Source organism: Orcinus orca, chromosome 18 (genome assembly GCF_937001465.1).
Source record: "Orcinus orca chromosome 18, mOrcOrc1.1, whole genome shotgun sequence".
In the NCBI taxonomy this organism is placed as follows: domain Eukaryota; kingdom Metazoa; phylum Chordata; class Mammalia; order Artiodactyla; family Delphinidae; genus Orcinus; species Orcinus orca.
Genome location: NC_064576.1, coordinates 70,836,568 through 70,908,656, shown reverse-complemented (window position 1 = coordinate 70,908,656; position 72,089 = coordinate 70,836,568). Strand labels below are relative to the sequence as shown.

The following is a 72,089-nucleotide window of genomic DNA, read 5'->3' as shown; positions in this document are numbered from 1 at the left end:
AGGGCAAGGGCCATGTGGCTGGAGCAGAACAGATACAGGGTGAGAATGAAAGGGGGGTGAGGTCAGAGAGCTAAGGGAGGTTGGTCACATGGGCCTTGTAGCAAGTGGACCCACTGCAGGGTTTTAAGCAGTGGGTGACCTGCTCTGACTTCCATATTGAACAGTCACTCTGGTGATGATGGTGACCAGGGGTAGCAGAAGAGATTGTGAGAGACCGTGATGTGTCTGTCCGGCTCAGAATCCTGCAGTGACTCCCCTTTGCTTTCAGATAAAATCTAAACTCTTCTGTGTGACCCACGAAACACTTCAGGATGAGGACCCTGCTTCTTTCTCCAGATTTCTCTCTTCCTGGCATTTTCACACCCCCAAGCCCTGCCACGTTCTGAAGCAGATGGGCTTCTAACAGGCATCCTCATCTCTCACGGCGCCATGCATTTGGGTAGGTTTTCCCTGCCTGAACACAGTGCCCTTCTGGGCCTTCACTAAGCATTTCTCCTCAGGGAAGCCTTTCTCTCTATTGGAGCCACGCATCCCCAAAGCAGTCCGTGCGTAGTTCAAATATTGGGGTTATAGCCCTGAGTCAGAATGTCCTGTCCCCACTCTGTCTCTGTCACCAGACTGGGAAATCCTAGAGGACTGAAATAGAGCTCTTATTTCTGAGTCCCTAGTAGACATGGATGAGGGATGGATGGATGGATGGATGGATGGATGGATGGATGGATGGATGCTGGCTCTTTCATCAGATCTTGAATTCTAGGGATTTCGTTTTTAGTTTAAAATTAGTTAAGCGTTAGAAATGCTTAAAAACTGTCTATAAGACATTAACTTCTCCATCGTGGAGGAGATGGCTGAAGGACTGTGCTCAGGTAACTACTTGTGAGCACGTGTATATATCAACCGCACCTGATGGCTGTGTGGCTGGAAAGTTGAATATAAGAAAAATTTGTATAAATGGCACTAATTTGCCCATTGACCAAATATAATTTCATACAGGCTTTATTTTCTTGTCATGCTGTTCAATTAGCAGTAGCTCACGCTGTAACTTTAAGTTCCTTAATACTCATCTTTCCCCGCCAGCCACTGTCAGATATGTCATTTGGCTACAGATGATTGATTTCTGTTTGGCAGAATACTGAGGAGAACCCTTTCAGGACATGAGAGTCTTTCCACAATACAGAAGCATCATCTCTCAGTGCCTCTTGTTTTCTAGCGTTGTCACCGTCCAGTTTGGGTTGGCTTTAGGGTCTCCTTTTTTTATCTTGAGAAACGCTGGAACATGCAGACCATATGTGTTTGACCAGAAATGGATTTCGTCCCCACCTCTTGTTGTTTTAGGGAGGCCTAGGAGGCAGTTCCCTGACAATGACTAAAGACTGACTTCTTATCACCTATAACCTTTTGATGACAGAACCAGAAGATGCAAGCTTTCCCCCAGGTGTCACTTCTTCACCAAGGCCATTCCTCCACAAAGTACAGAGGAAGCGGTACGGAAAATGAAACAAAAACAAAAGCACATTTTCTCAGAGATCTCTGGATATGAACGTTACTCCAAGCCTGGAATAAGCATAATGTAATCAGAGTTTTAAATGAGTGACAAAGTCCCAGGTAGGCATCTTCTCTAACTTGTGAGCACCCCAGTAGAAGCAGAAGCCTCTCTGCCACATCCCTGAGGAGCAGACGTTCCAAACTGGCTCAGGCCTCCCAGGAAACGGGAGCCCCTACCTCACAAAGGCAGCCCTTAAAGACGTGGATTATTTCCAAATATCAGAACACAGTCCCTTAGGTGATTCCAAAGAGGCGTTCCACACTGCCAGGAAACAGAGCAGACTGAATTCTTGCATCTACTTTTATTCCCTCCTAAATAACACTCGTCTAAACAACAGGAAAGGGATTTTTTTTTTCCCTTGAAGGTACAGCCCCACGAGGATGGGGTGAATGAGAGGAAACAGCAGCAATAAAATTTAGAGACTTAGGAAACCCAAAAAAACTGAATCCTTGGATCAGCTGTGGGAAAAGCTGAGTCAACATATTTCATAAAACAGAACCCACATCCTCACCCGCCCAGGCCCAAGAACTGACAGCACTGCCTCCTAGATTGCTGACAGCCGTACTTTCCCCTTCTGGGCAGAAAACAACGACACGATACCTTTATTCTCTTTGGAGAGAAGAGATGAAATCCATTAAATACGAAGATGCCACTACAGAGGAAAATCCAGAGAAAAAAAGAATTCTTGGATATTAAAATCGTGATTTTAAAAATTTAACTTAATAGAACGGTTGGAAGATAATATTCTCCCAGAAAGTAGAATAAAAGGACCCAAAAATGTGAAATAAAAGAGAAAAGATACGAAAACCACAGGACCAATCTGGGAAGTACAGTATTCAAATACTAAACGTACACAAAGAGAAAAGAGAGGGCAGAAAATAATCCAATGAATAGTTTGAGAATATTTTCCAAAACATTGAGAGCAAAGAGAAGATTCTAGAAATGTCCAGAGGAGGAAAAAATCAGTTCACCATGCATAGGATCAGGACTTAGTAATGGATTTGGACTCCACCACAATAGCACTGGGAGCTAGAAAGCAATGGAGCAATCCCTTCAAAAATGTAAAGGAAAATTGTCTCCAGTGTTGAATTTTATACCCAGATAAACTATTATTGAAATTTGGGGGTAGAATAAAGTCATTTTCAAAGATGCAAAGTTTCAAAAATGTACTTCCCGTATATGTATCCTTCTCAGGAAACCACTGAAGGATTTTCTCTATAAAATGAGGGGGGAAACTGAAAAAAAGAAGAACCAGGATACAAGAAAACAGGAGATGCAAATGGCAGAAGGAGAAGCAGAGGAGCGAATGGCAGCCTCAGGGTGATGGTGAAGGAAGGACCTGAAGGGCAGCAGAATATATCACCCCAAAATATGCCTTTTTGCCATAAGGATTATATCAGGCTGATTATTTTTAAGAAACAGCAGACACAGGAGAAGCTCTGAAAGCCAAGTAGAAGTTACCCTTTTGTAAGAGCATTTTACATTTATAAGGGAAATCTTCATTTGTAGGGGTATCTCCTTCTCTGTACTGGCAAGGGGAGGATGACTCTAAGACCCTAGAAATACTCACCAGGAGGAAGCGATGATTTAAACCTACGTAATGACCTTGCCCTTGTTTACTGTTCTTTGCCTGATCATCTCCCATCACTGGCTCCTCCACCCACATCTTCTTTTGTCTTTAGCTGAAGACGGTATTTAAGGTGATGACTTGGGCCATCTGGGGTAAAATTCACTCAGTTTTTCTGGGTGTCTCCCATGGATAGGGAGGTATACATGTTATTAAATTTGTCTGGTTTTCTTCTGTTAATCTGCCTTTTATTGTGGTAGGGAGGGTGGGGTCTCAGCTAAGAACCTAGATGGGTCTAGGAAAAATGATTTTTCCTCTCCCGCAGACCCAAGATGGCAACTGTGTACCAGGCATAGGGCGGCCAGGGCCCTTCAGAAGGCATAACCATTGGAATGAGTATCTGGTGGAGCCGCCTCTCTTGAGAGGAGATGGACATGGTTGGTAAATATGAGCGCTAAGTACTCAGAAGTCTAAGCAGATGAAAGTCCAGAGTCCAAAGATCATACCCCTAACTGAAAAACCAAGAAGAAGCCGTGCAAACGTGCTATTTAGAGCATGGAATAGATACCAAATGACCATCTAAAAGAAGGAAGCGTGGAGGCCTTCGGGGATAGAAAGGAAGAAAGGGGTCCAGCTTCTTGCAGAACTGTTTGACTCTTCAAGCAACTGCAGGTCACTTAGATTAAAATAAAAATAAATTTTAAAAAAAGGAAAAGAAAAACAAGCAAAACTTCCAAAAAAAAATTCCAGATTTTCAACTATTTGAAGATGACTATTAAGTTTTCCCTTCTCCCAGGTAAACTGTTCTGGTTTTCTTAACTGTCCTTCATCCGACCTCATTTCAAGATATCTTGTCATCCTGGCATCTCTTCTGGACAATGTCCCAAGTGCTCAGAACTGAGTACCACAAGGTATCACACAGCCCACCAATGCTTGACCCACTGGCATATTACAATAACCCCCACTTTAAAGCCATGTATTCCTCATCCTTTCCTTATAAATTAATATTCTGAACCTGAATCCAGGGCTTTCATTCTTACTAAACTTCATTTCATTGATTTTTTTTTTCATCCTTATCGTATTTGGTTAAAATAATTTTAAATTCTGATAATACCATCCAGTAGATTAGCTCTGTCTCTCTCTCAGCTTTGGGTCGTCAATAAATTTAACAGTATTTCTGTGTATTTATCCAAGTCTTAGAGGAGATCATTGAACTAGTCACAGTGAGAAGAGAGTCCTGAGTTACTCAACTTTCCCCTGGGTGGGATTCACCTGGCATCACGCACTTTGCTTTGAGTAGAGGTATTCATTCATTTGCTCGAAGATGTAATACAAGGACACTTTGGGAGAGGAATGGAAAAGAAAAGGTACTGGTAATAATTCTAGGAATTATTCCTTCTGAAGAGTCACAGCAAGACAAATTCACAGTACCCTTCAGTTGCATCTGAGTGAAAGAGAATGCATTTTTTGGAGTTTTGCCCTATAATGGAAAGCCACATACACACACAGAATTGAATGAAACAATTTCTCTGTGCATTTGCTAGAAGATAGAGTCCCATGTAGCATAAGCCTTCCATAGCCATGGAGCCAAGAGGCTGTGCCCTTGTGAGGTATGGAAAGGTACCACACTTCACCACCTCTCAGGGGTCCCTGGATGGGGGCAGCAGATTTGAGGTTCCAGTTGCAATGACAGCCTCCTCCAGTCTCTGCTTCTTTGGTGATTCATGCTGGTGCTTGGACAAGTGTTAGATTACTTTTTGACAAGCTGAAAGATGAAGTTCAAGGTGAACAATTGGCTGATGACCCAAATGTACTCAAATTCGACAAGCCAGCACCATACAGAACTGTTACCTGGATCTAATCAAACCCATTTCAGAGTAGATGAAAAACTGACAGAGGAAAAACTATTGAAATCTCCCCTGTAGACGCCTTCAAAAAACAACAGCTTTTGTCCTCAGTATCCCAGGAAATCTCTCTGTTTTATGCTTGGCGGAGATTAAAAAAACATAATATGATTCTTGCCTGAATTAAGAAAATATTGGTGGATAATACAGAAACTATTATGAGAATGAGCTATAAATTACAATCAAGTCCTTATTTTAAAGACTTTGCCTCCATCAATTAATTCATGCACAAGAGACTGAATCCATATTTCCAAGCAGTAATTCCAAGGAGTTTAAAGGTTTTTTCCTAAAGTTTTATCTCTTGAGGTATGAAGGCATGTTTCAAGTCAGTTACTTTGATTACTGATTACCATCACCATCTCCTTAATCTAAGTCTGTAAACTTGTCCAGTTTTTCTCTTCTGCCCCATTTTCGGTCATGAAAATTCCTTCCCAGAGATTAAGTGTATCCCGAGAAAGGTAACATAGACGACGTATGGTATTATGGAGAGGTTAATGGGAGTGGGTCGGAAAAGTTTTTCTTTGAGGGAAGTTTAAACAAGAGAAGATTAATTGATAGAAAAAGTGAGTTGAAGGATTCTCCAAGTACCGCAAAGAAATATGCAGGCTGAGGAGAAGCACTTGTTATTTGCTTTGTTGTTGGAGAACAGACACTTCATAGAGTAACAATAGCAGATCTTTTAAGCTGCTTCTCGAAAACTGCTTTTTAAAGAGAGAAGTTCCAATAACCAGTGAGATCAGATTCACTGGGGTTTTGTTATGGAAGCCCAGTGAATCTAAACCACAACATAAATCTTAAAAAGACAAGACCGCAGGCAAAATGGAGACTGTCTGGTAGTCAGGATTGGTTTCTGAAGTGCCTGTAATCTGAAAACGGACACAAAATGAGTAACAGGTCTTGGGAGTTCTGAAGTTTGGGGATTGAAATCTACTCAGTCTATAACTGTCTGACTCTTTGGCTTAGGTGGGTAGAGGATAAGGAAGCTTGGATGGAAAGTTCGAGAAAACTCAGTAGTCAAGAGCTTCTTCAGGCAAAGATGGATGAAAAGGTGTGTCCAAGACATGCGGTACCCCGACAGAAGTTCCTTTGGAGAGAAAGTGAGTCCTCACATAGACTCTCCCTCACCCCTCTACAATGCGTGACAGTCCAGTGAGGGTTATAACCAAACCGAGAGGAGTGCTCAGTGATTGCCAGTTTAGAGGGTCTCTTATTGTCCAGATAGGACCACTCTTTGCAAAAGATTCTCAAGAAATAACTTTAGAGTGTTTTGAAATTTACAAACTTAATACTTGAAAAGTAGTCAGAAGTAATGAAAAGATATACTGCCATGCTAGCAATTAAAACTAAAAGAATTTTATTATGACATAACTAATAACTTAAAAACATTACCAGGGGAAAAACAAATGGTATTGGGACTGCTTTGGGAAAGCCAATGCACTTCTATAATTGCTGGCAGTATGTACAGAAACATCTTGCCTACAGGTTCAGTGATACGTAGATCACCATTCCAGGTTCATCTACTCTAATATTTTCAAAGTCATCTCAATGAATGCCTCCCAGCTTTAAATAGTTCCATAATTCTGTGATTTGTTAAACTGTGAGAATATCAATTGTTGACTCTTGTGTACAGTTATCCATTAAGAATGCTTCAAAGGGGACTTCCCTGGTGGCGCAGTGGTTAAGAATCCATCTGTCAATGCAGAGGACACAGGTTTGATCCCTGGTCCAGGAAGATCCCACATGCCGCGGAGCAACTAAGCCTACGCGCCACAACTACTGAGCCTGCGCTCTAGAGCCCATGAGAAGCAACTACTGAAGCCCACGTGACTAGAGCCCATGTTCCACAGCAAGAGAAACCACTGCAATAAGAAGTTCTCCCACCACAATGAAGAGTAGCCCCCGCTTGCCACAACTAAAGAAAGCCCGTGAGCAACAACGAAAACCCAATGCAGCGAAAAATAAATAAATTAAACAATACAAAAAAGTGAGAATACTAATATGCCTATCTCATAAGGTTATGTAAAGGAGTAAATGAGTTAATATGTATAAAGTGCTTGGACAGTGCTTGACACATAAGAAGTTGATAAATGTTTGCTATTACAATAACATAAAAAATGACTAACAGGATAAAGGAGTTTATCTTTCTTTCATTAACAAAAATATCAAGCTATAGGTGATTGCTGCATTGGTTTAGCTTATCAATGGTGTCATCAAGAGCCTTCAATCTCCATCATGTCACTTAACCATCTTTAGCAGGCTGGCTTTTTGTCTTTCAGCCCATGGCCTCATGGTCTCATCATAGCTGCTGTAGCTCCAAATATCTCACATCTCAACTGTGTTTAAAATCAGAAAGAACAACGCCATCCAGAGAAGAGAGAAAAGTGAGAAAGAAAAATGAGAGAGATAGAGAAAAAGAGACTATCTCACACTATTTTCACATTTTATGAAGGAGCAAAATATTTTCCCAGAGCTCCTCTGCTGATTTCACCTGATCTCATTGGCCAGAACTGAGTAACATGAAATCCCTGAAATCAAGGGCTCTCTGCCTTGGTTTTGTTGGCAGGAAAAAGAGAGAGAGTGTCTTAGACAACTCACAGGACCTCCACAGTTAATCATTCCTCTGTTATTCCAGCTGCTTTGTTCCTGCTGGGCTGTGGGAAGGACAGTCTGTCCCCCAGAGCTTTTGTGTGAATGGATCGATAATTACAGAGCTTTTATAACATGGAGATCACTGATGCCACCTCTAAGTTCTTCCCATCTGTCTTCATGCCTGATGCCTATGAGCAATGTCTACTTCTTTATGAGACAGACCTCGAAAGCCCAATATCTTCTTCTAAAGGCTGTTCAAACCCCGACTGGAACACACAAGGGTACCCATTGGAGTCCACAGCTGGTCAGCTTTGGTTGAGCCCTGCTCTCTACCGGGCCTTGTGCGGCTCCAAAGGAAGCACCCTGGCCTTCGGGTTGTCCACATCTGGATGAGAAAATAAGAACAGCACGCACCAAGCATCAATTCCATGCTCGGCTCTCCTGGAGTCCAGAAGAGCGAGCGGTCAAATGGTCTGGCACATAGTGAGGTTCCCTTGGAGGAGTTACTGAGGCCACAGTGAATGGGAAGCATTTATATGAGCCAAGGAGAGGAGGGGGCCATTCCTGACCAGAAGGCTAGCCTACAAAAAGGCTGCTGATTGGGGTGAGCAGGATATGGGAGGGACATTCATTCTTATCCTTTCGAGATTTGTATGTTTTTCTCCTTAGAACTTGGAAGACACTGCCCAAAGTTGAGAACATGCCAAACATTAACATTACTAGTGCTGTCAACTTTCCAAATGTAAAGTATATCCGCTGGAAAGTGCACGGAGACTGGGTTACTCAGGTTAAAAAAAAAAAAAAGTTTAAGTGAATGTAAATTGTAATGTGCCAGCCAACCTCTTTCCCCAGGGGTATCACACAAGCAGTCAAATAAATAACAGTACATATATTCTTTAATGAGTCCTCACTGGTCCTGAGACAACTTTATTAACCTAGCTGAAAACAAAGAAAAATAAATGCCACATGAGATACCCAGAATGGCACAAAGAATGCTAAATATCTGGTTTCTAAAAGCATGTTTGGGGAGTTTCCATCCCAGGTATCCTTTGGGTCTGAAGATAGTAGATTGTTCTCTTTCCTCTGGTAGGAGTGAGGACCAACTCAAATGACCCAAGTGTCTTAGGACCCATAATGGGACTGTAGACATGAGGGTTGTTTCCCTGAGATTTCTACTGGCCCTGAGAAGTGAAATTAGTGCTTCCCAAGTGCATAAAAAAATCAAGACATTGTCCTTTATGTTAAGACAGCCCAGTATAACCAGGAAAAATGAAGACATATGTCCACACAAAAACTAGTTCATGAATGTTCATAGCAAGCACTATTCATCATAGTCAGAAAGTAGAAACAATCCACATATCCATCAACTGGTAAATAGATAAACAAGCTGTGATATATCCATACAACGAAATATTATTTGACAATAAAAGGAATGAAGTAGCGATACAAGCTATAACATGAATGACACGCAAAAGCATTATGCTAAGTGAAAAAAGCCCGTCACAAAAGACTCCAAATTATATGATTCCATTTACATGAAATGTCCAGGATACGTAAGTCCATAGGGACAAGAAACAGATTAGTGGTTGCCTAAGGATGAGGAAATCGTGCGAGAATGGGGAATGGCTGTCAGTGGGTATGGGGTTTCTTTTCAACGTGATGAAAATGTTTTAAAATTGATAATGGTGATCGTGTACAACTGTGAATTTACTAAAAGCCATTAAACTGTACACTTTAAATTGAAAGAAAAAAAGACAGTCCAGAAACCAAATGCAGAATGAACATGCAGGAGGGAGAGCCGGGGACCTCCAGGACTGATGAGAATCCTCCACTGGGGGAGGATAAACATCTCTTGTCTCTTCTTAAACGCATCAGGTTTAAACTAGGTAGAGAAGTTTTTTTTTTTTTTTTTTTTTTTTTGTGGCGGGCCTCTCACTGTTGTGGCCTCTCCTGTTGCGGAGCACAGGCTCCGGACGCACAGGCCCAGCGGCCATGGCTCACGGGCCCAGCTGCTCTGTGGCATGTGGGATCTTCCCAGACCGGGGCACGAACCCGTGTCCCCTGCATCGGCAGGCGGACTCTCAACCACTGTACCACTAGGGAAGCCTGAGAAGATTTTTAATAAGGAAAACTTATGCAAGACTTATGCAAGAAAGGAAAAGTAGGAAATATTATTGGGTGAATGGAAAAGAATCAAACTTATTTGCTAAGTGAAAAGGAAAATTAAAGGTGAAGAAAAATTGGACTAGGAAAATGGCATCTGCCTAAAAGATGAAGACCAACAAATTCTCAAACACAAAGAGAAGAAAAGAGAATACCAGTCCCAGGACTTCCCTGGTGGTGCAGTAGTTAAGAATCCACCTGCCAATGTAGGAAACACGGATTCGATCCCTGGTCCAGGAAGATCCCACATGCCGTGGAGCAACTAATCCCATGAGCCACAACTGCTGAAGCCCGCGTGCCTAGAGCCCATGCTCCGCAACAAGAAAAGCCACCGCAATGAGAAGCCCGCGCACTGCAATGAAGAGTAGCCCCTGCTCGCCACAACTAGAGAAAGCCCACGCGCAGGAACAAAGACCCAACGTGGCAAAATTAATTAATTAAAAATTTAGAAAAAGAATACCACTGCTACAGTAGAAAGGAAATGGGAATTAAGAAAGCTAGATACAAAAAGAAAACGGTAATCTGACTGAATAAGCACACATAAAATTGTCATGTAATACCATGTGTTTCTCAAAGGTGGTTGGAACCAGATTCTTTCCTTCAGTTTGTTTGAAGTACAATTTACCTATCATAAAATTCACCCATTTTAAGTGTACAATTAATGAGTTTTGGTAAGTTTACTGAGTTGTGCAATTATCACCATAATCTAGTTTAAGAACATTTCCATCACTCCTATAAAATCCCTCTTAACCATATACAGTTATTTCCAATTCCTACTTCCAGCCCCAGGAAACCACTAATCCACTCTCTGTACCTATAGATTTGCCTTTTTTGGCCATTTTCTGTAAATAAAATCATACGATATACGACCCTTTGTGCCTGGCTTCTTCCACTTAGCCAAGTGGAGCTATGCTTCTGTAGAGTGTGGACATTGTTTCCCACTGAATTACCAGCCCCCAGACCCTGCTTTCTCGGCCAGCCCATCTTCTCTTGCTTTTTTCAGTCCTCTGTGCCTTGGAAAGTGGAAGGAACAATACTGAGATCCAGAGCCAGTGCTGACCAAGGGGTGACCACACACGGAGGGGTGGAGGGAGGAGAAAACAAAGCTGGCGCGGGCCCTACAGAAACGGCGCCCAGCAGAGAAGAACCGTCTGTTGGGTAGAATTCCCCAGGGGCTCCTGTCCTTCCTTCTTGCCCTGCACCTCAGAGAGTACGTTCAGGGCCTTCCCGAGAGGTCAGCCTTGTGAGCTGCCTCTGGGGAGCCTGTTCCCAGGGAGAAAAGGCAGAGGACCGTTCTGGGCTCAGTGGGTTGCTCTGGCCACTGACTCTTGGTCCCTGTGCCACACCCAGCTCCAGGAACCCACCCTCCCTCCTCTGGAGCCTCGGGTCTGTGGTTTCTGCACTCCATAAGGGTTAGGGTTATCTTCGTCTCCGCCTCTGAACTAAGCGTAATGCCTCGAAGGTCTAAAAGAGAAGGAATCACCCTTTGTAACTAACATGGTGCTCTTTCAACACTGCTGTGGCTTTATCCCATTTTTCCATCCTCTTTTTTGGCCTCGCCACGGGGCATGTGGGATCTTAGGGAATCTTAATTCTCTGACCAGGGATCGAACCGGCGCCCCCTGCAGTGGAAGCACCAGAGTCTTAACCACTGGACCGCCAGGGGAGTCCTCCGGCCTCCATCCTCATATTCTTACTAAGGGCTTCTGCAGGGGGAGAAGGAGGCCTGAGAGAACTCCTCAAATTCCACCCAGTCTGCTTCCTTGCCCCCAAGACCGGCCCTGAACCCCACACAGGGTCCTGACAAAAGCTCTGCTTCCCCAATCCCAGCACATCTGCTTCAGAGCCCGGCACACCATTTCCAAAGCCAGAGGAAAAGAGGCCATTACCCTTCCCGGTACCACACTCAGCATGGCTTCCAACTGCAATCTGATTTACAGTGAAGTATACACTGTTTTCTCTGTGAAACCTCTGTGGCTATGCAGGCAGCATTCTGATTTTCTCAGAAATATCCAAACGAGGTAGTAGAAACTTCCTCACGGTCTATCAGACAGGACACCCAGGAGTTGCTTGTTCTGGTATCAGCCTGGAGTTGGTGTAAAGGGAAGCAAGCCCCCCGCGCTCCGTACCCACCACGCCGCCCCCACACAAATGTGGTTTCGCAAAGACGCACCTGTCCTGTGAACAGGGGGCTCCTTTCTCCCTCTTGAAATGTGTGTCCAAAGAACGCCTTGAATATTGTTACAAACTCTTACTTGACCTGCTGTGTGTTAATTAGCTTTTTTTTTTTTTCTTCATTTCTAGCTGAACTACTACAATTCGATCAAAGCCGTCATTTCAAGCTCCATGCATGAGCCCCTGCTCTAGTCATAGGTGCTGCTTAAGCTTCTCTTAAGTTTGCCATGTTCTCTCTTTGTGTGTCAGGTCCTTGGCTGTCTCCCACCTTTAGAATTTCTGCATTGCAACAGGCATCCCACGCTTTGGTAATAATTCCCAGTGCAGCTCAAAATGGGACATCCTCCCACTGCTGAGTTCTATAAGCTGCACTTTAGGCTGAAGGGGAGGCGGAGGGAGGGAGGACAGGCCTATCACAGGCTTCGCCCAGGCCGAGAGCTCGATCAATATTTGTTGAGTTGAAATAAGAGCAAAGTCCACTTCAAGCGATCTCAGGCTGTACCGTCTGAGCAGCCCTAACGTGCCACATGACAGATATTAAATATACAGTGATATCGACATAAAACAGTGGCCTTGGGGCCTTCGTATAAAGTGGGATTTGGGAATTTTTTAAGACTTCAAAAGGCATGCTGGATGTAACAACTGTCAGCGATGGCAGCAGGAAGACCCAGAAACTGAAGACGTTTGGATTTTCTGGAAGCTGGACTTGGATCAAGTGAATTCAGAGAAAGGAGAACCCAGGTCCCAGTTCAGCCTGCCCTTTTACAGCCCCAAATGCACAGCAGTCTGGGTGCGGACTTGACCAAGCACGTCTTGGGTCTTTGGAGCAGGGAATGTGACAAGTCTGTGTCCTTCACAAGCGAGTCATTTTGTCTGGACCAGACAGAAGCTGTACATCCTGGCACTGGATGAACTCCAAGAGGTTGGTGATTCAGATTAGAACCGGGAACCAATCTCTTTACATTGGATCATTCCCTGGTCACCAGCTCATGGTCTGAAGTAGATGCAACCTCTGACTGACCCAGGGGCATTCTAACTAGAACACCTAGTGCCAGGCACTGTACTAAGCTCCTTCCATGTATTCTTTTATTTAATCTCCATAATTGCCTTAGGATTAGATTCCACTACGAGCCCCATCTCACAGGTGGGTAAACTAAAGCACAGAGTAAGTAACTTGTCCTCAGGTATTGTTCAGGGCTTTTTTTTTTTTTCCTGTGTTGAAAGAAACCCAAACTCAAATTGACATAAGCAAAAAGACAATATTTTGGATGTCTTATATAACACGAGAAGGACAGGAAAGCAGCTTGGTGTCCCCCAAGATGGCAACGAACCCGGCCTCGCACGGCCTCGCCACCAACAGAGTCTGGCTGATACTCCAGCGCCCCAGTCCAACCACCCCTGGGAAGGTTCTCATTGGCCAGTTTGGCCCATCTTTGGGACCATAATGATCCACCTGATGGAGGAAGGGCAGGGGCAAAAAAAACCTGGCAGTGCCCATTCAAACCACGTGATTAGTGTACGGGAAGGGGTGCTTTCCAGAAGTGGGAACAGGAAGAGGGGGATTACTGATTACAAAAAGTGAAGAATGGCTACTGCCCTGAGCCACGCAACTCGGAAATGGAAAGCCAGGAGCTTGAACCCAGGTCTGCCTCCAAAGCCTGTGCTTGTAATCCCTAGACCCACAATGAAGGCATCACTTAGGAGTGTGTCAGAAACGCAAAGTCTCAGCCACCTCTGGAACTACTGAATCCATCTGCCTTTGAAAAGAGCTGAGGGTGACCTGTGTCCATGTCAAGTCCGAGGGGCATTCTTTAATCACGATAATACTATTTTTTTGCTAATTTTTTCCCTATCTTTTCTATATTAGTCTATTTTTTTAATTAAGTTTTTTTAATTGAAGTATAGTTGATTTACAAAGTTGTGTTAATTTCTGCTGTACAGCAGTGATTCAGTTGTACATACATATACATTCTTTTTTATATTCTTTTCTGTTATGGTTTAGGACCTTGTTGTTTATCCATTCTATATATAATAGCTTACATCTGCTAAACCCAATCTCCCACTCCATCCCTCCCCCAACCCCCTCCATCTTGGCAACCACAAGTCTGTTCTCTCTGTCTGAGTCTGTTTCTGTTTTGTAGATAGGTTCATTTGTGTCATATTTTAGATTTCACATATAAGTGATATCATATGGTATTTGTCTTTCTCTTTCTGACTTACTCCACTTAGTATGATAATCTCTAGTTGCATGCATGTTGCTGCAAATGGCATTATTTCATTCTTTTTTACAGCTGAGTAGTATTCCATTGTGTATGTGTGAGTGTATATATATATACACACCAGACCTTCTTTATCCAATCATTCGCCAGTGGACATTTAGGTTGTTTCCATGTCTTGGCTATTTTAATAGTGCTCTTATGAACATAGGGGTGCCTGTATCTTTTCAAATTATAGTTTTGTCCAGATATGTGCCCAGGAGTGGGACTGCTGGATCATATGGTAGCTCTATTTTTAGTTTTCTGAGGAACCTCCATACTGTTCTCCACAGTGGCTGCACCAACTTACATTCCCTCCAACAGTGTAGGAGGGTTCCCACTTCTCCACACCCTCTCCAGCATTTGTTATTTGTAGACTTTTTAACAGTCTATTTTTATCATTGTTTTGTAATAACTTGCCACTTGAAGATCTTCTTAATTCTTCACACTTACTTTATGAAACTTCATCCTTATTGTGTGAAGCTCTTGAGAGCATGCTGCAAAGGCCCACCCAATAGTTCAACATCACCACTATCATACTGAATTTGCAAGCTGGTACTGGTGACGATTCCTCACCTGTGTTGGGCACGTACTAATTTGTAAAGCATTTTCACATTTATCAGTGGTTCTGAGCCGTGGCTGCCCTTAGAGATCTTCTGGGGGACTTTATAAAATCTGATCACTACCTGGGTCTTGCCCTCAGAGATTCTGACTTAATTGGTCTGGGATAAAGCCTGGGCATTAGGGCTTTTAAAAGCTCTCCCAGGGATTGTAGTGTGTGGTCAAGATTAAAAGTACTGTTCAAGGGGTGTGGTCCAGGTATTTGTATCTTTTAGACATTTCCCAGTGACTTTAATTTGCAGCCACGGTCGAGAACCACTCACATATAGTTATTATTTGATCTTCATGGTAGCAGGTGAGGTATGCATGTGTGCACTCCCATTTTACAGGTGAGGACGTGTTAGGTCTGGCGAAGTTTGCCCATCAGGTCACTTAGCTGGAAGAAGTGGAACTGGGACTCGACTCCAGTTTTTCTGACCCAACGCCTGTATTCTACCTGCCATACCCTAGACTTGGCTTGGTAAAGCCCTATCCCACAGGCCCTGGGGCTTGTTTGGGGCCAGCCTCATTTCAAAAGGAGATTCTGACCCTTGAGCAGAATAAACCCCTGAACCATCATCATTCACCCTAGGGTGGTGAGAAAGTTGTAGCCGGTAGAGTCTGCCTCGATTTTCTTTGTGATCTCTGGGTGGGGTCCCTGCACATCTGGGTGGTAGCAGTAGAAGCAGCAGCAGCCTGAGAAAAGAACAAGTGAGGAGGCCAGACACAGACACGCATGTCCACTACCCAGCCCGGCCCAGCAGACAGGAGGAGTGGAAGGCTGGGAAGACAGGGCTTGTGTGTTCATTACCCAGAGGGTAGTTATGACTTGGGTCTCTTCCTACACGAAATCTTCTCCAGGTATTTCATTTGCTGGGATGACCTTTACCTTTTTCTCTTGGCCCTCCTAACTGCCCTCACCTTTTCTCACTCTTCCAGCTCCATCTCCAGCCCCACTCTTGGATTTTAAGGGCCTGATTTCACCAAACAGCACATTTGTAATGAATAAGATATTTAGCACCATCTTCAGCAACTCAGAAGTCGGCCACCCACGTCGCGACAGCCATTTCTTTTATGAAGCCTTTCAGCTGAGCTGCGCCCGAGCATTTCTGAGCTTTGGGAAAGCTGAAATCTTAGGGTTTTTTCCCTCCTTTCCTTTAGAATCTTGTTTCAGTGGCCACTAAACATCATGGAAAATCAGTAATGAGTCGTGTCCAAGGTCTCAGCCACCTATGAAACACCACCTTGCTTCTTTCTTGACAGGAATCTGACAGAGGCCCCGTCCACCTCCGATTCATAGCTTTGGAACTCACATTTATCTTTCAAGGAAAGCTTCCTTTATCAATTTCTGATTCACTGACATTTAAATCACCAAAATGTTAGAAAGAGATGTGCTGTGAGTATGAAGTTTCTTGGGAATTTTCATCAGACTTTCCTGGAACTAGGGAATTGTGGTTTTCTAGAACGGTAACGGATAGGAATCCTAAGAAACTGAAAGTCAGCATTCAGAGACTGAAGACGCTCAGAATTCAGCGTTTGTTGTGACAGAACAAAAATCAATGAATCCGGAAGGAGGGTCTCTGGGTTCTAGCCCTGGCTCCGCCACTCTCAGAGTGGTGAACTCAGGCCTCAGTTTCCTCTCCAGTTCAATATGGAAGCTGGACACCAGCTCAAATTCACAGATCCTCATTCTGCTGTAAGGCCCCTGTCCACCCCCTCCTTCTCACATCACGGAAAGCCTGGGACACGACAGCTGCTGAGAGCTCTGAGCCACTGTGAAGTTTCTCTAGAGACCTAGATAACGCTATTGTAGAAAGAATCACTCCACCCCAACCCCCAGTCATCATCACTGCACTGATAGTTTCTCCGTGTTGGGTGCTCATGATGTGTCCGGCATCGTACCAAGATAAGAATACGGGGCCGCCTTGGGAGCAAAACTCCTGGAAGAGTTGCCTCTACTTGCCCTTGCCTATGCCTGCCCTCCCAGCCTGTCTAAAACACACTCGAACCCGGTTTTGTCCCTGCCATGCCACCAACATCCCTCCTGTAAGGCCCACCAGTGCCCCTCGTGTGGCTAAATCAGTGACCGACCCTCATCCCACTTGCTCTCTTAACACTTGAAGCCGCAGGTCACTTGGCTTCCTTCCCGTACTTCTCTCTCTTGGCTTGAGGACTCCAGCCACTCTTGGTTTCCCTTTCATCCCGCTTGTTGCTCCTTTTCTGAGGGCCTCACTTGCTTCTCTGCATGACGTAATGTCCATGACATAATGCTGGAGCCCCCAGAGCTCAGTCCTTGGTCCTCTTCTCTTCCACATCTGCGTCACTCGCTTGATGATGTTGTCAATTCCCAAATGCACATCTCCAGTCTGGCCCCCTCCCTGAACTTCAGTCTGGTATTTCCAGCTGCCTTGGACCTATCCCTAAAGGACTTCTCCAACTTGGGTATCTCACAGACATCAAAATGAAACCCAAACCTGAATCCAGATCTTCTCCCTCACACTGTCTTGCCCGTCTCAGCTGGCTCTAAGTCCATCCTTCCAGTCGCTCTCCCCAGAATCCAGTAGTCACCCTAGACTCCTCTTTCTTGCAACCTGTTCTGACCTGTTGGCCCTGCCTTCGTAATACACCCGGAATCTGGCCTCTTCTTCCCAGCCCCACTGCTACCATCGAGTGAGAACCACTATGGTCCCTTCCCTGGATCACTGCAAGAGCCTCGCTGCTCTCCCTGCTTCCATCCTGCCCCTGTAGTCTATTCTCTATGCATCAACCAGAGATATGCTGTAAAACGAAAAGTCAGATCTGTCCAAATCCTCCAGGGCCCTTTGTGTCCGCCCGACCCTCACGTCTCTGACTTGTCCCCCACTTCCTTCCTTCCTTCCTTCTCTCTGTGCCAGTCACACAATTTCCTTGAATATATTTAGGATTTTTTCACTGCTTCGTCCCTGTTCCTGGAAGGTTCTCCCTGCAAATGTCTGCATCGCTCACTCCCTCAGCCCCTTGAAGTCTTTGTTCAAATGTCATTTCTCAGTGAGGCTCCCTTGTCCACTTTATTATATATTGGAACAGCCCAGCCCCTGCCCTTGGCAGTCCCTATTTTTCTTACCGCGCTCTGCCCTTGTTTAAATCCATGCACCTAATCCCCTTCTAATATACTGTCTAATTCATCTATTCTGTTTGTTGTTGGTGATCTGCCTTCCCTCATCAGAAGGCAAGCCCCTCGAAAGCAGGGGTTTTATCTGTTTTGATCACTGTTTTGTCCCACACACTTAGAATAGCACATGGCACGTAAACAGGTGCTCGATAAACATTTATGGAGTGGGTTCCTTTATGAAGTCAGAATTCATAACAAATCAAAGTAGTGCTCTGAAGCATTTCACACCAGGAGAGCTGAGATTCTGTAATGACAAGCTCTCCAAGCGTTTCCTCCTGTGCCCTTCTCCTCCCGTCTCCCCATCCGCGCCCCCCCCCAGACACATTCCCCACAGCGTCCTACACCTGTGTCATGCTCAGTCGGGTGTGTATTGTGTTCCCTCACATGCTGCCCCACACACTCATCCACTCCACCATATGCTATAGCCCCAGCACCCCCAGCCCTGAGTGGTCACTAGAGACCATAACCCTGTCAGGAGAAAAGGTAGATGGCTCACCCCATCCCACAACCCCCGCAAATCAGTTCCAATCTCCACTTCTGGTCGGTCCCCTTCCACAGCCCCTTAGGGACCCCCCTTTACATACTCCTGGACTTCAAAACTCAGCTTCAGATCAGCCAGCTATTCCCAAATGGGATCATCTCCAGCAAGAGGGCAAAACCATAACAGAAGAGACCAAGAATGGCACAGAGGCTCTGCGGCATAGGAAGTGCTTTCAAGTGCATTTGTTTACTTGCAGTGATGGAAGGCGGGACTTTCTTGCTTTACTTTGCTTATTCATGAACATGAAAGGGGACATGTCTTGGTCAAGGTCATAGACCAGGCTGGGCCTCGAACGTCCTCTCTCCTGCAGACCTAAGCAGGGTCCCATTTTGTGACAGCAGATCTGTGGGCTCCTGCCACACTGAGGAAATGGATGGAGTGGAGGGAGCGAAATATAGGGAGAGGTAAGCAGGAGAGGCCCGAAGGGCATCTCAGAACAGGAAGAGTAAAGGTCTGAGCTTTGGGGGGACACCCTCACCTCAGTGCTAACCCCCTGGGATACTCTGAGCCTGTGACTGTGGCCTCTGGGTCAGCCCTGAAGCTGCAGTGGCTTATCAGAATTCACCCTCCACCAGGACCCCAGAACCTGATGACTTAGCTGCTAGTTAGCGTTCTGGGATCTGAACCCGCCTTGAATCTGCTCTAGGTTTCCATGGTGATTGCTTAAACTTTTCATCATCCAGTCTTTCAGACCTTGGGGGAGAGCAATGCGCTCTGGTTTCCATGACAACCACTTAAACATGTATCTCTGTCTGGCTCCGTTGGTAAAGAACTGCCAGAGATCATGCAAATGAACTGGCTGCTCTCCCTTCGCTTAAAAAAATAAAAATAAAGTGACACACCTGCTTAGACGTTTCAGATCTCTGCTCATAACAAGAGGGGTGAAAGTGTCAAACTGGTGTTTGTGAAGGGTTTCCTGCACTGCTTTGACATTTCGAGTGCCCACCCAGATACACAGGCTCGTGTTGCCATGTGAAGTAATTATCTACACTCAGCACTTGCCCTCCTCTCCCCTCTGCCCGGCAGATGAAAGAGCTGCAAATTCAAGGCTGTTTACCTTCCCGCTGCACGCTAAAGGGGGAAGGAAGGACAGGGCCAGAGCCACTACCCGACCCAGCCCTTGGCCCCTGTGGGGAGAAGCCATGGAGAGCAGGGTCCCCCGCCTCAACTCACTGTCCATAAACCGGCCAGGGGTGGCTCCGGTCTCGGGGGACAGCCCCAAATAACGTGCAAGTCACAGACCCCAGTCGCTCGGCAATGACTCTGCTTCTCTGTTGGAATTCATGGAAGGGAGAACAGCCATGTGACTCTGAAGAAAAGCTCACAAGGGGAAAGATGAGCTCGTTCCCCCACCCCACACACCTGCCCAATCCTCCCAACACACCCTAAACCAGAGGCCCTGAGAGGCAGTCACGGGCCCAGCAGCCACAGACAGGTGTAAAGCGTGTTCTGAAGCTGGGTACCAACACGTACAATTCTGGCGGTTTCCAGTGAAAGCTAGAGATTTCCCACTTTTCCGGGAAAATACGCAGGCCTGCCTCAGTCCCACCTCACCTGGGTCCGCTGGGTGGCAGTAGCTCCACCCTCGGGAGGGGAAGCCTGCACCTGCTTTGACTGAACTTTTCTGAGTACCACACTCCTCTCCCTGAGTCCCGGAAAAGAGTTGTGCTTATAATATGTGACAACAGGCACAAGACACAGACCAAACCAACAATCCTTCGGCCAGCTGCCGAAGTCACAAACGACGGAAGAGGATTCTTATTTGGGGGCAGAGGGACGGAGAGGGGGTGAAGACAAATGTTCTGCCACCTTCGTCCTCCGAGGTCCTTTAGGCACCTTCAAGGCTGAGGTCGGAGGGGGAAAGCCAGACGAGTGGACAGGAGATGCGCTGGTGAAGGGTATGCTCATCTTCCGGTGACACTGTTACCAGCCCGGGTCCTTGGACTCTTTAATCAATAGATATTTATAAGAGGCCCAATGAGGAATTCAGGCAAGGCTGTATTGGGACTGCAGGAAGGGAGCGAAAACAAGTAACAGGTGCCCTTGCTCGCTTCCCGAAGCGGGGGGGAGATGGTTCCTTAAATGGGGGGTGGGGTAGGGGCAGAGATCAGTGGGTCAGGCCCACAGTGGTGGCTTAGGTGGTCTGCCCACCCCGTTGGTGGTGCTGTGTGCAGGGAGCTTGCGCATACCCTGCTTTGCTCTCCCCACCTCAGAAATGTCAGTTGATGGCCTTTTCGTATCTTATTGTTCACGACTGCCCCAGCTGGGCACCCACGTAGTTATTTTTAGTCCCTTATAGTTACTTTGTATTTTTTTTCGGGAGGAGACTTTTATCTAAGTGCAAGCACTCCAGTAAAGGGTCCCAGGTCCCAACCTGTCTCAAGACCAACATCTAAAACCTACAGGAAGGCCCTTGATCGCTTCTGTATGATGCTACAATTTTGACTCTACTGTTCAATAGATTCAGAAGCCCAAAAGTCATTTGACTAAAAATATCTGTCAAAATAATTGTAGGATGAAATTGGCTGGTTGGCTGATGAAAACAGACAGGCCATAATTTAGGAGGCAGACGGTGCTCCTTGGCCCTACTGTTTTTAACCTCTCCAGGTGTAAGTTTCCTTACCTACAAGGTGGCGGTAAAGGTGCTTGCCCCACTGAGTTTCTGTGAGATTCAAACAAGATTGTGTGTGGACAGGCTCTGGCCCAGTGCCTGGCACGCAGTATAGATCTGGGAAAAACCTTGCTTTTCCTACATCATTTTCATTCTTCAGACTATCTATAGTTTAACACCTGGGGTTGAAAAAGAAGAAAGCACTAGTCATCACTGAAAGTGAGCCTGAGACCTTTCTTGTCAGAAAATTGACTGATCATGTTAAGAAACTGTATTTTGTTTTTCTGTGAATATTTTTAGGATGCACTATGGGAACAATAAACTGCCAGGCAAAAGATGAAAGAGACAAAGGATGTTAGAAAAGATGTCAAAGCAAGAAAAGGCCAAGCATTCCTCGGTTTGCCCCAAAGGCGAGCAGAATGTGATCAAACAGTTTTTCTCATCTATAAAGGAGTCAAGGTATTTTCTGTAAAGGAAAGAACTTGCTGCTGATGGGAGGAATGGATCGAATAATTAGAGTCTAGGATCCTTATCTGCCTGGGTAAGTCTTTCTCCAACCAATGGTGCCCTTGACCTAGTAAGTACAGGAGAGTAGGACTGGGGATCACTAATTCCCCTTTAGAATAACTTAAGAACCCCTGTCCAAAATTGATCTCCCAGACACACAGAGCCTGGAAAACTGCTTGCGGCTGTTACAGAGTCATTCTTTGGGGTTAATAAGGAACTCACTTAAAACTCAAATACTTTGCAAGGACGAAGAGATTGTGTGGAGCCATCGTTCACTCACGATCGGAAGGATTCTTTGATCAGACTATCCTCCCTACAATGAACGATGATCAGTTGTAGAGAGCGATTGGGGATTGTGATGTATGGTCAATGTCCTTTCTGTGCACCTCACTCAGATGGCCCTAAGCTTACACTCACTTCTCCACTGGAGTTGTTTAACCCCAACTGAATTAAGGACTCTACCACCCCTGAGGTGTAGCAGAACTGACCTAAGAAAACAGGGATTGTTCTGGAAAGCCTGGAATTGAGATAGCGGGGTAGCAAACTGTTGCCATCACCCCCTCAATGTGTAATCATCATCCTCCTTAGAATTGGGCCCCTACCTCTCACGTGTGCCCCTCCAGAGCAAGTCTCAGTAATGCTTTCTTGGAAATAACAGTAACTGTCATTTTATTGAGCACCTACTTTGTACCGGGCATTATGCACCATATCCATTCTCTCTAATCCTCACATCAACTCCATTTACCAAGGAAAAACCTGAAGCTCAGAGGAGTTAAGTAACTTTTTGGAAGTAATGGCAGACAGGTTTCAAACGCAACCTGGCTTCTAAAAGCCTTGTTATTTCTGTTGATAAGTGTTGGAGAAGGAAGGAGAGGGGGAAATGGAGAGTGGATAGTGGGATTTGGGATAAGAACCAGTCATCTAGGGAAAGCCAAGCTTCCTTGCTGAGCCTCTGTACAGCCATCACTTAGGAACTGCAAGGTGACCCTTGTCCCTCTCAGCCTTGGGGCAGTGCTGCATGGCAGTGAAGCGTGTGGGATCTGGTCCCGCCGCTGCCCCTTTCTAGCTGAGTGATCCTGAGCAAGGGCTGCAGCCGCCATGCCCTCCTCTATAAAGGCAATAACAAGAATACCCACTCCTGGAGTAATATAAAGATAGCAAATGAGATGTTCCATGTAGAGCACTCAGCACAATGTCAGATGCCTAATAAGAAAGAAAGAAACATGATTTTTCTACTCACTTCTATTACCTTAGACTCCCATGTGTCTGGAGACTGAGAACAATTTGCTTACTTTCCAATGACTTGGTTATAAAAAGACATTGTTCTCTCCCCCTCGACCTCAGCCTGCTTCCCTTCTCCCTACCTCCTCACCCGCCCACTACATACCCAGCCCTGAGCCCCTCGGGGCACTGTGATCCCTCAGAGCTCCTTAAAATAAACGCTTATTAAAAAGACATTCACGCCAGATCTGAATACTGCATAAAGCAACAACCTGCGTGGAATCTGCTCCAACCCCACGCTGCGCTCTTCCGTGTTTATTCCTTTTATAGTGATATTGTCAGCCACGGGAGAAACCAAGCCCAGGGCTTCATCTCACACGGAGTTGTGTTGCTATAACTGGGTACTGTCTGCTTCAGACCTTTTATCGCACAAGATAGATACTTGTGTCGTTTCAGAGGGAGACATAACCCTCCTCAGGCTGAACAGAGCTGCCAAGTCTGGGACAAGTTTAGTCTTGCATTTTTATTTAGAAATCGCAGATAGAACTGCTCGGTGTTCATCTGTTCCTTTTGTATTCTAGAAAGCCAACAGGTATGCTGAAAAGCCACACAGCTCCAGTGAGCTACATCCATGTGTCTGCCGAGGATAACAAAATAGTTTCCATGCCCGCTGACAACACTATTAAGGTCTTTGCCCTCTTATGTTCTGATGCATTATCCAATGCAGTTTCAGACAGAGAAGGTGTTCCCTTCATGTTTTCCTTCCCCTCTCTGTAGCCTTTGGGGCCTCTGGATTAGCAGATACTCAAGTGTTATTTACTTTTGTGGATTCGCTTTGGAAAAGGAGAATATGTAGGCGGTGGAAGGGCAGCCTCTTAGAGAACTTTCTATACCTGGTGTTTTGTTGGGAGGAGTTAACATTATTGCATTGAAGGCCCCTGCTTGCGCTCTGTCCAGAGACTCCCTTTGTCTTTGGAGAGTGCAGGTTGGGGGATGGAGAAGGGGATCTGGGGACAGAATGGGGACATAGGGAGGCACAGTCCCTTGCCACTAGAGGTTATCACCTTATCTTGTAACACACTAGGGCGAGTGGGCCCTTTCTGAAACGTTGTCTATAAAGCTTAGAATTTAAACCTTTCTGACCCTGGCAGAGGTAGTGACATTACCACCTTCATTCTGTTTGCCTTCACACCTCTTTTTCTAGCGAGGGTCCTGTCTACCTCTAAAACTCTGTCACTCTGTTATCTTTGGAATACACTATTTTTCATATAAAAGAACAAAAACAAAAAAACCTCACTGATTTATTTCATCCATCATCTCATATGCTTTTCCAGTGAATATGACACGTTTTCATGACTCATCCACCTTCTTTTCTGGACTGTCACAGGGCCAGAGGGTGGGGATTTAGAGCAGCATGAGTCAGAGGAATGCTGGAACCTTGGGAAGGAGATCAGATTCACTGCTTTGTACAGATGCATAAAACAGCTCACTCACCACTCACATAAGAAAGGACTGATAGATGTTAAGGGCTGAATCGTGTCCCTTCAAAATTCCTATGTTGAGGTCTTAACCCCCAGTACCTTAGAATGTGACTGTATTTAGAGATAGTGCCTATAAAGAAGTACTGAAGGTTAAATGAGGTCATGCTGGTGGGCCCTAATCCAATGTGACCGGTGTCCTTACAAGAGGAAGTCAGGACACTTAGACTGAGAGGCAACCATGCAAAGACACAGCAAGAAGGTGGTTATCTGCAAGCCAAGGAGAGAGGCCTCTGAAGGAACCAAACTTATCCACACCTTGGCTTTGGAGTTGAATATCTTGCTTCACACTATATAAAAAGGTTAACTCCAAATGGATCACAGACCTCAATGTAATAAGAGCTACGTCTACAAAACTCTTAGAAGAAAACATAGGAGTAAATCTTCATGACTTTGGACTAGGCAATGATTTCTTAGACATGATATCAAAAGCACAGGAGACTAAAGGGGGAAAAAAAATGAGTTGGACTTTCTCAAAAATAAAAACTTGTGCTTCAAAGGACACTATTAAGAAAGTGATTAGACAACTTACAGAATGGGATAAAATATTTTCAAATCATATTTCTGATGACGGACTTGCATTTAGCATACAAAACTCAGCAATAAAAGCACAAATAGCTTCATTTTAAAATGGGCAAAGGACCTGGACAGAAGTTTCTTCAAAGAAAATATTCAAATGGCCAATAAACACAGGCCAAGATGCTCAGCATCATTAGTCCCTATGAAAATGCAAACTAAAACCACAGTGAGATACCACTTCACACCCATCAGAGTGGCTAAAATCAAAAGAGAGACGATAGCAAGTGTTGACAAGGATGTAGAGAAACTGGAGCCCTCATGCGTCGCTGGTGGGAATTTAAAATGATGCAGCCACTTTGGAAAATATCTGGCAGTTCCTCAGATGTTAACCAGAGTTAACATACGACCTAGCAATTCCACTCCTAGGTTTACACCCAAGAGAACTGAAAACATCTGTTCACACAAACACTTGCATATGAATATTCATAGGAGCATTATTCATGATAGCCAAAAAGTAGAAATAAACCAAATGTCCATGAACTGAGGAATGGATAAATGAGATCAGGTACATCCGTACAACGAAATATTATTCAGCAAGAAAAAAAAAATGAAGCTCTATCACACGCTACAACACGGAAGAGCTTGAGAAACTTCAAGTGTTAAGTGAAAGCCAGTCACAAAAGGCCGTGTATTGTATGATTCCATTTATATAAAGTGTCCAGAATGGGCAAATCCACAGAGACGGAAGTGAGTTTAGTACTTGCCAGGGGATGGGGTAAGGTGGGAATAGGGAGCGGCTGCTAATGGGCATGGCGTTTCTTTTTGGAGGAATGAAAACTTTTTGAAATTAGATAGTGGTAAAGGTTGCACAACTCTGTGAATATGCTAAAAGCCACTGAATTGTACGCTTAAAAATACAACTTTTGTAGAATGTGGGTTAAATAGCAATAAAGCTGTTATTTTTTTTTTTTAAAGGAGAGAGGGGAGAGAGAGGGAGAGGGGAGTCAAGGATGGCACCAAGTTTAGGCCTCAGCTGAACACCGCAGTGAGGAAGATGTTGGGTGAGAGGAGCACAGGGTCAGAAGCCCAGTTGTGGATGTGCTGGAGAGAGTCATCCTGAGTTGAGGGGAGATGTCAGGGCTGGAGATACAAATGTGGGAAGAATCAGCATTTAGATGGAATTTTAAACCATGAAGTGGATGAGATCATAAAGGGAGCCAAAGTGGCCAAAGGAGAGAAAAGCCCCCAGGACTGAGCACAGGGACCCTGTGACGCTCTGGGATTTTATTGTCTGTAGGGTCCAACATGGCTCCTGTGTAGTGAACTTAGAGTCTATCTCGTGGCAATGAAGAGGTTATTTTATAAACAACTAGGTGTTGAGATCACAGTCAGGGGTACAACAGGACCCAAACTCAATTCAGTTCTCCAAGAACATTTGATTAAAATGGTAAGGTTTATGGACTTTAGTTTCTGATTTATTTTGAAAATCAAATTTATGCAAAGACATCCACCAAGGCCACAAAGTTGGAGATTTCACTTTTTTTTTTTGAAATTTGCCACCATCGGATAATCACAATTCTGTATGTGAGGACATGTTTTCTATCCTATTTTCTTTTCCTAGTGCCTCTCCATTTTCTCCCAATCTAAACTCATGATTACAAGATTAGCATCTTGCCTGTGATGATTCAGGCATATTGAATCACTTCCCAAAGTGTGTTTAAAATATATTGAAATCCTATCTTGGAAATAGGGTGTGTAATTTATTTCAGAATATATTATTTCTATCAAATAAAAACTAATCAACTAGGAACTAAACAGCTAAATTTCCAGCATGCCTGATCAAATAGTCTTCGTTCTTTGATTTATTTTTTTAGCCCAAATATTTCATGTCTCTAAATCATGGGGACACACGAAACGTTTCAGGAGTCTGCTGGTTTCTGGCATTCTCTAAAGAAGAGTAAAGTGACAGATTGAGATTTCCATTTTCACTTGTTATTTTCTGTGAATTTAATATTGCACACCACAAAGAGAGCTGTTTTGTGTCAACAGGAATTAGGACAGAAAGAAAGTTATTTCTTGGAAGGAAGATAGCATGGTGTATTAGTTAAGGTAAGGCTTGCCACTGTAACAAATAAACTCTATATTTTCCATAGGTTGAAACAACAGAAGTTTATTTCTGTCTACTGAGGGGCACTTTTTCTCCCTTCAGGAACAGGGCTGTCTCCATATGAGGGTCCCACCTTACTTAGGTTCTCAGATTCCTCTTAATCCAGGTGCAATGGGTATGAGAATAGAGAAGGCATATCTGCCTCTTAAAAAGTCCCAGCCATAAATGATACATCACTTTCTCTCACATTCTATTGCTGAGTTCATGACTCTGGGTGAATGGGAAGCTGGGAAATGCCTTAGTCCAGTAGCTGCTTCCCAGTAACTTTACTGGGACAGACAGATTTGAGTTTAAATTCTGAAATTACCACAAACTGTACGACCTCGGGTGAAGTACTCAATCCTTCTGAACTAAGTTACTGAATTCTTTGAGACATTGGTTTCCTCTTCTGCAATATGGGAGAAAGGGTCGTCTTGTAGATTAGTTGTGTTCATAAAAGATAATTTATGAACTGTGCTCACCAAAGAGTAGTTTTACCTGGTAAGATTCTTTTTTTTTTTTTTTTTTAATTTACTTTTGGCTGCGTTGGGTCTTCGTTGCTGCGCATGGGCTTCTCTAGTTACGGCGAGCCAGGTCTACTCTTCGTTGTGGTGCACAGGCTTCTCATTGCGGTGGCTTCTCTTGTTGTGGAGCACGAGCTCTAAATGCACGGGCTTCAGCAGTTGTGGCACGTGGGCTCAGTAGTTGTGGTGCACAGGCTTAGCTGCTCCTCGGCATATGGGATCTTCCCAGACCAGGGATCCAACCCATGTCCCCTGCATTGGCAGGTGGATTCTTAACCACTGTGCCACCAATCTTACCTGGTAAGATTCTTTTGAGTCAAAGGGGACAAAAATCTAACTGAAACAATTTAAGCTGAAAAGGGAGAATTTGAAGGACTCAGTGCACTATTGCTGGTTTAAAGACAGAGGAGGCAACAGGATGAGGGATGTAAGTGTGTAAGAAGCTGAGAGAGAGAGGCCAACAACCAGCAAACAGACAGGAACCCATCCCTCCAAACACAAGCAAGAGGGTTGAAGACGGCAGCACAGGAATATCCTGAACTTATGTCCTCCCACAGACACAAACCTACAACTGCAAATGGAACAATTCCCTCAGAAAGAGATCTGAAAACTGGATGAACAGAGCCTCGCGAGAAAAGGTGAAAGGACAGCACTGAGACGCGTGGGAGAGACAGAGATACGGGCTCACCAGGGAAAACCACACCCCAGCTGCACAATTGGGAGGGACCCCAAAGAGGTGGAGCTTTTCCCTGAGGAGTGAGGGATTCAAGCTCCACATCAGGCACCCCAGCCCTCAGATCCTGCATAGGAGAGATAAGCTCCCAAATCACCCGGCTTTGAAAACCAATGGAGAATAAACCCAGGGAAACTATAGAACTGCAGGCAACAAAAACCCCGCTCTTAAAAGGCTCATGCCCGGGGGGCTTCCGTGGCACAGTGGTTGAGAATCTGCCTGCCAATGTGGGGGACACGGGTTCGAGCCCTGGTCCGGGAAGATCCCACATGCCGCAGAGCAACTAAGCCCGTGTGCCACAACTGCTGAGCCTGCGCTCTAGAGCCCGCAAGCCACAACTACTGAGCCTGCATGCCACAACTTCTGAAGCCTGTGTGCCTAGAGCCCGTGCTCTGCAACAAGAGAAGCCACCGCAGTGAGAAGCCTGCACAACGCAATGAAGAGTAGCCCCCGATTACCACAACTAGAGAAAGCCCACGCACAGTAACTAAGAGCCAACAACGAAGACCCAATGCAGCCAAAAATAAGTAAATACATAAATAAATTTATAAAAAAAGGCTCATGCACGGACTCACCCAACCTGAAAACCAGCACAAAAACACCAGGTTGAAAAGTGTATGTTTCGGGCTTCCCTGGTGGCGCAGTGGTTGAGAGTCCGCCTGCCGATGCAGGAGACGCGGGTTCGTGCCCCGGTCCCGGAAGATCCCACATGCCGCGGAGCGGCTAGGCCCGTGAGCCATGGCCGCTGAGCCTGCGCGTCCGGAGCCTGTGCTCCGCAACGGGTGAGGCCCGCGTACCAAAAAAACAAACAAAAAATACAAAAATACCTGGCCCAGGATCTACAGTTCCCTGAATTTGCCTTCCCTTCCCCAGCCTCATCCTCTTCCCCAGCTCTCCCTTTCCTTTCCTTTCCTCCTTCACCTCCCTTCCTTCTCTTTAAAAAAAAAAAAAAAAAAAAAAAAGTGTATGTTTCATAGGTGAAGGGCACCCATTTACTAATCTTCAAGTGTCTGCTGAAGAAGCAGGAGTCATTTGGGATGCTTCCTGGGGATAGAGTCACTGGCAGGAGGCATTTACGCGACCTCAGGCTTCCTTGCTAATGCCAGTGCTGGTGGGCACCATTTTGGAATTCTCCATGTGACCCGGTATTGCCAATGGGCACGTCCCACTGACAGCCCCGCCCACCCTGCATCCTGGCAGCCTCTCACAGCCAGGTGAATGACAGCCAGCCCACCAGCACTCCAAGGCAGCCACAGCCCCATGACAACAGGAGGGCACACATAGCCCACGTAGGGGACACCCCTTAAGCACCTGGCTGTAGTGGCCAGGCAGGATTGCACTTCTGAGCCCCACAGGACAGCTCCTAAATAAGACCATGCCTTCAAGACTGGGAGAGACAGCTAATTCTTAATACGTATATATATACTTAATACACAGAGAATTAGGCAAAATGAGGAGACAAAAGAATATGTTCCAATTGAAAGAACGAGACAAAACCTCAGAAAAGATGTTCAGCATCTCTAATTATTAGAGAAAGGCAAATCAAAACCACAATGAGATATCACTTCACACCTGTTGAAATGGCTATTATCAAAAGGACAAGAAATGACTAATGCTGGAGAAGATGTGGGGAAAAGGGAACCCTTGCACACTGTTGGTGGGACTGTAAACTGGTGCAGCCACTATGCAGGATGGTATAGAGACTCCTCACAACAACTAAGAATAGAACTACTATATGACACAGCTATTTCACGTCTGGGTATTTATCCAAAAATCATGAAAAAATTAATTCAAAGAGATATATGCACCCCTGTGTTCACTGCAGCATTATTTACAATAACCAAGACGTGGAAACAACATAAGTGTCCATTAACTTCTTTAATGGATAAAGAAGATGCCACACACACACACACACACACACGGAATACTACTCTGCCATAAAAAATAACAAAGTCCTGCCATTTTTAATAACATGCATGGATGCAGAGGGTGTTATGCTAAGTGAAGTAAGTCAGGTGGAGAAAGACGAATACCATATGATTCCACTCATATGTGGAGTCTAAAAGAGAATGAAACAAAAACAAAATAAAACAAAAGCAAACTCATAGACACAGAGAACAGATTAGTGGTTACCAGAGGGGAAGGAGGTTGGGAGGTGGGTGAAATGCAAAGGGTCAACTGCATGGTGACGGATGGCAATTAGGCTTGTGCTGGAGATCACTCTGTAGTGTACACCGATGTCAAATTGTAATACTATATACCTGAAACTTATATAATGAAAAGGAGGGAAAAATTATTGGTTATTGAAACCAGATCCTAGGACAGATGGACTCATGGGCAGCTGAGCTCACAGATGGCACTGTTGTTCCCATGCTGTATGCCTGCACTTTGCGTTTCTGCTCCTTGGTTCACATTGGTCTCATCAACACCTACTGCTGAATGGCTTTCTCCTTCCAAATGGCCAGGACCCATCCAAGCCCAGAGCCTAAACTCACATCCCAACTCTACTCTTCCTAGCAGCTCCAGCCAGAAAAACCTAAAGGAAGGACACAGACTGACCAGGCTCAGATCCTTTGTCCAGGTCTTACAGTCAGAGAAGCAGTTCTCTTCACAGAAGATAGGAGTGTGCTGGACAGACAGTAGCTACATCCGGGGTGCTTAATTTATTGTAGCTGTTTTTATTTGGGGGACATCACTATGAAGAGCTTCTCCCTACCTTTTCCTTTCACTGACCTTGTCAGGGTCCCTCCATAGCATCCCAACTGAGGTCACTCTTCCCAGGCTCCAGAATTCCCTCTGTCCTCCCCTCATCAAAACCCTCTTTCTCTCAGTAATGTTAGCTCATGAACGGAGAAGAAATTAACATGTAAATGGATTCCCATTGTGGTACAACTGACTGATAAGAAGGATGTGTGTGACCTTTCTACCAGTAGGAAATTGTCCTAGAAGCCCCAGGGTCTGCTTATTCAGTCCTAAGGCACCAGCCTACTTGCAGTCCGTCAGCTGCAGTGGTGCTCACATCCAAGACCCCCTCCCCCAAGCAGGGCAGCCACCCAGGGACACACAGGGGCACTGCCAGGCCATCATTACAGCCAGGCCTGGAGGCAGGCTCCTCACTCAAGATGCCAAAGCAGCCAGCTGAAAACCGGGAACGTCAGTCAATCAAACTTCTCTTTGTTCTACGTGATATCACCATGTAGGACAAACAGCCCGTTGGATTCATTTTCTTTCTTTCTTTTTTTTGGACCCAAGTATCTGAAATTCCACCTCATGGAAAAAACAGCCGCATTTCTAGCGCCAGCACTTAGGTGCCAGATACCGTCTGCCGATCCCCACTCTGTCACTCGGGAGCCCGTGATCTTGACCAAGTGAGCCGACCCTCCTCAGCCTCCTGCTGTTTCCTCATCTGTGAAGTGGGCAGACTGTGGTCCCGAAAGTTCTAATCGTCCTCACGCCAAGTCCTGTTCTTCCTTGAAGAGGATTCACCCACACCAAGAATCTTCTGGCACTCAGTCTGAGGTTTCAGAGCTCCCAGATGTCTACTAGTGGCCCAGGCTTATGGCTGGCCGTCGCAGGGCACTACAGAGAGCGAAGCCTGACCACCAACATTCGGTTAGTCGGTGCCTACTGCATGCCAGCCTCCTCCAGACATTCTACGTCCTTTCTCGCACTTCCTCTTCACAAAATTTCCATAAAGGATTCCATTTTACAGATGAGGAAATGAGTTCGAAGGACCTGGGTGGCTTCACTCCAAGGGCTGTCCGTTCTGTGTGCTGACTGACCTCCCAGACGTGGCTCAGGGGACAAAGTCCAAGGGCACAGGTGGGTCCTTTGCACCTGGGTACTCACAGGAGGCATGCTGCAGGGCCCCCCCCAGGACCTGGCCTGGCCTCGTCCCTGCTGTGAGGGAGAAGCGCTGCCATTCAGAATGGGATGATATGGTTTGTGTTTGTTGGGGGGAAGATAGACATTAATAGGGAAGAAGGTCCACTCTGCAATCTCACGAAATCACACTCCTCCTACCCCAACAAGGAGACGTGGTATCAGTTTTCACGGTTAGTGGCTACTCTTCATTGCACGTCCATTATGTTATGTGAGGTTCTGTGCTAAGGACGTTACATCAGCCCTCCCTATCCATGGGTTCTGCATCAGCACATTCAACCAACCACGGATGGAAAAAAAAATTATTTTTGATTCCAGAAGTTTCCAAAAAGCTGAAGTTGAATTTGCCACATACTGGCAACTATATACATAGCATTTAAATTGTAGTGGATATTATAAGTAATCTGGAGATGTATATGAAAGGATGTGCATAGGTTATATGCAAATACTATGCCATTTTATATAAGGGACTGGAGCATCCGTGGATTTTGGTATTCTAGGGGTTCCTCAAACCAATCCCCCATAGATATGGAGGTACCACTGTATATATGTTTTCTCATCTAATCCTCAAAACAATGCTTTAAAGTAGATACCATTATCCCCATTTAACAGATAAGAAAATTACAGTTTTGAGCAGCTAAGTGACTTGCCCAAGGTCACAGACCCATCATTTGAACTCAAGACTACCCTCTTAACCATTCTTTAATAAAGCAATCGATGCCTCATCCTGGGTATACGTGTCACATACTCAGTTTGGGTTTTCATTCTCTCTCTCTCTCTCTCTGTTTTTCACAAGCAAGGTCTCCCCTTGAGCCTCACCCAGTGGTTTCCCACAAAGAGCCCATGGTGTGCTGCCAGTACAACCCCACCTTCAGGCAGGTGGTCAGCTACTCGGAAGCATCTGTAAGTGTCAAATCTTGGTCTCTTTAGCAATGATGTATTTGCAAGTGGGGTCCCACTGTCTTCACCTCGGTGGGGAGCAGAGTGTTCTGGGGACCTTCTGTCCCTGGAAGTAGAGAATGGGTGGTTCAGTTCTACTTTGCTGATCACCTAGTAGTGTTCGGACACTCTCATGTGAACGCCACATGGAAGAGCTCACAGATTCTGCGGGGGCTTGTGGTGTGAGTAATTTGGAAGGACCGTCTGGTCCTGTGGAAAGGTATTATTTCAAGGTGATTTTCTTGTGTGGTGTAGGATGATCAATTCAACGACCCTAATCCACTGTAACTCTAATCCAGGAAGGAGGGTTCAGAGCATGCCACGTCCACTTCCCTCTCACCGGGGCTCGTGAGGACCATGCTGGCCCCAGCCTAGAGGACCGGCACAGTGTCTAGTCCACAGGAGGGACCATAATCAGTAATCACTGCTCCTTGAATAAGGAACTAGAGCAGGGAAACACGCACATCCCATAAGTCATGTTCTCCTGTCCTTGTGGTAACGGGAGGGCACATCCCAAATACACCCACGATGCTGAAAAGTTCTGAAAGCTTCTAATATTCAGTTCAGTTACTTCCTGCATCAGTGGCCTAGGTTCCAGCATCGCAAGTGAGTGTCCTGGGCCATGTGGCCACGCCCTCTTTCCTTTTTCCTGCCAGAGCCTGACACACCCTGTCTTTAGGATTTACAGCATCGGGGACATCACAGCCCAGACACGTCCTCTTCACGTGCACACTTACTTGAGCTGCACTCCCAGTGACACTCGACTGTCTTTGCATCTGTTCTTGTCTAGCTTCTGCTCCAGAAATTAGCGGTCACCCATGGTTAAATACCAAAAGAAGTAGATCAAAAATTTTTTATGATGACTCAGTCTCAATTCATCTCAAAGAAGGCGGGTTCCTGCATAGTTTGGGTTCAAACTTGTAAAGAAGCATTTATCCTCCAAATTTATCAGAGTCACCTCTGAGTCCAAGGAAGCCAACCTCTTCACCTACTCAGCATCCTGCACATTCCTGCCCCTGGCTCTGTGCAACCTTTTCTCATCTCCACCCCAGAATTTCCTGCTTCCTCCTTTCTTTTTTCTATTTTTTTTTTTACATCTTTATTGGAGTATAATTGCTTTACAATGGTGTGTTAGTTTCTGCTTTATAACAAAGTGAATCAGTTATACATATACATATGTTCCCGAATCTCTTCCCTCTTGCATCTCCCTCCCTCCTACCCTCCATATCCCACCCCTCTAGGGGGTCACAAAGCACCGAGCTGATCTCCCTGTGCTATGCAGCTGCTTCCCACTAGCTATCTATTTTATGTTTGGTAGTGTATATATGTCCATGCCTCTCTCTCGCTTTGTCACAGCTTACCCTTCCCCTCCCCATTCCTCCTCTTTTCTTACACACACCTGAGTAATCCTTCAAGGTCCAACTCAAGTCCTCTCTCTGCCAGGAAACACTTGCCTTCACTGCCCTGACTCATGCAGGCACCTCCCACTTCCTGATGACTCACAGTTAGTGCCTCCCATGGCTGCTGGGGTGTGTTCTCACCTGCCCTGCTCTGTTTCACCTGTGTGAGCCTCGCCTCTAAACAATTTCTGCAGGCACTTGAGAGAGGGATCAGAGCATCTATGTTTCCCTCTTCTTTCCTTCCTGATCTCTCAAAACCGTTCTTATTCTTTAAGGCACAACTCAGACACCAGCTCCTCTAAGAAAGCATCCTAGATCCCCTCCCACACCCAGGCAGAATGAATGGCTCCGTTAGCATCTGGGCTCCTAATTCCATGGTAACACAGTCTGTCTCCCTCAATAGCATTATTTTGATATGCACGTCTCCCCCAGCGGTGGGTGGTACGTAGGTGTTGAATGGAGATATAAACACCCTCACAGCTATTATACTGTATTAGGCACATGCTGGTAATAAACTCTCCAATACTTACTGAATTAAATTATTGATTTGAGTGTTCGCTCACCTTGCAGATCTGTTGCTGTGTGAAATCTCTGGATCATCATCATGCCGACCGTCACAATTCATGACATCCAAACCACGTTACACTTGATATTTGTGGAGGAGAGAATATAGTCCAAGATCTCGATGAAGCCTGAATTTACGAATATCACGATACCACACTGTGTTCATTCAGTTGTATAAGCAGAGTGCTAGGGACCACCGACCTTGCCTCTGAAAATCCTTGTAAACTGTAAAATGAAAATTAATAAATGCTCAATTAAATGTTCACAGCACATTACTTATGAGCTGCAACTTAACACACACATAGTTATATGTAATACCAAAGTTTATAAGAATAACAATTTTTTATCAACTGAGCTTAAAACTGTATTCTTTAAATTACTTTAAAATATGCTAGCAAAATTCTATTATATTTAATTGGGGACATGGTTGCATTTTAATATATTTAAATAGATGGGATCTCCAAAAGGAAGAACAACATGGGGCAGTGAAATTCTTTTTTTTTAATATTTATTTATATTTGGCTCCGCTGGGTCTTAGTTGCGGCATGCAGGATCTAGTTCCCTAACCAAGGAGTCGTAACCACTGGACCACCAGGGAAGTCCCTGGGACAGTGAAATTCTTAAAGGAGCCCTGCTATGGCATGAAATTCCCTCCACAAAATGTAAGTGAGGTAGGTATACCTGAAAAGTATACACAGCACCTCTAGACTTTTCTTGATTCTGTACATAGAACCCTAAAGTCATTTTCAGAGAGGTTTCCCTTGCTGACTTCAGTCTTCAATCTTTTCACTTCCATTACCAGCAGTAGCAAGTGGCTTTCTTGGGGAAATAAAAAAAAAAAATTTAAAAAAAAGCTATGTTTAATCACACAGCAGCAAGGCAGGTCCTCCCTCAGGTGTTGATCCTTTGCTGTCCGCCCAGCTCATGCTCTGTCTGCTCATTCATCCACGCCATCAGGTACTTAAATCAATTCTGGATCTCAACCATATCACAAATCACTGCATGTTATGGAACTTTGGGATATTTGCAAAGATTGAAACCACTAAAGTAAAGTAAAGATTAAAACCACTAAAGTAACACTAAGGGTTTATTGAAATACTCAGAAGAACAGATGAACGCCCCTGAGCTGTACACACCCCTGGGAACGCTGGCCTTACGGAAGGACAGAGGAAAGGAAGCAAAGTGCACCCTACTGATCTCAGCAACTTGCAGCCAACAACAGTGCTGTCTGGTTTTTGGCTTGGAGACCCAGAAGTTTCTCTGATGTCAATGGGGCAGCCTTTTTTACAAAGTGGCAGGCTAGAAGGACCGTTCAATAGTCCTGAGAAAGACTGCTGTCCTCAAGCGTTTCTCCTCTGACACTGTCACTACCTCTGGGTGCAGGATCCAGAAAGTCTGCCCCAGAGGACGTCCTTCCTGGGGGGGCAGGGGGCACCTACCCCAACCAGTCATGACAGATGCTATTCACGTCCCTTTAAAGATGATTCTCATTCAAAAGCTGCTCAAAGGTTGGAGCTAAAAGAAAGTAACTACAAGACTGGAACGAGTTGGACCGAGCGAAGTCTTAAAGCTGAGGGTTTAAATAGCCTCCCCAGAAAATGGGTCATCTATCCATTCAGCTTTGCTTTGATGGTGAATAAATTTTGCTGCTCAAAATTCAATCCACACCTATCTTCTCTGAGTCTAGGTGGCCAGGAGATTTTCATCCAATATTTCTAAATTTTCTAATCTTCTCAGAGAGTGCTATAGACTGAATTGTGTTTCCCCCAAATTCATGTGTTGAAGTCCTAACGCCCAGTACCTCAGAATGTGTCTGTATTTGGAGATGGAGTCTTTAAAGAGGTCATCAACTTAAAATGAAGCTGTTAGGGTGGGCCCTAATCCAGTCTGACTGGTTTTGTTAGAGCCAGAGGAAATGTAGACACATAAAGAGATGCTGGGTTGCACAGGCACAGAGGAAAGAGCTTGTGAGAACACGGTGAGAAGGCGGCCATCCGCAAGCCAAGGAGAGACGCCTCAGAAGAGACCAAACCCTGCTGGCAACTTGATCGTGGACGTCCAGCCTCCAGAACTGTGAGAAAATCAATGTGTGTTGTTTGAGCTCCCCAGTCTATGGTATTTTCTTATTGCAGCCCTAGCTAATGAATACACTCAGGTAACCAACTTATATTCAAAGTACGGAAACTTTTGGGGTAAACTTTCATCTTTCATACCTATGACACTAGACCTCTAAATGCAAATTCTCTTTAATTTGATTGCCAGTGTCTCCAGGCTACTTTTTCCAACTTCCTGATACAGGTGGTGAAAGTATGGGACGTTGAAACAGGAATACTGTTGTCCGATTTTATTGAGGCTCATGGCAATGCTGGAATCCGTTGTCTGACCTTTGACTCCAGTGGAAGAGGGTATGTGCCTTCTCCAGAATCTTTTTTTTTTTAATTTTATTTATTTATTTTATTTATTTATTTTTGGCTGCATTGGGTCTTCGTTGCTGTGCGCGGGCTTTCTCTAGTTGTGGCGAGTGAGGGCTTCTCCTCGTTGTGGTGTGCGGGCTTCTCATTCTGGTGGCTTCTCTTGTTGCGGAGTGTGGGCTCTAGGTGTGTGGGCTTCAGTAGTTGTGGCACGCGGGCTCAGTAGTTGTGGCGCACGGGCTTAGTTGCTCTGCGGCACGTGGGATCTTCCCCGATCAGGGCTCGAACCCGTGTCCCCTGCATTGGCAGGTGGATTCTTAACCACTGTGCCACCATGGAAGTCCTGCCAGAATCTTTTACCGTTAGGCAGGGTGACCCTTGACATGCAGTCGTGACGAGGGTCTCTGTTTCCTAGTCTAGTTACTGGAGGCAGAGATGGCTGTCTGAAAATATGGGAGCTACAACAACAGACCTTGTCTTCACACCTTGAAACATGGTGAGTCACCTCCTACCAAAGGTCCCCATAAAATAATAATGCAAGATTAGGCATTTGTAGTAAGTGTAGAAGAAATCAAATGAGATAAAATCTAGGATGCATGTAACAGTCCTACATCCTTTTTCTCTGGCATTTCATTGCCAGTGACTCTAAACTTCTATGTAGGAAGGACACACATTATATACATGTTTGTTCTCCCATCTATAGCCCAGGCATTTGTTCCCTCACTGCGTGGTATAGGCCTCATTTCTTAAAAGAGTTTAACTTTTTAAAACATTTTAAAAATCACATAAGTCAAACATCACAAAGTCTGGATGAACTAAAAGCTACTCTCTTTTGTGTGTCATTGTGATTTTTTTCAAGGCTGCTTATTCCATTTGTTCATGTGCTGTGTCTGTTCTTGGTAAAATTTCCGCAGTTCTGGCCTGTGAAACTATGGAGAAGATCAGAGGCAAACTTTCTTCAACTATCAGTACAAATGAAGTCCAAGTAAATAAGATAAAAATTACTCAGAGTAGGTGGGCTTCCCTGGTGGCGCGGTGGTTGGGAGTCTGCCTGCCAATGCAGGGGACACAGGTTCGAGCCCTGGTGTGGGAGGATCCCACATGCCGCGAAGCAAGTAGGCCCGTGTGCCACAACTACTGAGCCTGCGCGTCTGGAGCCTGTGCTCCGCGACAGGAGAGGCCACGATAGTGAGAGGCCCGCGCACCGCGATGAAGAGTGGCCCCCGCTTGCCACAACTAGAGAAGGCCCTCGCGCAGAAACGAAGACCCAACACAGCCAAAAATAAATAAATAAAATAATGAATACATAACTACTTAAAAAACAAATTACTCAGAGTAGGGACTTCCCTGGTGGTCCAGTGGTTAAGACTCCATGCTTCCACTGCAGGGGGCACGGGTTGGATCCCTGGTCTGGTAACTAAGATCCCGCACGCCTAACGGCTCTGCCAAAAAAAAAAAAATGACACAGAGTAATGAGTGTGTGATTCCTAGTTCTGCCTTTGACCTCATGCATTCTTCTGCTCATTCACTCAGTCAGTAAGGGCCAGGAACTGTGCAGGGTCCTGTCAGGAAGAAGGTGAGCCTCTTCCCATAGCTGAGCGAGGATTTCATCAGCCTTTTAGGGCAGTGAGAGTGGCATCAGCTGTGTTTTGATGGCTTGAAAGACACCTAACTGTGGTCTGAAAACTAAAAAGTAAGTGCTGAAGTTTCTCCAGTCATCAGTTGGGTTAAGTCAATATACGTAAACTGACTCAAGAACTAATAAAGAAAAATGCTTACTCTAAGTTGATAATATTATCTTTCTAGATGAAAAGCAAAGTGAAGTCTATGATTATACCTACTTGAAGTTAAGCCAAAATAAGTGAGTTCTAGTCAGCTTGAATATGAGGGTCATCTTGGAGATTTAGTGGGACATATTTTTTGATACGAACTTTGTCCTGGAGGAGGACACCAAGATACTAAAGGGAATTTTCCAGAAGCAAATGTGTCAAAGAATTCCCCAAACTGTGGCTGCTCCCTGATGGTAATTTAGGCAACTAGCCTCTTCCAGAATATTGGAAACAATTCTCTGCACATTTTGATAATGGTTTAGAGGTAGAGATAGGAAACAGGGTATCTCTCCACCGAATGCTTTATTAGGGATAAATCACAAGCTAGGGTAGTTAAATTCAGCAGCCGTAAGTCAAAGAATAAAAATCCAATAAATTCTCTCCTGAACATGAAAATGTTAAAAACAATCCTTGATCAGTTTCTGTTTGTGCCCTTGCCTCCGTGGTTCAGCCATGCTCTCGGGATCAAATAATCCTCCGGAAGGCAAGCTGCTCTGAGCAGACCATGAAAACAAACCAGGGTATCCTGTTTCTGTTCCCTAATCCTTTAAGAACCACTTAAAAAACTGAGCCTAGTTTATCAAATCACATTTTATCTTGCTCTTCCTAAAAAACAGAAGCGGTGATTTTCTTGTTCTCTTCATTTATCACACCGACACAGCAAAATGAGGCCACAGTACTGATTCTATGCAAAAATTAAACAGATGATAAGCTAAAGTAAATGTAAAAAGCTAAAATGTAATAGTCTGTTATTGTTCTAGGTGTATCATAGCTGTTGGATGGGATAGAAGAATAAATGTGTACTTTGTAAGTGAAATGTACAAAATTATGATATTTCAAAACCCTGCTTCAGACTGACATGCTTCTCCCCACCCCCATGCCCTGTTGATTCTTTTCTCACTAAAAACAGATTTTGGAGAAATTCTTTATACCTCTATCTGGTATAAGCTAAGCAATGATATGGGCAAAAGAGTTTCCTCCTTCCCTCTCTCCCCCTTTCCCTCCCATCTTTCTTTCCTCCCTCCCTTTAAAAAACCTTTTTAGTATTTGTTTCAGTTTTTTAAATTCTTTTCTATGGGAAGAAGTGTAATGACTCTGTACCCAATTCCGACACGTGGAGGTTTTTCCCACACCAACAAGCAATTCTCCGACACCAGCTGGTACCCTACAATTCCACTCAATTCTGACTCTATCTACCTGGAGAGAGCATCAGATTCCATGGGGTCAGGGTTCAGTCCTACAAGACACAAGACTCCTGCCCCCCTCCCCTCTGCCCTGCCCCGCAGACACCATTTGCAAGTCCTGTCCAACTGGCTATAGATCAGAGGTTCCAACAACGCCCTCCTTGGGTTATATTAATTTTCTAGAGCATCTCACAGAACTTAGAGAAATATTTCACTTACTGGATTTTCCTCCCACCTTGTCTTTATGCCGTAGTCCCTGTCTAAATGGGAAGAGGAGATGAAATGCCATCCATAAGCATCTCTGTGGAAAAAAGAAATCTTTTTTTACGGCTTAGAGATGGGAAAAGGGATTAAGAGACAGGGGAAGATGAAAATGCTGACTACAACTACGTTTTAAATCTACCTGTGGCATTTTATGTTCCCTGCTTGCTCTGCTGGGTGGTCCTGGATTTCCAAAGCCTTTAAACATGGTAGGTTCGTTATTCATTTGAAAGTATGCTGTATGTCAGAGCCTAAGCCTAGCACCCTCAGATGATTTGAGACATGACTGCCTGAGAGGTCTTGGCGTTGAATTTGTCCTTTGGTATTACAGGTTCCTGGGCTGACGGCTTTTGTTTTAGCTCATGCATCGCTACGGGTCTTATTACAGAGGCGAAACTATGCAGACCATCCGAGAAGAGCTTGTCAGCTGGCATATGATTTGCTGAAACGCAATCATCCAAACGTCAGGAGTGGATTGCTGTTTATTCCCACTGGCACTCGGGGAATTTGCTTTGACATTTCAAAAATCTGCATCACGGATGGGGTGAGGGGTAGGGCTGTAAAATGTGCCAGCGCCTCTCTCTGAAATTGTGAGTGTGTTGGCAGCTCATTTTACTGCTTGTACAACATCTCCTGTTTGGCTTTGGATACAGGACACACCTTGTGACTTTCACCACTTCCGGAAGCCATAGCCACACTGGCAGGATGACGTGGTGAGCCCTGGTCCACTGTCCGACTCTCCACCCAAACAGTGACACTTGATGGGGATGTCCTTCACTCCTGGGGCTCACCCTTATTCTTCTGGGCCTGCCTAGGGTGGTCACAGCATCTCAAGAGCCTCTGCTGTGGGGGGATTCATGATTGGGGTCCAGGTAGAGTAAGGAGCACTGAGCTCCAGGCAGCTGCCTCTGCTCCAGGAAGAGTGATGGCCTTTGTTCAGGCTGGGGCAGGAGGCCGAGGAGGAAATCCCCACAGTTCTCCTTGAGCTCAGCCTGGAGCCCTGTAGTGTAGGAATGGCAGCCCAGGATGTGACGCATGTGACTTTCTTCAAAGAAGCATCCACTTCCTCTTCTGCTTGGCATGCAAAACTGTATGTATTCACTCTGCCATCCTTGGGTGGCCAGGGAACCTAGCAGATGACATTCCTGCTGCCCTGTGGCTTGTTAGGGGCTCATAACCAGGGGACTTCTTGCGATTCTTATTAGCCCCCAAATTTCTACAGCTTCCCAGGGTTGAATGATCTCCCTCAAAACTGTCTGGATGTCAAGCCATGAAGACAAGCAGTAAGAAAGGAAGGTCATTGTGCACAACCATTTCCCACCACCTAGCCGTACCTTATGCCTCTGTAAATATTCCAAAAGCCACAAGTCACTAGAATACAAACTCAATGAAGACAGACCTTGTCTGTTTTCTCCACTGTATTCCCGGGATGTAGCTCAGGGCCTGGTTTATAGTAGCTGCCCAACTAATACGCTTCCATTCAACCAGCATGTGTCAAATGTGGGCCCAGCCTGTGCTGTTCACTGAACATCAGTGACGAGCAAAGTGGTCATCACACGATCCCTGCCTTCATGGAGTTTGCAGATGAGTGATTGTTTTTTTGTTTTTTTGCGGTACGCGGGCCTCTCACTGTTGCGGCCTCTCCTGTTGCGGAGCACAGGCTCCGGACGCGCAGGCTCAGTGGCCATGGCTCACGGGCCCAGCCGCTCCACGGCATGTGGGATCCTCCCGGACTGGGGCACGAACCCGTGTCCCCTGCATCGGCAGGCGGACTGTCAACCACTGCGCCACCAGGGAAGCCCTGGATGAGTGATTGTTGAGTGAAAGAACAGAATTTGCAGAAAATGTCCCCAGGAAAGCCATGGCCATTGCAAGGGCAGAAGTCATGCAAGAGTCAGTGAAGTGTTAGTTCATTCAAATGTTTTTTCAGTCACTTATCAATTCTTTCAACCCCCTATTTATCAAGCACTGACATAGTGCCATCCTTAGTGGGTAGGCACAGAAAATACAAACATGAATAAAATGTGATTCCCGGCCCAGAATCTCACAGACTGGCAAGGAGATAAACTAAGGAAGTAATCATCATACGATGCAACAGATGATATAATAATGTATTAGTTAATGTAATAATGTTTTAATAATAATATAAAATGCTGGAGAAACCCAGAGGTGGGAACTACTAACTTTTGCTCTAACACTGTACAGGATATTAAAAGATTACTAGGATTTTTCTGGGAGGCCAAGGCAGTCTAGATGAGGGGAAAGGAGGAGAGCGTGAACCAAGTCTGAGAAGCATGTTGTTTGGAAGGACTATGAATATTTTGAGGGGCTGGAGGACCACGTACAGGAGGGAAGTGAGCTTAGAAAGCTAATCAGAACCTGAAAGCCATGTCAAGGCACGTAAACTTCATTCCGCAGGCAGTGGGGCCAGGGAAGGAGAAGCCCAGACACAAGCGCTCACAGATTTCAGAAGGAGGCAGAAGATCGTGGGGAGGAGAGGGCCACTGACCTGCTCTTTTCCAACTGTCCTACCCACCGTCCTCCCAGCTGCTTTCAAGCAGAAGGGGCTTCTTAGGTGACCACGGATAGGTCCTCAAGGGACTCTCTGTGGGAAGTACCTGAGGGCAAGGGAGAAAGATCTTTACAGCCCTGGGAAAAACCAATTCTTTTCACAAAGAAACTGTACCCCGGTGAGAAAGTTGAAAGGATAATGGCCAGGGACTCTTTGAACTCTGCAGCACTGGTCTCAAAAACAAAAACATTTTCATTTCGTTTCTTATCTTTCTTAAGGATCCATATTCCTAAATCCTCCTTTCAAGGAGAATAGGCAATTCCAATTCCTAACAGCACTTGTAAGCCACAGTGCGGGGCAGATGGGAGCCCTGGAGGAATTGAGTTGAGGGACTCCACACCCTGGAATTTAGACCTGGGGCTCTTGGGAGGCCAGACCCCCTTGGCCAGTGCTTGGGTTCCATTGTCACATTACCATCAAGATTTCAGCCCCGAAGAGGGTTCCTTGTGAATAACCTCCTTGCCAGCATTATGGGGAGGTAAGGAAGCTGCTAGGAGTAACACCTCCCTGGGGAAGGTGATAAAACTGACCCAAGGAGATGCAGCACCTCTCTGGCTGACCTGCAAGCAGACTCCTACCTGGAGGGATGCCCCTGACCCCCAGGACTGGGCCGGGCCACCAGGTTCCGCAAGAGTCCTTAATGGGGGGCAGCCACAGGAGGGGCCCCTCTGTCTCCTCTGTCTTAGGCATCCAATGAAGGGGAGCGAGCTGTGGGTGACTGGGGACTGGATTTCTTACTCTGTCTCTCTCTGTCCCTCTCTCTCTCTCTTTCCCAGAACCACGGGCAAAAGGAGGACATCCTCTGTGTAGCTCAATGCCCGCCTATTCTCCTTGCCACCTCCAGCTACGACGGGGAGATTATCATTTGGAATGTCATCTCAGGGCACATGCACTGCAAGCTGAATACCCCCAGCCCCTGTAATGGCACAGAATATAGAGAACGTAGGGGCAGCGCGGCCTCCACAGCCACTATGCCCAGGCCCGCAGCCTCTGACTCCTGGCATGTTGTCTAAAGGAAACTCAGTTCTGGACTGCTTCCCGGTTATAAGGGATTGGCCTAGTTTCAGGCATAACTTGTCAGATGGAGATTGCCAGAGCTGGGGCGGGGGGGGGGGGGGGGGCGGAGCTTGAGAGTTCAACTAGCTCAGTCCACATCTCCAGGCACCCATCCATCAAAGCCCATCTCACATTCACCTGAAACTAACACAACACTGTAAATCAACTATACTCCAACACACTATGGAGAACAGTATGGAGTTCCTTAAAAAAATAAAAATAGAACTACCGTATGACCCAGCAATCCCACTACTGGGCATATACCCTGAGAAAACCATAATTCAAAAAGAGTCGTGTACCACAATATTCATTGCAGCACTATTTACAATAGCCAGGACATTGAAGCACCCTAAATGTCCATCAACAGATGAATGGATGAAGAAGATGTGGCACATATACACAATGGAATATTACTCAGGTATAAAAAGAAACGAAATTGAGTTATCTGCAGTGAGGTGGATGGACATAGAGTCTGTCATACAGAATGAAGTAAGTCAGAAAGAGAAAAACAGAGGCTTCCGGGAAGATGGCGGAAGAGTAAGACGCGGAGATCACCTTCCTCCCCACAGATACACCAGAAATACATCTACACGTGGAACAACTCCTACAGAACACCTACTGAACGCTGGCAGAAGACCTCAGACCTCCCAAAAGGCAAGAAACCCCCCACGTACCTGGGTAGGGCAAAAGAAAAATGAATAAACAGAGACAAGAGAACAGGGATGGGACCTGCACCAGTGGGAGGGAGCCGTGAAGGAGGAAAGGTTCCCACACACTAGAAGCCCCTTCGCGGGCGGAGACTGCGGGTGGCGGAGGGGGGAAGCTTCGGAGCCGCGGAGGAGAGCACAGCAACAGGGGTGCGGTGGGCAAAGCAGAGAGATTCCTGCTCAGAGGATCGTGCCGACCGGCACTCACCAGCCCGAGAGGCTTGTCTGCTCCCCCGCCGGGGCGGGCGGGGCTGGGAGCTGAGGCTCGGGCATCGGTCGGATCGCAGGGAGAGGACTGGGGTTGGCGGCGTGAACACAGCCTGAAGGGGGCTAGTGCGCCACGGCTAGCCGGGAGGGAGTCCGGGGAAAAGTCAGGACCTGCCGAAGAGGCAAGAGACTTTTTCTTACCTCTTTGTTTCCTGGTGCGCGAGGAGAGGGGATTCAGAGCGCTGCTTAAAGGAGCTCCAGAGACGGGCGCGTGCTGCGGCTAAAAGCGTGGAACCCAGACACGGGCGGGAGACGCTAAGGCTGCTGCTGCCGCCGCCAAGAAGCCTGTGTGCGAGCGCAGGTCCCTATCCACATCCCCCCTCCAGGGAGCCTGTGCAGCCCGCCACTGCCAGGGTCCCGGGATCCAGGGACAACTTCCCCGGAAGGACGCACGGCGCGCCTCAGGCTGGTGCAACGTCACGCCGGCGCAGCGTCACGCCGGCGCAACGTCACGCTGGCCTCTGCCGCCAAAGGCTCGTCCCGCCCTCCATGCCCCTCCCTCTCCGCAGCCTGAGTGAGCCAGAGCCCCCAATCACCTGCTCCTTTAACCCCATCCTGTCTGAGCGAAGAACAGACGCCCTCCAGCGACCTACACGCAGAGGCGGGGCCAAATCCAAAGCTGAGCCCCTGAGAGCTGTGAGAACAAAGAAGAGAAAGGGAAATATCTCCCTGCAGCCTCAGAAGCAGCGAATTAAAGCTCCACAATCAACTTGATGTCCCTGCATCGGTGGAATACCTGAATAGACAACTAATCATCCCAAATTGAGGAGGTGGACTTTGAGAGCAAGATTTATGATTTTTTCCCCTTTTCCTCTTTTTGTGAGTGTGTATGCGGATGCTTCTGTGTGAGATTTTGTCTGTATAGCTTTTCTTCCACCATTTGTCCTAGGGTTCTATCCATCCAGTTTTTTTTTGTTGTTGTTTTTTTAATTTTTTTCTCTTAATAATTACTTTTTTATTTTAATAACTTTATTATATTTTACCTTATTTTATTTTACTTTATCTTCTTTCTCTCTTTTTTCCTTCCTTCCCTCCTTCCTTCCTTCCTCCCTCCCTCCCTCCCTCCCTCCTTTCTTTCTTTCTTTCTCTCTTTCTACTTCTACTAATTCTTTCTTTCTGCTTTTTCTCCCTTTTATTCTGAGCCGTGTGGATGAAAGGCTCTTGGTGCAGCAGCCAGGAGTCAGGGCTGTGCCTCTGAGGTGGAAGACCCAAGCTCAGGACACTGGTCCACAAGAGACCTCCCAGCTCCACATAATATCAAACGGTGAAAATATCCCAGAGATCTCCATCTCAACACCAGCACCCAGCTTCACTCAACGACCAGCAAACTACAGTGCTGGACATCCTATGCCAAACAACTAGCAAGACAGGAACACAACCCCACCCATTAGCAGAGAGTCTGCCTAAAATCATAATAAGTCCACAGGCACTCCAAAACACACCACCAGACGTGGACCTGCCCACCAGAAAGACAAGATCCAGCCTCATCCACCAGAACACAGGCACTAGTCCCCTCCACCAGGAAGCCTACACAACCCACTGAACCAGCCTTAACCACTGGGGACAGACACCAAAAACAACGGGAACTACGAACCTGCAACCTGCAAAAAGGAGACCCCAAACACAGTAAGATAAGCAAAATGAAAAGACAGAAAAATGCACAGCAGATGGAGCAAGATAAAAACCCACCAGACCTAACAAATGAAGAGGAAATAGGAAGTCTACCTGAAAAAGAATTCAGAATAATGATAGTAAAGATGATCCAAAATCTTGGAAATAGAGTAGAAAAAATGCAAGAAACATTTAACAAGGACCTAGAAGAACTAAAGAGCAAACAAACAATGATGAACAACACAATAAATGAAATTAAAAATTCTCTAGAAGGAATCAATAACAGAATAACTGAGGCAGAAGAATGGATAAGTGACCTGGAAGATAAAACAGTGGAAATAACTACTGCAGAGCAGAATAAAGAAAAAAGAATGAAAAGAACTGAGGACAGTCTCAGAGACTTCTGGAACAACATCAAACGCACCAACATTCGAATTATAGGGGTGCCAGAAGAAGAGAAAAAGAAAGGGACTGAGAAAATATTTGAAGAGATTATAGTTGAAAACTTCCCTAATATGGAAAAGGACATAGTCTATCAAGTCCAGGAAGCGCACGCAGAGAGTCCTATACAAGTAAAAACCAAGGAGAAACACGCCAAGACTCATATTAATCAAACTATCAAAACTTAGATTCAAAGAAAAAATATTAAAAGCAGCAAGGGAAAAACAACAACATACAAGGGAATCCCCAAAAGGTTAACAGCTGATCTTTCAGCAGAAACTCTGCAAGCCAGAAGGGAGTGGCAGGACATATTTAAAGTGATGAAGGAGAAAAACCTGCAACCAAATTACTCTACCCAGCAAGGATCTCATTCAGATTTGATGGAGAAATTAAAACCTTTACAGACAAGCAAAAGCTGAGAGAGTTCAGCACCACCAAACCAGCTTTACAACAACTGCTAAAGGAACTTCTCTAGGCAAGAAACACAAGAGGAGGAAAAGACCTACAATAACAGACCCAAAACAATTAAGAAAATGGGAATAGGAACATACATATCGATAATTACCATAAATGTAAATGGACTAAATGCTCCCACCAAAAGACACAGATTGGCTGAATGGATATAAAAACAAGACCCATATATTTGCTGTCTACAAGAGACCCACTTCGGACCTAGAGACACATACAGACTGAAAGTGAGGGGATGGAAAAAGATATTTCATGCAAATGGAAACCAAAAGAAAGCTGGAGTAGCAATTCTCATATCAGACAAAATAGACTTTAAAATAAAGACTATTAGAAAAGACAAAGAAGGACACTACATAATGATCAAGGGATCAATCCAAGAAGAAGATATAACAATTGTAAATATTTATGCACCCAACATAGGAGCAGCTCAATACATAAGGCAAGTACTAACAGGCATAAAAGGCAAAATCGACAGTAACACATTCATAGTAGGGGACTTTAACACCCCACTTTCACCAATGGACACATCATCCAAAATGAAAATAAATAAGGAGACACAAGCTTTAAATGATACATTAAACAAGATGGACTTAATTGATATTTATAGGACATTCCATCCAAAAACAACAGAATACACATTTTTCTCAAGTGCTCATGGAACATTCTCCAGGATAGATCATATCTTGGGTCACAAATCAAGCCTTGGTAAATTTAAGAAAATTGAAATTGTATCAAGTATCTTTTCCAAGCACAACACTATAAGACTAGATATCAATTATAGGAAAAGATCTGCAAAAAATACAAACACATGGAGGCTAAACAATACACTACTTAATAGCGAAGTGATCACTGAAGAAATCAAAGAAGAAATAAAAAGATACCTAGAAACAAATGACAATGGAGACATGACGACCCAAAATCTATGGGATGCAGCAAAAGCAGTTCTAAGAGGGAAGTTTATAGCAATACAATCCTACCTTATGAAACAGGAAATGTCTCGAATAAACAACCTAACCTTGTACCTAAAGCAATTAGAGAAAGAAGAACAAAAAAAACCCAAAGTTAGCAGAAGGAAAGAAATCATAAAAATCAGATCAGAAATAAATGAAAAAGAAATGAAGGAAACGATAGCAAAGATCAATAAAACTAAAAGCTGGTTCTTTGAGAAGGTAAACAAAATTGATAAACCATTAGCCAGACTCATCAATAAAAAAAGGGAGAAGACTCAAATCAATAGAATTAGAAGTGAAAAAGGAGAAGTAACAACTGACACTGCAGAAATACAAAAGATCATGAGAGATTACTACAAGCAGCTCTATGCCAATAAAATGGACAACCTGGAAGAAATGGACAAATTCTTAGAAATGCACAACGTGCCCAGACTGAATCAGGAAGAAATAGAAAATATGAACAGACCAATCACAAGCACTGAAATTGAAACTGTGATTAAAAATCTTCCAACAAACAAAAGCCCAGGACCAGATGGCTTCACAGGTGACTTCTATCAAACATTTAGAGAAGAGCTAACACCTATCCTTCTCAAACTCTTCCAAACTATAGCAGAGGGAGGAACACTCCCAAACTCATTCTACGAGGCCACCATAACCCTGAAACCAAAACCAGACAGAGATGTCACAAAGAAAGAAAACTACAGGCCAATATCACTGATGAACATAGGTACAAAAATCCTCAACAAAATACTAGCAAACAGAATCCAACAGCACATTAAATGGATCATACACGACGATCAAGTGGGGTTTATTCCAGGAATGCAAGGATTCTTCAATATACGCAAATCAATCAACGTGATACACCATATTAACAAATTGAAGGAGAAAAACCATAGGATCATCTCAATAGATGCAGAGAAAGCTTTTGACAAAATTCAACACCCATTTATGATAAAAACCCTGCAGAATGTAGGCATAGAGGGAAATTTCCTCAACATAATAAAGGCCATATATGACAAACCCACAGCCAACATCGTCCTCAATGGTGAAAAACTGAAAGCATTTCCACTAAGATCAGGAAAAAGACAAGGTTGCCCACTCTCACCACTCTTATTCAACATAGTTTTGGAAGTTTTAGCCACAGCAGTCAGAGTAGAAAAGGAAATAAAAGGAATCCAAATCGGAAAAGAAGAAGTAAAGCTGTCACTGTTTGCAGATGACATGATACTCTACATAGAGAATCCTAAAGATGCTACCAGAAAACTACTAGAGCTAATCAATGAATTTGGTAAAGTAGCAGGATACAAAATTAATGCACAGAAATCTCTGGCATTCCTATACACTAATGATGAAAAATCTGAAAGTGAAATCAAGAAAACACTCCCATTTACCATTGCAACAAAAAGAATAAAATATCTAGGAATAAACCTACCTAAGGAGACAAAAGACCTGTATGCAGAAAATTATAAGACACTGATGAAAGAAATTAAAGATGATACAAATAGATGGAGAGATATACCATGTTCTTGGATTGAAAGAATCAACATTGTGAAAATGACTCTACTACCCAAAGCAATCTACAGATTCAATGCAATCCCTATCAAACTACCACTGGCATTTTTCACAGAACTAGAACAAAAACTTTCACAATTTGTATGGAAACACAAAAGACCCTGAATAGCCAAAGCAATCTTGAGAACGAAATGTTCCTAGAGAAAGAAATTTTCCTAGAGAAATGGAAATAAAAACAAAAATAAACAAATGGGACCTAATGAAACTTCAAAGCTTTTGCACAGCAAAGCAAACCATAAACAAGACCAAAAGACAACCCTCAGAATGGGAGAAAATATTTGCGAATGAAGCAGCTGACAAAGGATTAATCTCCAAAATTTATAAGCAGCTCATGCAGCTCAATAACAAAAAAACAAACAACCCAATCCAAAAGTGGGCAGAAGACCTAAATAGACATTTCTCCAAAGAAGATATACAGACTGCCAACAAACACACGAAAGAATGCTCAATGTCATTAATCATTAGAGAAATGCAAATCAAAACTTGAATGAGACACCATCTCACACCAGTCAGAATGGCCATCACCAAACACTCTAGAAACAATAAATGCTGGAGAGGGTGTGGAGAGAAGGGCACACTCTTGCACTGCTGGTGGGAATGGGAATTGGTACAGCCACTATGGAGAACAGTATGGAGGTTCCTTAAAAAACTACAAATAGAACTACCATATGACCCAGCAATCCCACTACTGGGCATATACCCTGAGAAAACCATAATTCAAAAAGAATCATGTACCGAAATGTTCGTTGCAGCTCTATTTACAATAGCCGGCAGATGGAAACAACCTAAGTGTCCATCATCGGATGAATGGATAAAGAAGTTGTGGCACATATATACAATGGAATATTACTCAGCCATAAAAAGAAACGAAATTGAGCTATTTGTAATGCAGTGGATAGACCTAGAGTCTGTCATACAGAGAGAAGTAAGTCAGAAAGAGAAAGACAAATACCATATGCTAACACATATATATGGAATTTAAGGGGAAAAAATGTCATGAAGAACCTAGGAGTAAGACAGGAATAAAGACACAGACCTACTAGAGAATAGACTTGAGGATATGGGGAGGGGGAAGGGTAAGCTGTGACAAAGCAAGAGAGAGGCATGGACATATATACACTACCAAAGGTAAAATAGATAGCTAGTGGGAAGCAGCCGCATAGCACAGGGAGATCAGCTTGGTGCTTTGTGACCGCCTGGAGGGGTGGGATAGGGAGGGTGGGAGGGAGGGAGATGCAAGAGGGAAGAGATATGGGAACATACGTATATGTATAACTGATTCACTTTGTTATAAAGCAGAAACTAACACACCATTGTAAAGCAATTATACTCCAATAAAGATGTAAAAAAAAAAGTTCACAATGAAATTATTTTAATATCATCTTAGCCTCCATAAACACTTCAGTAGACTAGTTAGGGGCAAAATAATTATCAGATTAACAGTGTCCACCGGGGATTAGAAAATACATGTTATTTTTGTTAAGTTACATGCTCTGCAAAGAATTATTGGCTATATAAGGGAATAATTCGGCCCTTATTTGTTAGTATTTCTGGTATTTTGTTTCTGTTCTCTAAAGCAGTCTTTTGGGAATATCTCTTGTTCTTTCAATACCATGACATGGTTGGATAAAAGAAAAAAAAAGAGAAAAACAAATATCGTATGCTAATGCATATATATGGAATCTAAGAAAAAAAAAAAAGGTTCTGAAGAACCTAGGGGCAGGGCAGGAATAAAGACCCAGATGTAGAGAATGGACTTGAGGACAAGGGGAGAGGGAAGGGTAAGCTGGGACGAAGTGAGAGAGTAGCATGAACATATATACACTACCAAACGTAAAATAGATAGCTAGTGGGAAGCAGCCGCATAGCACAGGGAGATCAGCTCGGTGCTTTGTGATGACTTAGCGGGGTGGGACAGGGAGGGTGGGAGGGAGGCTCCAGAGGGAGGGGACATGGGGATATATGTACACATATAGCTGATTCACTCTGTTGTACAGCAGAAACTAACACAACATTGCAAAGCAATTATACTCCAATAAAGATATAAAAAAAAATACTCCAATAAAAATTTTTTAAATAAAATGCTGGGAAAAAAAAAGCGCCCATCTCCCAGGCCAGCCCATCACCTCCAGAACCACTTTTCTCACCCACTGTCCACCTAGAAGACTCTCTCCCCTGCTGAGCCCCTTGGGCTTTGTTGGTACAGCTCTTCCAGCACTGATTTTACCTTCAAGACCATCCTCCCCGTCTTCTTTCACCCAGCTAGCAAGCTGGCTGCCCAGCCTGGCTCAGACATCATCGCCTGGTCACTCATCTGTGTGGCCTCAGGCTTTATGTGCCCCTCCCCATCAGCCCCCTCTGGTGGCCTCAGGCTGCCAGGTCCTCCCATTGCCCATGGCCGCCCCGCCTCCACTGAGGCCTGTCCTTATTAACTTGTATACTGTATTGCAAAACTTTACCCCACTGTACCACTGCACTCTTCCCAATTCTTCTGCCCTGGCTCCAGTTCTTCACGGCCCTCTCTCTCTGCTGGTGTGACCATGGGTCCGTTCATTCCCTTATTCATTCAAAGAATATTAATGAGCTCCTGCTGTGTGCCAGGCCCAGTGCTAGGTCTTGGGGCTGGTAATCACATCCCTCTCCCTGCAAGTCCTGAGCCATGTGGAAAATACACATGAGAGGGTCCACTTATCTGTCAGTTTCATTGCTGGTGGTGCTGGATTGGAACACCGGCGGGGACCCACAGCCAAATGGGCTTCCTACCGCGGCTCTCCCCACGTGCAGAGTCAAGCCTCATCCTTCCCAAGTGGCCGTTCTGCCGACAGCCAGAGGACCCACTCCTCATATTCATGGAGCCCCAACAGGGGAGACACAGAGCGCTGGGCATTTTGGCATAAAACCGGGGAGTTCCTGCCTCTCCTGAAGCCCAACATCCAGCCCTTAGAGAGCCATGAGCCCGGGACGACAGTCCCTGCTTTAGGCATTTGATGACTTAGTAGCCAAGGAAAAGCTCCCATGACTCATTGGATCAGAAAATATCTTTGAGCCGCTCCCAAGAGCATAACCCCATGGGAGATGCATAGAGAAGGCTAGAGAGAGATGTGAGGCTTAGTGCTGCCCCCAAGGGGCTCAGGGTCTAAATCCAGAGACAAGATGTTCCTGCCCAACAGGTAAAATAAGGATAAAGCAGCGCCGTCAGCCTCGCTGTGCTTAAAAGACGCTCTGGAGGGCAGTGGTTAGAAACTGAAACCTCTGGACACCACGAGATTAAAAAGAAATTCTTACCTGTAGATTTATTATCCAGTCTATTCCTATCCCCTTTACTGCATATAAAGAAGACGGTTCTGTGAAGCTCTTTCTGAATGTGCCTAAGAGCTTTAAGAATCTTTGGGCGAAAAGTGGTGGCATTTCCTTCTAAAGGTTTATTTTCATTGCATTAAAGTGAAAATTAAGTCACTGGCCAAGAATGCAATGTTGACCTTTCAGCCAGCAGTTCTAATTTAAAACCCTGTTTGCTGCAGCATTTATTGCTTAAAGTTATGTGACCGTTGGGTTTTGAAAAACTCCTCTTTACTCCAAAAATGCAAAGCCAGCCCTAGTTCCCAATTATGCACATTTCAACATTGCAAAAGTTGTACAAATTAGGTGGAAAGATGTGAAAGTTCCCCTGGCCTTCCGGGAAGAGCAGTACTGGCTCATCTTGAAGGTCAAAACAAAATACGGTGGTCTTTTTCACAAGGGATTTGGCTGGGAGGCTGCCATCTTCTTTGGAAAACCATGTGGACAATTCTTCTGAAGTCATTCTCTGTAGAGAGGAGCTAAGAGAGAAAGGCAATTGTGTGAGCAAAGCTGAATGAGCTGAAAACATATTCCTTCTGCCAACTTTTCAACACTTTAGCTTCATTATTCCTTATACATATTGAGAATTATTATATCTTCCCTCATATCAAAAAGAAAGAATTTGAGAGTGAAAGGGAGAGACCAAGAGATTTCAACCAGGCTAAAATCCAGGAAATTAGCTCACTGGGAGGCTTTTTCTTTTCTTCTTCTTCTTTTATTAAAAAATTATTTATTTTTTTAATTTTTTTATTTTTTTGGCTGTGTTGGGTCTTCGTTGCTGCGCACGGGCTTTCTCTAGTTGCCGCGAGCGGGGGGCTACTCTTCGTTGTGGTACGTGGGCTTCTCGTTGCGGTGGCTTCTCTTGTTGCAGAGCACGGGCTCTAGGTGCACGGGCTTCAGTAGTTGTGGCTCGCGGGCTCTAGAGCGCAGGCTCAATAGTTGTGGCGCATGGGCTTAGCTGCTCTGTGGCATGTGGGATCTTCCCGGACCAGGGCTCAAACCCATGTTCCCTGCATCAGCAGGCAGATTCTTAACCACTGTGCCACCAGGGAAACCCTCTTCTTTTTATTAAATTGTGGTAAAATACACATAATGTGATATTTACCGTCTTAATTATTTTTAACTGTACCGTTCAGTGGTATTAAACACATTCACATTGTTGTGCAACCATCACCATCATCAATCTCCATAACTTTTCTTGAAACTGAAACTGAAACTCTGTACCTAGTAAACAATACCTCCCCATTCTCCCCTCCCCCCAGCCCCTGGCAACCACCATTACACTTTATGATTCTGATCACTCATGGAAATGGAATCATACGGTATTTGTCTTTTTGTGACTGGCTTATTTCACTTAGCATAACATCCTCAAAGTTCATCCATGTTGTAGCATATTGCAGAATTTCCTTCCTTTTTAAGGCCGAATAATATTCCATCACATATATATACCACAGTTTGCTTATCCATTTGTCCATTGACGGGTAGTTGGGTTGCTTCTACCTTTTAACTATTGTGAATAGTGTTGCTATGAACATGGCTGTAGAAATATCTCTTCAAGACCCTGCTTTCAATTCTTTTGGGTATACACCCAGAAGTGGAATTGCTGGATCATATGGTAATTCTATTTTTAATTTTTTGAGGAACCACCATACTGTTTTCCACAGTGGCTCTGCCGTTCCACATTTTCACCAACAGTGCACAGGGTTCCAATTTCTCCATATCCTGACCAACACTTGTTATTTTCTCTTTTTTTGAGAGTAGTTATCCTAATGGGTGTGAGGTGATATCTCATGGTGGTTTTGATTTGCATTTCCCTAATGATTAGTGACGTTGAGCAACTTTTCACCTGCTTATGGCCATTTGTATATTTTCTTTGGAAAGATGTCTGTTCAAGTCTTTTGCCCATTTTTGAATCTGGTTTTCTTGTTGTTGCATCTTAGAAGTTTTCTACTTACTCTGGATATTAATTCATTATCAGATAAATGATTTGCAAATATTTTCCCCATTCTGTAGGTTGCCTTTTTACTCTATGGATGGTGTCTTTTGATGCACAAAAAAATTTAGTTTTCATGAAGTCCAATTGTCTATTTTTTCTTTTGTTACCTGTGCTTTTGGTGTCATATCCAAAAAATCATTGCCAAATCCAATGTCATGAAGCTTTTTCCTATGTTTCCTTCTAAGAGTTATATTGTTTTATGTCTTACATTTAGGTCTTTCATCCATTCTGAGTTAATTTTCGTACATGGTATTAGATAAGAGTCCAACTTTTTTCTTTTGTAGAGAGATATCCATTTGTTGAAAAGACTGTCCTTTCCCCATTGAAAAGGGTCTTGGACCCCTTGTCAAAAATCATTTGACCTTAAACAGGAGGGTTTATTTTGGGGCTCTCTATTCTATGCCATTGTTCTACCTATCTGGCTTTATATCAGGTACCACACTGTTTTGATGACTGTTACCTTTGTACAGTCAGTTTTGAAATCAGGAGTTGTGCGTCTCCCAGCTTTATTCTTCTTTTTGAAGATTGTTTTGGCCATTTGGGGTCCCTTGAAATTCCATATGAATTTTAAAATGGGTTTTTCTATTTCTGCTAAAAATGTCCTTGGGATTTTGATAGAGATTGCATTAAGTCTGTAGATCACTTTGGGTAGTATTGACATTTTAACAATACTGTCTTCCAATCCATGAACATGGGATGTGTTTCCATTTATTTATGTCTTAATTTCTTTCAACAATATTTTGTAGTTTTCATTGTACAGGTATTTCACCTCCTTGGTTAAGTTAATTCCTAAGTATGTTATTATTTTTAATGCTATTGTAAATGGCGTTTTTTTCTTTATTTATTTACTTTTCAGATTGTTTCTTGGTCATGTATAGAAATGCAACTGATTTTTGTGTGTTGACTTTGTATCCTGCTTCTTTGCTGAATTCATTTATTGGTTCTAAGAGACTAAGCCTTTTTATCTAGGGAAACAATATAAGAATGTTTACTTCATTTGTAAATAATAATATTTAGTTGTTATAACAAACTAATATTTAATATAATTTTAATAAAATAATATTTAATAGTATTTAATAATATAATTATAATGAACAAAATAACAATATGTTAATAATTGTTTAAGTAACATATTTAATCTTATATGTCATTTTCCTGAGTGCTTTTAATGTTTTATCTCACTTAGTGCTCACATCAACCCAGAGAGATAGGTGCTATTGGACCCATTTTCATAGATGAGGAAACTGAGGCTAGAGACTTAACTAAAAGTAATTATAACGGTTACCATTGATCGAGTGTCTCTGTGCTCTGAGTACCTTAGATTCAGTATCTCCATTCAGCCTTCACAGCAAAGTCATGGAGCATGAGTCCCATATAGTCTCCAATCTTCACTGAAACTGTGAAACAGGAGATATTGTCTCCCTATTACTGATGAAGAAACCTGAGGTTTAAGGAAGTGAAATGCTCCCCCAGACCACACATGGGTAAGAGGGGAAGCAGCACACACACCCATTTTCCAGGACTCCACAGCCCCTCCCCCAGGATGAAGTGGGCAAGTGAAGGGGGTTTATCTTTGCTCCCCCTCCCCCCTTATCTTCACCCTCCCTCCCGCCGCCCCGTAAGTCAACACCCCAAGAGCCAGATAACCTGAGAGTAAGGTGACACTTAGCCCAGTCACTGACTGTGCATCCCAGATGTCAGGGAGGACACCATGTAGGTGACCCTCCATCTGCCCCTGAGAACCCTCAGCCCCCCAAAGACAACCACAAAGCCCAGTGTCAAGGGCAGGGGCTTTGGATGCAAACACATCTGGGTTTGACTCTCAGCCCCTCCATGTATTAGTTGTGTGACCTCAGGCAATGCAGTTCTTTCTAAATCGCACTCTCACTGCTGGTAAAATCAAGAGCATGATGTCTAACTAGGATTGCTGTGATTGAATGTGCTGGCGTCGAGAAGCACGTAGCTCAGTGTCTGGCACAGCAAGTGTCCCCTAAACGGATAATCCTCACTGTGGTCATCGTCCACTCGAGGGCAGGGCCCGAGTCCGCCACATCCTCTGTGGCTTCCCAAGTGCATAGCACACCGCCGAGCTCAGAGTCAGGCCCAGATAAATGCTGTCAGTGACTAATGGCTTGAGTCGTGGGTGGCCCCCGGTGCTGAGACAAGAGAGCAGCACCTCTCGTAGTTAACTCGGGCACCGACCTCTTTGTTTACATGAGACCTTTCCTTTCACCTCCAGTCTGGGCGAGGCATCCCTGGCGCCCACAGACTCAGGGAGGGTAAGACGAAGGGACTCCTCGCCCCCTCCTAACACCCAAGTAGCTACATTCTCTGTGGCTCTTGGAGGTTTGCATCTAAGTAAGTTTGTAGGATTTTTATTCAACAGCAAATGTTTGAGTTCTATATACTAAAAGGTTAGAGATAAATGGTAAAAAAAAAAAAAAGACAGAGGTGGCCCCTGTGTTGATGATGCTTCAAGTTCAGCAGGAGAAGTGGCAGGTGGGGAAGTAGGGAGATGGGTTCAGAGGTTATTCCAACACTTCGACATGTTGTGAAGATCAGAGCTTGACGTCTTCCCCTCCCTGGACCTCCCCTGGACCTCCCCTGGCCCTGCGCTGCCCAGGGCCCAATTCATCTCTCGAGATTCCAGACCCAAAGCCGCTTCCCCTGAGAGGCCTACTCTGACCCCTCCCTTCTCCGCACGCAATAACCCCGCCCTCCTCCTTGTGCCAATAAGACCTTGCTCATTTCTCCGGGTAGTTCTTTTTGGTTTGGTTCAGCTCTCTGCTTCCCCAGATTTCCACAGCACACAGCATGATGCCTAGTCCCTTCTAGGGATGAAACAGACTTGGGGGAAAGAAAAAGGGTGGGGGGAGGAAGGAAGGAATTTTTTATGGTTTTGAGCAAAGCTTTTAACTGTACTAAGTCTCCATTGCCTCATCTGACCCTGGGACAAATAATCCAGTACCATGTGATTTCACATGGTTTTATATAAAAAGTGACATAAAGGTTAATTAGTATTATTCCACTCCAGGAATTCCAGGGAGTGGGGACCTCTTGGGAAGTGCCCATCGAGAGTTCCAGGCAAAGCCCCTGACCGCCCTACCAGCTCTCTCAGCCCCGTCCCTCCAGCCCAAACCAAGTTCCCAATCCCTGTCTCTCTGCAGAAGTCCTGGGGTCCTGGGGCAGCCCCGGGGTGCCCTGGGCCACAGGGGCCCTTAGGCTTCACATCACACCTTACCCCCCAGAAAGGCAGGGCTGGCTCTGAACCAGGAGGGCCACCTGTGTGCCTGTGTGCTCCTCACCTGTTCCATCCCAGGGCCAGGGGCGGCCACAGGAGAGGATGAGAGGAGAGCTGGGAGCTGCATGCAGAGTGCAGCCGAAACTCTCTCCTCGTCTCCAGGCCCACACAGAAGCGTCTTCTGCCTCACCTTCCTGAACACTCAGTACCAGTTGGGCAGCCAGCTTGGAGTCAGCCGCCACTTCCCTAATGGCCAACGGGCCCCGAGGTGAGAACGGAGCCCACAGGGGCCGTGCAGCTCTTCTGTAAGACGTGGCCACTGCAGGCCCGGGGCCCAAGAGGCAGAGTCCCCAGGCATGCAGGACCCCCCTGGAGCTCCCAGGCTGACGAGCCCCGCCTACCCCCCTGCCAGCTGGGAGAGGATGACTCCCTCCCAGTCAAGTATCCCTGCCCTGCCGCCTCCCTGAGGCCCTGGAAGGGCATGGGGCTCACAGGATGTCATTAGTGGGGTTAGATAAATGTCAAGCATAGCCTGTGAGGGGCAGACCGTCACAGCCCCTGCAGGCGGCTGACAGAAGAGCCGAGAATTACGTAACGGGGCTCAGCCGTGGAAGCCAGGCCGCTGAGAGCTAGAAGACGGCTTCTGGGTCCACCTCCGCCACTAGCTAGCTCGGTGACGCCACACAGATGACGGTACCTCCCGGCTTCGGTGAAATGTAACGGGCGGGCCAGCGCCCCACTGCAAAGCGCTAGGGTTTTATTTTAAATGGCAATGTGAAAGCAGCCCCCTGTGTAGTTCTGGTTGTAAGAGCAGGCTGGAGCCTTGAGCATGGAGCCCAGGGTGGGGGGTCGTCTGCATTCTCCTCACTAGAGAGGGGGACGCCCTCCTCTGTTCGCACTCCCAAGGGGGACACCTCCTCCTGCAGCCCGGCCCGGCCCAGCCCTGAAGCCTCAGGCCTGTCGGCACCGGGCGCCCTCGGATGCCTCTGTCCACCCTCCACCCTGGGCGTTCCTCGCCTCTGCTTTCCCTGGTGGGAGAACAGGGCTGCCTCCCCTGGGAGTAGAAGAGGATCCCCGAGTCTGGAGATTTCGGGAGCTCCCAAGAGGAAGAGGTACGCATGGGGCCCCTACTTCACAGGCTTGCTGTGAACACCCACATGCCAACATGTCAAGAACTGTGACTGACAGGCCAAAAGGAAGTCCCAGAGAATTCCTCTGACTAGGCAAATTCCCCAGTGGGTTTAAAGGAAGTGCTTACACACACACACACACACACACACACACACACACACACACACACACACACACACATTAAGTATCACCATAGCACAAACTTCCATACCTTCCCTCTACAGCCCAAGGAAGCCTCCTCCGTCAGGAAGGCTGCCCAGAACAGTGGAGAAGGGAGAAGCTATTGAGCCATTTAATCCAAAACGCACCATGAGGACCCCCTTCCCCAATATGCACCAACTGATGGTTCTAACTGGTCAGAATAAGCCAAGGGACACAGCAGCAGCCCTGGAGTTCTGAGGCTGCTGGGCCTCTGAGCGGAGGCTCCCAGACTCAACCCCAGGGAGCTCAGGAACCACAAAACGCAAAGGCCCAGGGACCCTTCCTCCTGCTTCCCTCCTTCCAGGTTCTGTCACCTTCTGGAGGCTATTGGGCGGGGCCTGTCCCTTTGCAAACTTTACTCCTGGAAGTTGGGCTGTGGATTGGAAATAAGTTCCATGCTTCAGGTTTGGGGTTTTGTTTTTATTTTTTGACACTAGCCTATGTGACACAGCAGCTGGGCTGGGCTCTAAGCCCTTAGCTTTATTGTCTGTATTTCTACCTTGCTGGAAGTTTAATACAGACACGGTGACTAGTTCTGTCTCCCGTTTATAGTTCTACTATAAATAGAACTATAAACGGAAGACAGCATTTCACTTGCCATTGTCTGACACATAAGCTTTATCTGTGATGGGCCGTGTGTGTGTGTGTGTGTGTGTGTGTGTGTGTGTGTGTGTGCGCGCCTATCTGTCTGTGATGGGCCCTATGTGTGTGTGTGATGGACCCTGTGTGTGTGTATGTAACAGGCCCTCTGTGTGTGTGTAATGATCCCTGTGCGTGTGTCTTTCAGTCCAGAGACAAAGCCTGGGTCAGCAGCATGGCGGTGACAACAGGGGATGCCTGGGCCTACGTGGCTGACCAGGACGGCTCTGTACCCGTCTACGACACCGAGGAGTACGGTCTGCAGGGACCGGAGCCACAGCCTCCCAGGAGTAGGTAATGAGCTCTCCACATGAGACACTATGATGAGCACAGCTTCAGTTTTAGTTAAATATTCTGGTTGATAAAATTAAATTGTACCAGTGAGGAAGGGGTCTCTTAAAACCCTTTAAGAACAGATCAGAGAAGAATATTTTCATGAAAGTATTCAGTGTTGGCAAGGCAACAGGAAAATGGCACTCATACCCTCTTGGATGGAGGGTAAATTGGTGTATACTATCTGAAGGGCAAGTTGCCCATGTGCACTAAAGCTTTGAACCAGCAATTCTACTACTAAGGATTTGGCCTAAAGAAAGAATAGGAAACGTGCACAAAGATTTAGTTGTAAGCTTGTGAATCAACTATTGTTTATGAGAGAGAGGAAAATAATAGAGAAACCTAGATGTCCCACATAAGGGGAATTGATTAAATATGTGATGGTATAATACACTGGAATATCATTTAGTCATTAAATACGGAAGCTGTATATGAAAATGTATTCACAGGGAAGATATTCATGATAAAATTGTTAAATGAAAGAAAATCAGATCACAAAACAATATTGCAATACGATTCTACCCTTGTTAAAATGAAGAAGTATATGGAAGATTGAAACCCTGGGAAGATATACATCAAGGATTTAACAAATGTTATCTCTTTATACATGAGGTTATAGATATGTTTTATTTTCTTCTTTTGAGAAATCTGTCTTTTCTAATTTTTCTCGATATATAGTGCTTTGGTAATAACAAAAATACATTTAAAATGTTAAAACCCTTTCCTACAATTATAGAAGTGTTCATGTTTAGAAAAAATCTAACAGCATGAAAGAATGTAAAATGAAAAGCAGTCGTTGTTTCTCTGACCTCCTCTACCACCCTAACCTGCCTTTTCTGCATCCTAGCAACACTGTTAATGAATTTCAACTTCCTTCCAGAAAGTTTCTATGCATGTATATATGCATACGGGAACACATACACACACACCTACAATACATCATTTTCAGGACTTGTTTTTTCCTTTGTATCTCTTGGCCAGCTTTCCATATAAGCATATTTAGGTCTATTTAGCATATTTAACATTTATGGCTATGTAATATTTCATTACATTTCTGTGAAGCCAATTTAGAAGTAAATATTCACATACATCCCCCGCCCTTTTTTTTGTCTTCCTTTGCCACACCGCACAGCTCGTGGGGTCTTAGTTCTCCAAACCAGGGATGGAACCTGGGCCCTCGGCAGTGAAAGCACGGAGTCCTAACCACTGGGCCACCAGGGAATTCCCTCACATACCTCCCTTTATTCAGTTTTTCCTGTTCCACCACAGGAGAAGTTTAAATGCTAAAGTATGAGAAATGGGAATTTAGAAGTAAGCGTGATCAGCCTTGCATTGGTCTTTACTCCAAGTACTGGGAACGTAGCTTTCACCAAGCTATTTTAAACATCATGTTTGATTACTTACATACTCCTGCGTGCTTACCAAACCCTAAGTGCTGAAGGAAACCATAGGGTAAGGACCTGGCACAGGCCCCATTTCATGTCTTTGGAGCTGGCATGGGGTCTTGCACATAGTAGGTGCTTGACAAACATGTATCAAATTAACGTAGCAAGACAAATGACTTGCTACACCAGGACCTCTCTCCCTGCTGGACGCTCAACCAGATCCGACCCCATCCTGTAGGGACTGTTGCATGGCATCTAGCATGAGGGTGGTACCTCTCCTACCATACTCAGGTGTGCTCTTTCCTCTGATTTAGATGTGATGTTCTGGGGGGCCCACATCAGCATGGTGACATTGTGAGTACCGTCCGTTTTAGAGTTCAAGAATGTGTAAAAGAGTTCAAATGCTTCTCACAGCTTGGATGAAATGGATTCTCTCCGAAGCCCTCCGAATTAGTCAAAGGAGGAGAGCAGTGTTATAATTCTGCTCTTGATGAGAACAGGATGCGTATGCTACCTACACAGAGTAAAGAAGAGACTGAAGTCTTCATTTTTCTTGTAAATGGACGATTGCTCCCCTTGAATTGATCTGGTATTTTAGGGTAAGTTTCGAAGCTTAGTAAGTTTTAGATTTTTTTCACTGGAGTTAAAAGGAGTCAGTGCTGGAGCGGGACCTGAACCCTGGTCGGAAGTTTCTTTCCAACCTCTTGATCTTCCCCGCATCGTCCATATGATGTTTCCAGTATATCTCGTCTGATGTCTTGGGTCTGGAGTTGGGGGATTTGGAGGGGGAGTGGCATGGTAGGAGACAGGGAGGAGATGCTGCCAAGGATAATTCTGGAGATTAACCTGGCTTCTTTCTATATTCCAACTTTAATTACTGGAGTATTGACATACTGAGCCGATGTCCCTTTCATGCTGGAGCAGCCTTGGGGCATCTCTCCTCTCCTTTATCTCATTAGTTTGGAGCTGATAGAAGAAGAAAAGTTTCTGCTGTCATCCTCCCTGGACCGTACCGTGCACCTGTGGAGCACAGACAGGGAGTACATCGGTAAGCACCGTCCTACCTGGCCAGCTGCTCAGTCCTGGTTCAGGGCCTCAGGCGGAGTCTCCATTGGGTTGTGGATTCTCTGAGGTCAGGTGTATCAGTCACCTCAGGCTGACATAACAAAATACCTATCATAGACTGGGCAGCTTAAGCCACAGAACTGTGTTTCTCATGTGTGTTCTCACGTGCGTGTTTCTCATGTGTTCTTGCAGAGGGACTCCTTTAATGGACACCAATTGTTGAGTCCTTATATGGCCCAGGGAGTAGGGGGAGGGGTGGAGAAAAAGACAGAGAGAGAAAATGCAAATACTCTGGTGTCCCTCCTTCTAAGAACACTCATCTTATTGGATCAAGGTCCTTCTCTTACGACCTCATTTAACCTTAATTACTTCCATAAAAGCCTGATCTCCAAATACAGTCACACTAGGGTTTAGGGTTTCCACATGAATTTGGGGGAGGGGGACAAAATCCAGTGTATACCTTAAAGTCAGTTTACTTTCACAGAAACTATCAAAATCAGAGACATTTAAATTTAGAGAACTCGGCGAGACTGGAGGCTGTGAACTTGGTACGGAAGCATGTGATCACGTTTTGCTAGGAAAGATTCAGGACTGGGGGAGCTGTGTAATGGGAAAGGCCTGGCCTGAGTGAGCTGGGGTGATGAAATGAACCCGATTTACTGCTCAGAGAGACTCTGTACCTGTTTCAGCAGGTTCTCGTCTCCCTAGCTGATATTTCTTGAAAGTGCCAGAATGATTTTGGATTTATCCTGCAAGTTCTTAGTACATGCTGAGTTGCTTGCGCCCCGATGTGATACATGCTGTAGGAGGTGTTCTGGCTTGAGTCTCCAGGGCCAATGGCCGTGGAATCGTTTCTTATGAAACTACAGGAGCAGAACTGAATTTGATTAAGTGGACCTAGCAAGGGTTAAGGAGACCTAGCCAAGCTTCACTCTGATGAGAAGATAGGTTACCTCCCATCCTATGCTCACTATCTATTAATTTATCTCTGTTCTTCCAGGGACCTTTGGGCAGGGTAGCCCCTGGGATATTTTCACTCCTGTCTCCTGGAGGTACCCTGGAGTGCCCTGTGAAGTTCTGACAGATCCCCAGAGCATGCCTGCTCACCCAGTGCTGGAAGGAGGTGCTCCTGTCACGCACACAGGAGAAGAGAAGCAAGACAAAGTGGTGGAAGGCAAGGCCAGTGCTAAGGTGGGTCCTGGCACATCCAGTTCCCCTGCGCTTACTTTGTGGCTTCCAAGCAGATCAGCACGGGTTATAAAGTGCACCAAGGCATGGCCCAGAGAACCAAGTCAACACAGGAATAAAAATATGTCCCAAGGTCATGCTACTGACCAGGGCCAGGGGGCTTCTTGGTCCCTCGTGGGTGGGTGGGTAGTGGGAGCTGATCTCCCAGCATCACTTGACTTTCTCCTCCTTTTCACCAGCAAAAACGCTGTTGTCTGTGGCCTTGGAACACAGAGAGACTTGGCATCATGCTCGACCCACTGTCACATCAGAGAGACAGACATGAAAATCCAGCCCGCGGCACACGCTCACCGTTAGGAAATACATTTTAACGCTGGGCTTCCTGGCGAGTGAAAGGAAGGAATGGTGGGTTTAGTGCCTGAGTCTGTGAAAGTCAGTGTCAGGGCAAGAGATGTTGAAAGGGCCCTGGCAGAGGCAGTATTGAGTTAGAGCTCAGTGAAATAGACGGACTGCCAAGAAAGCCTTGCCCTTTAATAAATTGAAAAGAAGGTCATTTCATGAGCTACTGCTCACTGGTTATGTTACAACTCAAAGCAGGACACCTGCTTTGCCAGCAAAACCATGTGTCTTAGATGTTGGCTTGGCAGCCCCTTGGAATACTGACCACACAGTGTATCCTCATCACTGACATCCTCGTGGAGCCCCAGACATGCTCAGAATGGGGAATAAAGGGACCAGGCAAGCATCGGGCAAGAAAACCTTCTGTCTTGTCAGGGGTCTCTCACATTTCCCCATCTTGTCCTCACAAGGGTTCCCAAGGTTGTAACACGGTGCTTTGGTAGCTCCCAGGAGGCTCAGATGCACCCACGTGGCGCCAGGGGCCTATTCAGAAATATAATGGGTCTTGGTGTGCATTCAATAGAGAGAAAACAAATGAGTTCATTAATTTTCACAGGCCCACGATTTGGAAAACAAAAGCACAGGGGGAGGTGGGAAGAGAGGAAGGAAGGAGCAAATGGGGGAAATGTGCTGATCTGCCCCAAAGCCCAGATCCAATGCTAGGCTCCACACCAGACCCGGAGAAAAATCAGACTGTGATTCAGATGCAGGAAGGAGGGGCAGAGGGAGGGTGGGATGGAAGGAGGGGGGAGGGGGGAGGGAGGGAGGGGAAGGGAGGAGGAGAGGAGGGGAGGGGAGGGGAGGGGGAGGGGAGGGGAGGGGGAGGGGAGGGGAGGGGAGGGGAGGAGGAGGGGAGGGGAGGGGAGGGGAGGGGGAGGGGAGGGGAGGGGAGGGGAGGGGGAAGGGGAGGGGAGGGGAGGGGAGGGGAGGGGGGAGGGGAGGGGAGGGGAGGGGGAGGGGAGGGGAGGGGAGGGGGAGGGGAGGGGAGGGGAGGGGAGGGGAGGGGAGGGGAGGGGGAGGGGAGGGGAGGGGAGGGGGAGGGGAGGGGAGGGGAGGGGAAGGGGAGGGGAGGGGAGGGGAGGGGAGGGGAGGGGGGAGGGGAGGGGAGGGGAGGGGGAGGGGAGGGGAGGGGGGAGGGGGAGGGGGAGGGGAAGGGGAAGGGGAGGGGAGGGGAGGGGAGGGGGGAGGGGAGGGGAGGGGAGGGGAGGGGGGAGGGGAGGGGAGGGGAGGGGGAGGGGAGGAAGGATACTCAGTTCAACACAATCCAAACACCTAACTCATGTGATGTTCGCTCTCCACAGGTAAAAGAGGCTGATGCAACACACTTCATGAGTGACCTTGATCTTCTGTAGGCAAACCATTAGGTGCTTCCATGTTTGTAATTCTGTCCAACTTGATTCCAAATACCCCAGGAAGCAGTCTGTAAATTCTTTCCAAGAAAAATACACACACACACACACACACAAAGAAACTGAGGAGCCCTTATATAGTGTATCTGGACAGGACTTCCCTGGTGGGCCGGTGCTCAGGACTCTGTGCTTCCACTGCAGGGAGCATGGGTTTGATCCCTGGTCAGGGCACTAAAATCCCACATGCCGCGAGGCGCAGCCAAACAAACAAAACAAAACAAACACACAGACAAACAAAACCTAAAAAACAATGTGTTTGCGGTGCTGTTTACGAGTTAGGGTTGACTGAGGTCTACTCCGAAGTTCGCCTTCATTAGCTGTGTGGCCTCCAGCAATGGCTTCCACTGATTTATAAAATGAGGGGTGGGACTGGCTGATCTTTCAGTTTCATTTCAGCCCTAAAAATGCTATCTTTCGGGCTTCCCTGGTGGCGCAGTAGTTGAGAGTCCGCCTGCCGATGCAGGGGACACGGGTTCGTGCCCCGGTCCGGGAAGATCCCATGTGCCACGGAGCGGCTGGGCCCAAGAGCCATGGCTGCTGAGCCTGTGCGTCCGGAGCCTGTGCTCCGCAACGGGAGAGGCCACAACAGTGAGAGGTCCGCGTACCGCAAAAAAATAAATAAATAAATAAATAAATAAATGCTATCTTTCTCTGCACGTCAGTTTTGCACAACTGAACGTGTTGACGGGATTCTGGGTGTCAGGAGTGATTCTTCCAGGATGCTAGCCTATCAAACACAACCACAACTAACATAAGCTGACTGAAGGCAGAAAGCCATTCACCTGGAAACCATCACAGATGAGTTGGGAGTTTGAGAGTTGAGTGAAAGCTCAGGGGAAAATGTTCCTGTTATCTAAAGGATTCAGCCAGCCTGGGTCTTGTTCTAACACAGAAAATCCACGTAACTGACAGGTTATCCTTGCTCCCTGTCACCAGTGTCATCCTGGGTTCCTCCTCCCGTACCTGCTCCTTCTGCCTCCAGCCTGAAGAGACCTCTAATCCTCTCTCCAGAAGACGCCATCCTTGAAGTGAAAGAAGACACACATGGATGGGATGCATTTTGCAGTGACAGGTCAGCCTAAAAGAAACACCCAGGTTGAAGCGAGGGCCCTCCTGAACTAAAAGGCAGACTTTCCTGGCCGAGGTATCCCAGGCCACCCTGTCATCAGCATGAGTCCCTTGTCCCTAAGCCCCACGGCCTGTGAGTATGGCGAGGTCACAGCTCAGATCTCACCAGTTTAATGTCCTGCCTGCTTGGCTCGGACGCTCCGAGGAGCCCCCTGTGTGTCTGGCCATCCCACGTGGTCAGGGGCTACCTCTCAGGTCCTTTCCCTTGAGCTCCGTGGCTGTCATTACTGCCCACCAAGCTGTTTGAGGCAGGACCACCTCGCTAGTCCTCCTACAGGAGTCCAGCGCAGCCCCTGTGACCTCCTGAGGGGCTGAGCTGGGGGCCAGGGCCTGGCTCCCAAAGCTGGGAGCGCCCGGGGCACCGCCGCCTCCCTGCACTGGGGCTTGGGTTCTACAGAGAAGTAGGGCGAGTGAATACTGCCTCTCGCTCCAGTCCTGTGAGGAGTTTTGTCCCCCAGACCCTGACACCAGCTTTCCTGAGTCCCAGTCACCAAGACAACTATAGACACGGCCCCTTCAGTGTCCCCTGCCCCTCCTCTCACCAGGGGACATAGATCTAGGGTGTGGGGCTGCATGAGCAATGACGCTCCCTCACCCCAACTTCCCCAGTTTCTCGGTTCAGCAGCTCCATGGCCACGAGCCCAGGCCGCTTGTGCACACTTCTACCCCATCTCAGCTCTGGCTTCTGTCTTCACGGTGCCTGGAGGTACAGACGGCTGCTGGGGCCTCCTGCTTCCACCCGCACTCCAGGCAGCGTGGATAAACAGGGGCGTACAGAACAGGGGTCCAGGACAAACGGGGTGCACCTTCCAGCCAGATCATCTCCCTGTATGGACTTTTCCAGGAGGTCCTGCACACTTCTGCTCACATCTTGGTGGCCAGAACTTAGTCACACGGCCACACCTCCCTGCAAGAGAGGCTGGGAGTTCTGCAACTAAGGAGGAAGGTAGGAATGGATTGGGGGTGGACAACTAGCAATCTCTGTTCCGGGAGGTCGGATAGTAAAATGCTTCAGAGGCCATCAAAGTCAGAGCGTATCACACATAGAAACACCATGCATCATGCATTTCATGCAAGGAAGTGGCAGAGAGCCATGCATCTGAAGTTTGGTTTGGGAGAGCACTAGGCTTATTAGAACGTGTCGTGGGCTTTGGTTACGGTCAGAGGTCTGTCTTTGAAAACAGTGTGGGGGACTTCCCTGGCGGTCCAGAGGTTAAGATCCCACGCTTCCACTGCAGGGGGCGCGGGTCCGATCCCTGGTCAGGGAACTAAGATCCCGCACGCCGCATGGTGCGGCCAAAATAAAAAGAAAGCAGTGTGACCTCAGGCGAGTCATGTAAACTCCCTGTCTGTACCCCTGGAGATCTCCCAGGTGGGTCTGCAATCTCATGAGATGGTGAATGTGTCAGTGTGTTAGACTCTGAGACTGGGGATGGAGGGGGCTCCTCTGTCCACCCCGGCTGGTGTCGGGGTCTGGGGTTTGAGGGTTTGACATCATCCGCATCTTCCTGGTTGGCGGCAGCAGAATGAGCGCCATCCTCTATACACCTTCCCAGGACCTGCTGTGGTCTTAGTTGCTTCAGAGTGTGAGTCTGCCCAGGCTGCTGTGACAGAACACCATAGACTAGATGACTCAAGCAACAGACATTTATTCCTCACAGTCCCGGAGGCTGGAAGTCCACGATCAAGGTCTCCACCAATTCAGTTCCAAGCACAGGTGGGCCTTCATCCTGGCTTGCAGTCTGACACTTTCTCTCTATGTCCTCATGGGGTAGAGAGCAAACTCTATCCCCTCCTCTTCCTATAAAGCCACTAATCCTATCCGAAGGGCCCTACCCTCATGACCTCACCAACCCTAATTACCTTCCAAAGGCCCCATCTCTAAAGACCATCACACTGGGGGGTAGGGCTTCAACATATGAATTTGGCGGGGGGCAGGGGTGGGGCGGGGTGCAGGGGATACATTTCGATCCAAAGCGCTGAAACTGCTATGGGATGCAAGGTGGGAAAAGGCTTCCCAACAACATAAACACACAGCTCCCACACAGCGGGAGGGGCCACAGCATATGCTTGTACTCTCTTGCTTTCATCCGCTCCAAGTAGAGGCAGCACAGGAAGTCATCTCTGAACGCAGAGATGGTTCTGATTCTTATTCACTTTTTGGTGAGTGGCTAAATGAGTGGAACAGAAAGGAGAAGATGTGAGCAGTGAACGAGACCAGAATGGGGCTGCTTAGAGGGTCCCAAACAGGAGGTTGAACAGCAGAAGCCCTCTCATTCAGCTGGATCAATACCAGTGGTCGTTGGGTTAATTTAAAAATGTACATTTGGGGCTTCCCTGGTGGCGCAGTGGTTGAGAGTCCGCCTGCCGATGCAGGGGACGCGGGTTCGTGCCCCGGTCCGGGAAGATCCCACATGCCACGGAGCGGCTAGGCCCGTGAGCCATGGCCGCTGAGCCTGCGCGTCTGGAACCTGTGCTCTGCAACGGGAGAAGCCACGACAGTGAGAGGCCAGTGTACTAAAAAAAAAAAAAAAAAAGTACATTTGAAGGCAAGGAACCATTAAAAAATTGTATGTACACCCTATAAACATTTTAGTTCAATTCTCAAGAGTAGAATTCATCCCCAATCTTTTGATGTCGGGCCAAGGCTTTTTCTTCAAGTCAGAAGCAAGTTCAGCCCAGTCTGCCATAAATGCATTATTCATCATGTTCAGTTTCTGCTTTTTTAAAGTAGAGCAAGAACTTAGAGGTATTTGCAAAGCAATGAGACAGTACTATACTTTTAGTTCTTTTATAATTTCCCCCAAGCTTTAACAGTTGTCTCATGTATCCTCAATTCAACATGACCCTTAATCTAGTCTTTTCCAAGTCTCCATCTTAGTTTTCACAAAGTTCTTTCACACTAATTTTATCGATTTTCATTTTGTTTAAATACATTTATAATCACAATAAAATGTACAACTGGCACACACAAGTTTGGGAACAAATACAGCTGATTCTTGTTAATTATACGACTCAACCCCTCAGCCACTGGGAGCAGACGTGCCATCTACCAGACATGAACGTCTAGAACATTCTGTGGACATTTGGCAGGGTGTTTACAGACAGTCAGTCAATCCATCAGTTCAGTTAAGAGAGTGTCTACCACATGTGATTCTTTGAGCAACACAGATTCCCTGGAAATCAGATCGGTACTTTCCCTGGCAGCTTGGCTGTAGCACCGAGGACGGGAAGGGAGAAAGTGTGAAGGAGGAAGGTGATGCGCTTGGCATTCGTCTACCCAGGTTAGTGTTACCTCACCTGCATCACCTCAGTGGGGCCCATCCTCCTGCAATAGCACAGGCCTCATTCAATGTCAACCACTCTCGAGGGTCTTCCACCGAGGGCCACTGCTGACGCTGAGGTAGGGAATGGCTACGTTACTTTGTTCGTTCTCACAGCCTCCTGGGGACGCCCTCCTTGTTATCTCCACATACAGATGAGGAAAATGAGGCTTAGGGGGATTTGTGATTTGCCCAAAGTCAAGCCACTGGTCAGTGGTAAGGCAGGAACCTGGTCCCGCCCTCTGTCCATTCCCCAACAGTGAAAGGACCGGGCCTTGGAGAAGGGCTTTTGTTTGAGCATCGGAAGGAAAGAAGTGGAAGCTATTGGCAATGGGCAGATCATTGTGGAATCAGGAATCCTCCCCAGAATGCAGGCCTGAGTGATGGCGCCCGTGTTACTTGCTGAGACACACAATGGCTGAGGTTCCTTAAGTGGAAAGGGGTGGAGAGGTGGCCAGGAGTAGGCACTCCTCAGGCTGTGCAGGGTGACGTGAGTCCGGCACAGGCAGACTGGGAAACCACGTCCAGAGACGTGGCGCCAGGAGGCCAGAGGATGGCGGGGTCTGTGCATGGAGCACAGGGGCTGGAGACACCGCTGGGCTCCCCAAGAGACAGCGGGTGCTGACCTGATGGAGTGGGGTTGCAGGAGAGGCCAGAGGGTCGGCAGTCGGATGGAGAGCCACACCTCAGAGACAAGCCCCATGCTCCAGCACAGGTTAAGATTCCTCGTACCCCTGACAGATCAAGTACGTGCAGATCTGGGCTCAAGGTTTGTGCCGGAAATTGTCAGCAGAAGTTTGTTCAACATTTACGCTGCACTATGTGTTGAGTCCTCTCTGCTGGGCGTGGGGCTGTGAGGCAACACTGGGATACAGCTGGGAATGAGGGGGAGTGTGTACCCCAAGGAG

General features: G+C 46.0%; 3 long non-coding RNA genes across 5 annotated transcripts in view; all 3 read left to right on the top strand.

The window, feature by feature from the left end:
• The window catches only part of LOC125961942 (uncharacterized), a 19,465-nt gene extending 15,241 nt beyond the window's left edge, over positions 1 to 4,224 (top strand). Inside the window, exon 3 of the long non-coding RNA XR_007473123.1 lies at positions 3,439 to 4,224. This is a non-coding gene — a long non-coding RNA (uncharacterized LOC125961942). The remainder of the gene's footprint in view (positions 1 to 3,438) is intronic.
• Positions 4,225 to 31,167: 26,943 nt separating this feature from the next.
• Positions 31,168 to 35,339, top strand: LOC125961939 (uncharacterized). The gene is made up of 3 exons (XR_007473121.1): positions 31,168 to 32,112; positions 32,973 to 33,075; positions 35,082 to 35,339. It is a non-coding gene; the product is annotated as an uncharacterized LOC125961939 (long non-coding RNA).
• Positions 35,340 to 37,027: 1,688 nt separating this feature from the next.
• LOC117198652 (uncharacterized) lies at positions 37,028 to 44,414 on the top strand. Of its 3 annotated transcripts, XR_007473115.1 has the most exons (6): positions 37,028 to 37,230; positions 37,374 to 37,480; positions 37,902 to 37,982; positions 40,077 to 40,122; positions 40,753 to 40,969; positions 41,092 to 44,414. It is a non-coding gene; the product is annotated as an uncharacterized LOC117198652 (long non-coding RNA). The 3 variants fall into 3 exon arrangements; XR_007473114.1 differs by lacking the exon at positions 40,077 to 40,122 and having other exon boundaries at positions 37,338 to 37,480; XR_004479874.2 differs by lacking the exon at positions 40,077 to 40,122 and having other exon boundaries at positions 41,092 to 44,413.
• The last annotated feature ends 27,675 nt before the right edge of the window (positions 44,415 to 72,089 follow it).